Here is a 71423-nt window from a genome sequence, read left to right as displayed (position 1 = left end):
GGCGCATAGGACCTTCTTGGGCTGTCCCACCAGCCCACCAAGGGCTGGTGCGCCACCCCCAAGGCCTATGGGCTTCTCTGAGGTGGATTGCCCCCCCGGCGAACACCCGGAACCCATTCGTCATTCCCGGTACATTCCCGGTAACTCCGAAAACCTTCCGGTAATCAAATGAGGTCATCCTATATATCAATCTTCGTTTCCGGACCATTCCAGAAACCCTCGTGACGTCCGTGATCTCATCCGGGACTCCGAAAAACATTCGGTAACCAACCATATAACTCAAATACGCATAAAACAACGTCGAACCTTAAGTGTGCAGACCCTGCGGGTTCGAGAACTATGTAGACATGACCCGAGTGACTCCTCGGTCAATATCCAATAGCGGGACCTGGATGCCCATATTGGATCCCACATATTCTACGAAGATCTTATCGTCTGAACCTCAGTGCCAAGGATTCATATAATCCCGTATGTCATTCCCTTTGTCCTTCGGTATGTTACTTGCCCGAGATTCGATCGTTAGTATCCACATACCTATTTCAATCTCGTTCACCGGCAAGTCTCTTTACTCGTACCGTAATACAAGATCCCGCAACTTACATTACGTCACATTGCTTGCAAGGCTTGTGTGTGATGTTGTATTACCGAGTGGGCCCCGAGATACCTCTCCGTCACACGGAGTGACAAATCCCAGTCTCAATCCATACTAACTCAACGAACACCTTCGGAGATACCTGTAGAGCATCTTTATAGTCACCCAGTTACGTTGCGACGTTTCATACACACAAAGCATTCCTCTGGTGTCAGTGAGTTATATGATCTCATGGTCATAGGAACAAATACTTGACACGCAGAAAACAGTAGCAACAAAATGAAACGATCAACATGCTACGTCTATTAGTTCGGGTCCAGTCCATCACGTGATTCTCCTAATGACGTGATCCAGTTATCAAGCAACAACACCTTGTATATAATCAGAAGACCCTGACTATCTTTGATCAACTGGCTAGCCAACTAGAGGCTTGCTAGGGACAGTGTTTTGTCTATGTATCCGCACATGTATATAAGTCTTAATTCTATACAATTATAGCATGGATAATAAACGATTATCTTGATACATGAATTATAATAACAACTATATTTATTATTGCCTCTAGGGCATAATTCCAACAGTCTCCCACTTGCACTAGAGTCATTAATCTAGCCCTCACATCATCATGCGAATTACATTTTAATAAATCTAACACCCATACAGTTCTGGTGTTGATCATGCTTTGCCCGTGGAAGAGGTTTAGTCGCGGGTCTGCTACATTCAGATCCGTGTGCACTTTGCATATATTTACGTCCTCCCCTTCGACGTAGTCGCGGATGAGGTTGAAGCGTCGTTTGATGTGTCTGGTCTTCTTGTGAATCCGTGGTTCCTTTGCTAAGGCAATGGCACCCGTGTTGTCACAGAACAAGGTTATTGGATTCAGTGCGCTAGGCACCACTCCAAGATCCGTCATGAACTGCTTCATCCAGACACCCTCTTAGCTGCCTCCGAGGCAGCCATGTACTCCGCTTCACATGTAGAATCTTATACGACGCTTTGCTTGGAACTGCACCAGCTTACCGCACCCCCATTAAGAATAAATACGTATCCGGTCTGCGACTTAAAGTCGTCCGGATCTGTGTCAAAGCGTAACCCTTTACGGCGAGCTCTTCGTCACCTCCATACACGAGAAACATCTCCTTAGTCCTTTTCAGGTACTTCAGGATATTCTTGACCGCCGTCTAGTGATCCACTCCTGGATTACTCTGGAACCTGCCTGCCATACTTATGGCCAGGCTAACGTCCGGTCTAGTGCACAACATTGCATACATGATAGAACCTATGGCTGAAGCATAGGGGACGGTGCTCATATGCTCTCTATCCTTATCAGTTGCTGGGCACTGAGTCTTACTCAATCTCGTACCTTGTAAAACCGGCAAGAACCCTTTCTTGGACTGTTCCATTTTGAACCTCTTCAAAACTTTATCAAGGTATGTGCTTTGTGAAAGTCCTATCAGGCGTTTCGATCTATCCCTGTAGTTCTTAATGCCTAGAATGTAAGCAGCTTCTCCTAGGTCCTTCATAGAGAAACTTTTATTCAAGTAATCCTTTATGCTCTCCAAAAATTCTACGTTGTTTCCAATCAGTAATATGTCATCCACATATAATATTAGAAACGCCACAGAGCTCCCACTCGCTTTCTTGTAAATACAAGATCCTCCAACCACTTGTATAAACCCAAATGCTTTTATCACCTCAACAAAGTGTTTGTTCCAACTCCGAGATGCTTGCACCAGTCCATAAATGGATCGCTGGAGCTTGTACACCTTGTTAGCATTCTTAGGATCGACAAAACCTTCGGGTTGCATCATATACAACTCTTCCTTAAGGAAACCGTTAAGGAACGCCGTTTTGACATCCATCTGCCAGATTTCATAATCGAAAAATGCAGCTATTGCTAACATGATTCTGACGGATTTAAGCATCGCCACGGGTGAGAATGTCTCATCGTAGTCAACTCCTTGAACTTGTGAAAAACCCTTTGCCACAAGTCGAGCTTTATAAATGGTCACATTGCCGTCAGCGTCCGTCTTTTTCTTAAAGATCCATTTGTTCTGAATAGCCTTACGGCCCTCAGGTAGTACTTCCAAAGTCCACACTTTGTTTTCATACATGGACCCTATCTCGAACTTCATGGCCTCCATCCATTTGTTGGAATCTGGGCCCACCATTGCTTCTTCATAATTTGCAGGTTCATTGTTGTCTAACAACATGATTGACAAAACGGGATTACCGTACCACTCTGGAGCAGCACGTGGTCTCGTCGACCTGCGTGGTTCGATAGGAACTTGAACCGGAGTTTCATGATCATCATCATCAACTTCCTCCTCAACCGGCGTCGCAACGACAGGGGTTTCCCCTTGCCCTGCGCCACCATCCAGAGGGATGAGAGGTTCGACAACCTCATCAAGTTCTATCTTCCTCCCACTCAATTCTCTCGAGAGAAACTCCTTCTCGAGAAAAGCTCCGTTTTTAGCAACAAACACTTTGCCCTCGGATTTGAGATAGAAGGTGTACCCAACTGTCTCTTTTGGGTAACCTATGAAGACGCACTTTTCCGCTTTGGGTTCCAGCTTTTCAGGCTGAAGATTTTTGACATAAGCATCACATCCCCAAACTTTAAGAAACGACAACTTTGGCCTTTTGCCATACCACAGTTCGTATGGTGTCGTCTCAACGGATTTTGATGGTGCCCTATTTAAAGTGAATGCAGTTGTGTCTAATGCATAACCCCAAAACGATAACGGCAAATTGGTAAGAGACATCATAGATCGCACCATCTCTAATAAAGTACGATTACGACGTTCGGACACACCATTACGCTGTGGTGTTCCAGGAGGTGTCAACTATGAAACAATTCCACATTGTCTTAAGTGAGCACCAAACTCGAAACTCAGATATTCACCCCCACGATCAAACCGTAGGAACTTGATCTTCTTGTTACGATGATTTTCAACTTCACTCTGAAATTGCTTAAACTTTTCAAATGTTTCAGACTTGTGCTTCATTAAGAAGACATAACCATATCTGCTCAAATCGTCAGTGAAGGTGAGAAAATAACGATATCCGCCGCGTGCCTCCACGCTCATCGGACCGCACACATCGGTATGTATGATTTCCAACAAGTCACTGGCACGCTCCATTGTTCCGGAGAACGGAGTTTTAGTCATCTTGCCCATGAGGCATGGTTCGCACGTGTCAAGTGAATCAAAGTCAAGTGACTCCAAAAGTCCATCGGTATGGAGTTTCTTCATGCGCTTTACACCAATATGACCTAAGCGGCAGTGCCATAAAAACATGGCGCTATCATTGTTAACTCTAAATCTTTTGGTCTCAATGTTATGTATATGTGTATCATCACTATCAAGATTCAATATGAACAATCCTCTCACATTGGGTGCATGACCATAAAAGATGTTACTCATAGAAATAGAACAACCTTTATTCTCTGACTTAAAAGAGTAACCGTCTCGCAACAAACAAGATCCAGATATAATGTTCATGCTCAATGCAGGCACTAAATAACAATTATTCAAGTTCATAACTAATCCCGATGGTAACTGAAGTGAAATTGTGCCGACGGCGATTGCATCAACCTTGGAACCATTTCCTACGCGCATCGTCACTTCATCTTTCGCCAACCTTCGCCTATTCCGTAGTTCCTGTTTCGAGTTGCAAATATGAGCAACAGAACCGGTATCGAATACCCGGGCACTACTACGAGAGCTGGTTAAGTACACATCAATAACATGTATATCAAATATACCTTATTTTTCTTTGGCCGCCTTATTATCAGCCAGATACTTGGGGCAGTTGCGCTTCCAGTGACCCATACCCTTGCAATAGTAGCACTCTATTTCAGGCTTAGGTCCAGCTTTGGGTTTCTTCATCGGATTGGCAACAGGCTTGCCGCTCTTCTTTGAATTACCTTCTTGCCTTTGCCGTTTCTCTTGAAACTAGTGGTCTTATTCACCATCAACACTTGATGCTCTTTACGGAGTTCAGACTCTGCGACTTTCAGCATCGCAAACAACTCGCCGGGTGACTTGTTCATCCCTTGCATGTTGTAGTTCAACACAAAGCCCTTATAGCTTGGCGGCAGTGATTGAACAATTCTGTCAGTGATAGCCTCTTGCGGGAGTTCAATCCCCAGCTCAGCTAGACGGTTTGAGTACCCAGACATTTTGAGCACATGTTCACTGACACACGAATTCTCCTCCATCTTGCAAGCATAGAATTTATCGGATGTCTCATACCTCTCGATCTGGGCGTTCTTCTGAAAGATAAACTTCAACTCCTGGAACATCTCATATGCTCCATGACGGTCAATGCGACGTTGAAGTCCCGGTTCTAAGCCATACAAGACTGCACATTGAACTACTGAGTAGTCCTCCTTACGTGTTAACCAAGCGTTCTTAACATCCTGGTCAGCTGTAGCGGGTGGTTCATCTCCTAGCGCAGCATTAAGGACATAATCCTTCTTCCCAGCTTGTAGGATCAACTTAAGATTACGAGCCCAGTTAAAAAGTTGCTTCCATCATCTTTCAACTTAGGTTTCTCTAGGAACGTATTAAAATTCAGGGTGACTGTCGCGTGAGCCATGATCTACAACACAAATATATTCAAAGTGGACTTAGACTATGTTCAAGATAATTAGAGTTTAACTTAATCAAATTACTTGCTAAACTCCCACTCAAAAAGTACATCTCTCTAGTCATTTGAGTGGTTCATGACCCACTTACACTAGCTCAAGTCCGATCATCACGTGAGTTGAGTATAGTTTCAGTGGTAAGCATCCCTATGCTAATCATATCAACTATATGATTCATGATCGACCTTTCGGTCTCATGTGTTCCGAGGCCATGTCTGCACATTCTAGGCTCGTCAAGCTTAACCCGAGTGTTCCGCGTGTGCAACTGTTTTGCACCCGTTGTATGTGAGCGTTGAGTCTATCACACCCGATCATCACGTGGTGTCTCGAAACGACGAACTGTAGCAACGGTGCACAGTCGGGGAGAACACAATTTTGTCTTGAAATTTTAGTGAGAGATCACCTCATAATGCTACCGTCGTTCTAAGCAAAATAAGGTGCATAAAAGGATTAACATCACATGCAATTCATAAGTGACATGATATGGCCATCATTACGTGCTCCTTGATCTCCATCACCAAAGCACCGACACGATCTTCTTGTCACCGGCGCCACACCATGATCTCCATCAACGTGTCGCCATCGGGGTTGTCATGCTACTCATGCTATTACTACTAAAGCTACATCCTAGCAAAATAGTAAACGCATCTGCAAGCACAAACGTTAGTTTAAAGACAACCCTATGGCTCCTGTCGGTTGCCGTACCATCGACGTGCAAGTCGATATTATCTATTACAACATGATCATCTCATACATCCAATATATCACATCACATCGTTGGCCATATCACATCACAAGCATACCCTGCAAAAACAAGTTAGACGTCCTCTAATTTTGTTGTTGCATGTTTTATGTGGTGACCATGGGTATCTAGTAGGATCGCATCTTACTTACGCAAACACCACAACGGAGATATATGAATTGCTATTTAACCTTATCCAAGGACCTCCTCGGTCAAATCCGATTCAAATAAAGTTGGAGAAACCGACACTTGCCAGTCATCTTTGAGCAACGGGGTTACTCGTGGCGATGAAACCAGTCTCTCGTAAGCGTACGAGTAATGTCGGTCCAAGCCGCTTCAATCCAACAATACCGCAGAATCAAGAAAAGACTAAGGAGGGCAGCAAAACGCACATCACCGCCCACAAAAACTTTTGTGTTCTACTCGAGAAGACATCTACGCATGAACCTAGCTCATGATGCCACTGTTGGGGAACGTCGCATGGGAAACAAAAAATTTCCTACGCGCACGAAGACCTATCATGGTGATGTCCATCTACGAGAGGGGATTTCCGATCTACGTACCCTTGTAAATCGCACAGCAGAAGCGTTAGTGAACGCGGTTGATGTAGTGGAACGTCCTCACGTCCCTCGATCCGCCCCGCAAACCGTCCCGCGATCCGTCCCACGATCTAGTGCCGAACGGATAGCACCTCCGCGTTCAGCACACGTACAACTCGACGATGATCTCGGCCTTCTCGATCCAGCAAGAGAGACGGAGAGGTAGATGAGTTCTCCGGCAGCATGATGATGCTCCGAAGGTTGGTGATGATCTAATCTCGGCAGGGCTCCGCCCGAGCTCCGCAGAGACGCGATCTAGAGATAAAACCATGGAGTTATGTGGTCGGGCTGCCTTGGAAAAGTTGTCTCAAATCAGCCCTAATTGCTCCATATATATAGGAGGAGGGGGCAGGCTTGCCTTGAGGCTCAAGGAGCCCCAAGGGCTGCGCCACCAAGGGAGGAGGAGTCCTCCTCCAATCCTAGTCCAACTAGGATTGGAAAGTGGAGTCCTTCTCTCCTTTCCCACCTCCTTTTTTTCTTTCTCTTTGATTTTCTATCCTTGGCGCATAGGACCTTCTTGGGCTGTCCCACCAGCCCACCAAGGGCTGGTGCGCCACCCCCAAGGCCTATGGGCTTCCCCGGGGTGGGTTGCCTCCCCCCCCCCCCCCCCCCGGTGAACAACCGGAACCCATTCGTCATTCCCGGTACATTCCCGGTAACTCCCAAAACCTTCCGGTAATCAAATGAGGTCATCCTATATATCAATCTTCGTTTCCGGACCATTCCGGAAACCCTCGTGACGTCCGTGATCTCATCCGGGACTCCGAACAACATTCGGTAACCAACCATATAACTCAAATACGCATAAAACAACGTCAAACCTTAAGTGTGTACACCCTGCGGGTTCGAGAACTATGTAGACATGACCCGAGTGACTCCTCGGTCAATATCCAATAGCGGGACCTGGATGCCCATATTGGATCCCACATATTCTACGAAGATCTTATCGTCTGAACCTCAGTGCCAAGGATTCATATAATCCCGTATGTCATTCCCTTTGTCCTTCGGTATGTTACTTGCCCGAGATTCGATCGTTAGTATCCACATACCTATTTCAATCTCGTTTACCGGCAAGTCTCTTTACTCATACCGTAATACAAGATCCCGCAACTTACATTAAGTTACATTGCTTGCAAGGCTTTTGTGTGATGTTGTATTACCGAGTGGGCCCTGAGATACCTCTCCGTCACACGGAGTGAAAAATCCCAGTATCGATCCATACTAACTCAACGAACACCTTCGAAGATACCTGTAGAGCATCTTTATAGTCACCCAGTTACGTTGCGACGTTTGATACACACAAAGCATTCCTCCGGTGTCAGTGAATTATATGATCTCATGGTCATAGGAACAAATACTTGACACGCAGAAAACAGTAGCAACAAAATGACACGATCAACATGCTACATCTATTAGTTTGGGTCCAGTCCATCACGTGATTCTCCATATGACGTGATCCAGTTATCAAGCAACAACACCTTGTATATAATCAGAAGACCCTGACTATCTTTGATCAACTGGCTAGCCAACTAGAGGCTTGCTAGGGACAGTGTTTTGTCTATGTATCCACACATGTATATAAGTCTTCATTCAATACAATTATAGCATGGATAATAAATGATTATCTTGATACAGGACTTATAATAACAAATATATTTATTATTGCCTCTAGGGCATAATTCCAACACTTATGAAGGGTAAATAGGTTTGGCATATCATCGTTGTGGCTTTCCCGTAGGTAAGAAGGCGTTCTTGCTAGAAACGCAAATCAGACATGTAAAACTTGCAACAACAATTAGAGGATGTCTAACTTGTTTTTGCAGGGTTTGACATGTGATGTGATATGGCCAAAGTTGTGATGTTGCATGTATGATGTATGAGATGATCATGTTATTGTAATAGGTTTCACGACTTGCATGTCGATGAGTATGACAACCGGCAGGACCATAGGAGTTGTCTTAATTTATTGTATGAGATGCAACGCCATGTGCTTACTACTTTTACTTCATTGCTAACAGTTAGCTATAGTAGTAGTGATAGTAGTTGTTGGCGTGACGACTTCACGGAGACACGATGATGGAGATCATGATGATGGAGATCATGGTGTCACGCCGGTGACGATGATGATCATGCGATGCCTGAAGATGGAGATCGAAAGAGCAAAGATGATAATGGTCATATCATGTCACTATATGATTGCATTGTGATGTTTATCATGTTTTACATCTTATTGCTTAGAACGACGGTAGCATAATAAGATGATCCCTCTTAAAATTTCGAGAACGTATTCCCCTAAGTGTGCACCGTTGCGAAGGTTCGTTGTCTCGAAGCACCACGTGATGATCGGGTGTGATAGATTCTAACGTTTGCATACAACGGGTGTAAGCCAGATTTACACACGCGAAACACCTAGGTTGACTCGACGAGCTTAGCATGTACAGACATGACCTCGAATACAAGAGACCGAAAGGTCGAACATGAGTCGTATGGTTGAATACGATCAGCATGAAGTTGCTCACCATGGTGACTACTCCGTCTCACGTGATGATCGGACACGGGTTAGTCAACATGGATCATGTATCACTTAGATGACTAGAGGGATGTCGATTTAAGTGGGAGTTCATACTTAATTTGATTAAATGAACTTAATTGTCATGAACTTAGTCTAAAAGTTGTCTTTATAAATATTGTAGATGGCCAATGTCAACCTCAATTTCAACGCATTCCTAGAGAAAAACAAGCTGAAAGATGATGGTAGCAACTATGCGGACTGGGTTCGCAACTTGAAGCTCATCCTTGAAGCAGCTAAAAAGGCTTATGTCCTTGATGCGCCGCTAGGTGACCCTCCCGCTCCCGCAGCAGCCCAGGACATTCTGAACGTCTGGCAAACACGGAGTGATGACTACTCTCTGGTTAGGTGTGGAATGTTATACAGTTTAGAAACGGGGCTCCAAAGGCGTTTTGAGCAACACGGAGCATATGAGATGTTCCAGGAGCTGAAGCTAGTTTTTCAAGCTCATGCCCGTGTTGAGATATATAAAGTCTCCGACAAGTTCTTTAGCTGTAAGATGGAGGAGAACAGTTCTGTCAGTGAGCACATACTCAAAATGTCTGGGTTACACGGTCGTCTGACTTCACTTGGAGTCGAACTTCCGGATGATGCTATAATTGACAGAATCCTCCCGTCTCTCCCACCAAGCTACAAAGGCTTTGTGCTTAACTACAACATGCAAGGGATGGAAAAGACCATTCCCGAGTTGTACTCGATGCTCAAGTCTGCAGAAGTAGAAATCAAGAAAGAGCATCAAGTGTTGATGGTCAACAAGACCACTAGTTTCAAGAAAGGCAAGGGTAAGAAGAACTTCAAGGAAGACGGCAAAGGTGTTGCCGCGCCCGGTAAGCCAGATGACGGGAAGAAGAAAAAGAATGGACCCAAGCCTGAGACTGAGTGCTTCTATTGCAAGGGAAAAGGTCACTGGAAGCGGAACTGTCCCAAATACTTAGCGGACAAGAAGGCCGGCAATGTTAAAGGTATATGTGATATACATGTTATTGATGTGTACCTTACCAGCGCTCGTAGTAGCTCCTGGGTATTTGATACCGGTGTTGTTGCTCACATTTGCAACTCAAAGCAGGAACTGCGGAATAAGCGGAGACTGGCCAAGGACGAGGTGACGATGCGCGTCGGGAATGGTTCAAAGGTCGATGTGATCGCCGTCGGCACGCTACCTCTACATCTACCGTCGGGATTAGTTTTAAACCTTAATAAGTGTTATTTAGTACCAGCTTTAAGCATGAACATTGTATCAGGGTCTTGCTTAATGCGAGACGGCTACTCATTTAAGTCAGAGAATAATGGTTGTTCTATTTATATGAGTGATATGTTTTATGGTCATGCTCCGCTGGTGAATGGTTTATTCTTGATGAATCTCGATCGTGATGTTACACATATTCATAGTGTGAGTACCAAAAGATGTAAAGTTGATAATGATAGTCCCACATACTTGTGGCACTGCCGCCTTGGTCATATCGGCGTTAAGCGCATGAAGAAGCTCCATACCGATGGACTATTAGAGTCTCTTGATTTTGAATCATTTGACACATGCGAACCGTGCCTCATGGGCAAGATGACTAAGACTCCATCCTCAGGAATAATGGAGAGAGCAACCGACTTATTGGAAATAATACATACTGATGTGTGTGGTCCAATGAACGTTGAAGCTCGCGGTGGCTATCGTTATGTTCTCACTCTCACCGATGATTTGAGTAGGTATGGGTATATCTACTTGATGAAGCACAAATCTGAGACATTTGAAAAGTTCAAGGAATTTCAGAGTGAGGTCGAGAATCAACGTGACAGAAAAATCAAGTGTCTACGATCTGATCGTGGAGGAGAAATTTGAGTCACGAGTTTGGCACACACCTAAGGAAGTGTGGAATCGTTTCACAATTGACGCTGCCTGGCACACCGCAACGCAACGGAGTGTTTGAACGTCGTAATCGCACTTTATTAGATATGGTACGATCTATGATGTCTCTTACCGACTTACCACTATCATTTTGGGGATACGCATTAGAAACTGCAGCATTCACTTTAAATAGGGCATCGTCTAAATATGTTGAGACGACACTGTATGAACTATGGTTTGGCAAGAAACCTAAGTTGTCGTTTCTTAAAGTTTGGGGCTGCGATGCTTATGTGAAGAAACTTCAACCAGAAAAGCTCGAACCCAAAGCGGAGAAATGTGTATTCGTAGGATACCCTAAGGAAACTATTGGGTATACCTTCTATCTTAGATCCGAAGGTAAAACCTTTGTTGCCAAGAACAGATCCTTTCTAGAGAAAGAGTTTCTCTCGAAAGAAGTAAATGGGAGGAAGGTAGAACTTTATGAGGTAATTACACCCCCTCTCGAACAGGATAGTAGCACAGCGCGGGAAGTTGTTCCTATGGCGCCTACACCAACTGAAGAGGAAGTTAATGATTATGATCATGAAGCTTCGGATCAAGTTAATACTGAACCGCGAAGGTCCACAAGGGCACGCTCCGCACCACAGTGGTACGGCAACCCTGTGATGGAAATCATGTTGTTAGACAACGGTGAACCTTCGAACTATGAAGAAGCGATGGCGGGCTCGGATTCCAACAAATGGCTTGAAGCTATGAAATCCCAGATAGGATCCATGTATGAGAACAAAGTATGGACTTTGGTGGACTTGCCCGATGACCGGCGAGCCATAGAAAATAAATGGATCTACAAGAAGAAGACTGATGCAAATGGTAATGTAACCGTTTATAAAGCTCGACTTGTCGCAAAGGGTTTTCGACAAATTCAAGGAGTTGACTACGAAGAGACTTTCTCTCCCGTAGCGAAGCCGAAATCAGTCCGAATCATGTTAGCAATTGCCGCCTTTTATGATTATGAAATTTGGCAAATGGACGTCAAAACAGCATTCCTTAACGGGAACCTTAAGGAAGAGTTGTATATGATGCAACCAGAAGGTTTTGTCGACCCTAAGGGTGCTAACAAAGTGTGTAAGCTCCAGCGCTCCATCTATGGGCTGGTGCAAGCATCTCGGAGTTGGAACATTCGCTTTAATGAGGTGATTAAAGCGTTTGGGTTCATACAGGTTTACGGAGAAGCCTGTCTGTACAAGAAAGTGAGTGGGAGCTCTGTAGCTTTCCTCATACTGTATGTGGATGACATATTATTGATGGGGAACAATACAAAAATGTTGGAGAGCATAAATACCTATTTGAACAAGAGTTTTTCAATGAAGGACCTTGGAGAAGCTGCATACATATTAGGCATCAAGATCTATAGAGATAGATCAAGACGCCTCATAGGTCTTTCGCAAAGTACATACCTTGACAAGATATTGAAGAAGTTCAATATGGAAAACTCAAAGAAAGGGTTCTTGCCAGTTTTGCAAGGTATGAGATTGAGTAAGACTCAGTCGCCGACCACGGCAGCAGAAAGAGAGAAGATGAGTTCTGTCCCCTACGCTTCAGCCGTGGGCTCTCTAATGTATGCCATGCTGTGTACCAGACCTGATATAAACCTTGCCATAAGTTTGGTGGGGAGGTACCAAAGTGATCCCGGTATGGAACACTGGACAGCGGTCAAGAATATCCTTAAGTACCTGAAAAGGACTAAGGAAATGTTTCTCGTCTATGGAGGTGACGAAGAGCTCGTCGTAAAGGGTTACGCCGACGCTAGCTTCGACACAGATCCGGATGACTCTAAGTCACAGACCGGATACGTATATGTGTTGAATGGTGGGGCAGTGAGCTGGTGCAGCAGCAAGCAAGAAGTCGTGGCAGCATCTACATGTGAAGCGGAGTACATAGCTGCTTCAGAAGCAGCTCATGAAGGAATTTGGATGAAGGAGCTCATCACCGACCTTGGAGTGGTTCCAAGCGCGTCGGGTCCAATGACACTCTTCTGTGATAACACTGGGGCCATTGCCATAGCCAAGGAGCCCAGGTTTCACCGGAAGACGAAGCACATCAAACGCCGCTACAACTCCATCCAGGACCATGTCCAGAGTGGAGTGATAGATATTTGTAAAGTACACACGGATCTGAATATTGCAGACCCGTTGACTAAACCTCTTCCACGAGCAAAACATGATCAACACCATAATGCTATGGGTGTTCGATACATCACAATGTAACTAGATTATTGACTCTAGTGCAAGTGGAAGACTGTTGGAAATATGCCCTAGAGACAATAATAAAATGGTTATTCTCATATTTCCTTGTTCATGATAATCGTCTATTGTTCATGCTATAATTGTATTAACAAAAAACAGTAATACATGTGTGAATAAATAGATCACAATGTGTCCCTAGCAAGCCTCTAGTTGGCTAGCTCGTTAGTCAATAGATGATCATGGTTTCCTGATCATGGGCATTAGATTTCATTGATAACGGGATCACAACATTGGAAGAATGATGTGATGGACAAGACCCAATCCTAAGCATAGCACTAGATCGTATTGTTCGTATGCTAAAGCTTTTCTAATGTCAAGTGTCTTTTCCTTCGACCGTGAGATTGTGCAACTCCCGGATACCGTAGGAGTGATTTGGGTGTATCAAACGTCACAACGTAACTGGGTGACTATAAAGGTGCACTACGGGTATCTCTGAAAGTGTCCGTTGGGTTGGTACGAATCGAGATCGGTATTTGTCACTCCGTGTGACGGAGAGGTATCTCTGGGACCACTCGGTAGAACATCATCATGAGCTCAATGTGACTAAGGAGTTAGTCACACAATGACATGCTACGGAACGAGTAAAGAGACTTACCAGTAACGAGATTGAACAACGTATAGGTATACCGACGATCGAATCTCGGGCAAGTTCTATACCGACAGACAAAGGGAATTGTATACGGGATTGATTGAATCCTTGACATCGTGGTTCATCCGATGAGATCATCGTGGAGCAAGTGGGAGCCACCATGGGTATCCAGACCCCGCTGATGGTTATTGGCCGGAGAGGTGTCTCGGTCATGTCTGCGTGTCTCCCGAACCCGTAGGGTCTACACACTTAAGGTTCGATGACGTTAGGGTTATAGGGAATTGTTATACGAGATTACCGAAAGTTGTTCGGAGTCCCGAATGAGATCCCGGACATCACGAGGAGCTCCGGAATGGTCCGGAGGTAAAGATTGATATATAGGACGGATGGTTTTGGACACCGGAAATGCTTCGGGCGTCACCGGTAACGTACCGGGACCACCGGAGGTGGGCCCGGGGGTCCACCGAAGGGGGGCAACGACCCCGGAAGGTAAGGTGGGCCAAGTGAGGGAGGGAACCAGCCCCTAGGTGGGCTTGTGCGCCTCCCCACTCAGCCCAATGCGCAGGGGAGAGGGAAGGGGAGGCAAACCCTAGGCACAGGTGGGCCTTAGGCCCACGAGGTGGTGCGCCACCCCCTCCCACCCTAGCCGCCGCCTCCTTTCCCATCTGGTGGCTGCCGCACCACCTAAGGGGGAACCCTAGGGGTGGCGCACCCCCATCCCCTCCTCCTATAAATAGAGAGGGGTTTTGGCCCTTGGGAGATAGACTTCTCCCTCTCCCTCGGCGCAGCCCTGCCCTTCTTCCTCCTCCTCTCCGCCGGTGCTTGGCGAAGCCCTGCCGGGAGACCTCGTCTCTCCATCGACACCACACCGTCGTGCTGCTGGAGTTCTTCCCCAACCTCTCCCTCCTCCTTGCTGGATCAAGGTGCGGGAGACGTCACCGGGCTGCATGTGTGTTGAACGCGGAGGTGTCGTAGTTCGGCACTAGATCGGAATCACACCGCGATCCGAATCGCTGCGAGTATGACTCCATCAACCGCGTTCTAGCAACGCTTCCGCTTAGCAATCTTCAAAGGTATGAAGATGCTCTTACCCCTCTCTCGTTGCTGGTCTCTCCATAGGAAGATCTGAATATGCGTAGGAAATTTTGAATTTATGCTACGTTACCCAACAGAAACCATGCCAAGTTTCATGATTTTTGGGTGAGTTTTGCTTTACTTGGATTTATAAACCAAGATTCTCAATGTTTCACGACGACAAGACCTATGTAATTCATTCCCATTCCTTCAATGCGACCTAAACATGCACCCAGGGACACATGTAGTATTTTTCTAGCCATTTTGGTGGACTAGGGCATGTATTTGTAGTTCAGATTTGAATTAGAAAAAAAATACAAGGCAAGAAGAGGCGGCAATTGATTATCGTTTCTCCCACAAGGGGGGCGTTTCCCTATTGGGACCACGTGGGTTCTTGCGATAAGCTCCGGTTTGTAAGAGGTTTGTAATAAAGATTGGTCCAAATTGGACAATTTTTTTACATGACATATATGTGCCATGTTGTGACACCATACCAATTTTAATGTTTTTCTGGTGAGTTTTGGATTTACGGGGACATAAAAAACTGAGATTCCTAGTGTCTGAGGCCGAGCCATGTCAGGACTGGTTTCCAAATAAAATAATTTATGTCACCAGTGTAGAAAAATATTTCCCACTAAAAGACTCATCATGATACAGAAAACCTGTAGTACTTAATATTAAACAGAGTAGAGCGGAGGTCGCTCTACAAATTATTACAACATGTTCAAGTCTCGCGCGGACGAATATGTTATAGTGGTAAAGGGGATAACTCTACTGCTCGTAATAAAGGGGACACGTCACATCAGAGTAATGTGACATGTCAAGTACTATGATGCGCCAAGCGTCATAGTGAGGCTTGACGATTTATTCGTGGTGGCGGAAGCGGTGAAATAATACAGCGGCGGACTCCAAGATCGCAAGACTGACTGGGACTCCACTAGACTTCGGACTCGCTATCGAACTCTTCATCCATGAGGTCTTCTTCATCCATATCTGGCCACATCAACAAGCCAGTGAGTACTTCGAAAAGTACTCGCAAACAGTTTGCACAAAAAATGGGATGCATGCAGCAAAATTTTAATATGCATGGTTCAGATCATAATTTATCATAATAAAGATGTTAGTAGCAGTTAAGTTAGTGGATAAGTCGGGCGGTAATCCTCTCGAAATATCGAAATAGAAAATAAAATGCATCGATCAAGTGTGTGGAGCAACGCCTTGAAAAGTTAAAAGGTAAATAAATCACCACTATCGGGCGTCTAAGCGACACCTCATACAGGGCACAAAATAAATAACAAGCCGCAGTCGGGCGTCTTAGCGACACCGCGGAAAGAGCATAAAAATGATAACAAGTCGCAGTCGGGCGTCTTAGCGACACCACAGAAAGGACATAAAATAAATAACAGATCACAGTCGGGCGTTTTAGTGACACCACAGAAAAGGCATAAAATAAACAAAGGATTATCCGCGTGGTACAACCAACCTTCAGGGTAATCTTAGAACCAGGATATTAATAGTAGTTTTTTCACAACACCGTTAGATGTCCATAACCATCATCATTAAACCATACTTGTGCTCGAGGGACCGAATCTAAGACCGACACTTGACCTGTCAAACGATCGTCCTTGACCATGGACACAACTACCCGAATAGTTTTGACTCTGTAGAGGGTGTACTCTTTGCCCATAGCTCACGGTTTCCGATAGTCAATATGACTAATACCGTGTACAGTGTTTTAGAAGCAGATGCTCAAAATCATCACACACCCATTTTACCCCCGCGAATACCGGCTTCATCCGGACTACGCTCACAGGGAAAAACCATAAGACGGGGAGGCTCCGACCTCGACTAGCATGGGATCAAATTTATATCGCACGCTACAAGGAAGTGCCCTCCCTCTCGGTCCTAGGCCGGAAACACCCATGCCCCCTGACCGGATGACTGTATTTAGTCCAAGGCCATGGATACCTTCATACCGGCCCCTCTACTTGGTGTGTAACTGATAATAGGCCTACGACCGACTATACCGAATCCTCTTTCAAGAAACTGTGGCAGCACAATAATAAAGGTAAGACACTGACAAGACTCGATCTAGGTCGATACTGGAGTTATCACTTTCTTTGCATCATTGTCATGCACTCGTCATGACCAGGCGACAACCTATCACATTCCGTGTGACTAAGTTATCCATGGCCTCTCACAACCATAATGTTGCCATAGTCATATATTAACTTTGTTTGTGAGAGATGCAATATGCTTGATTAATGCAATGGATGAATATTAAATTTGTTATTGAGCAAGGAACACATCAAAAGTTCAAACATGTTTGCCTAGTTCCACGTAGTCGGGATCGAGCTCGGTGAAGTTAACGTCGGCGTTTCCTTCGTTGGAATCTACGGTATACAACATATATCATCGTAAGAGCTAGTGCCTAGCTACTGTCTCCAAACCCGTGAATCCATCGAGATTTATTTCGGGCACCTAGGCTCTGATACCAATTGTTACGCAATCTGCTAACACCAGCGTTTCCGACCCACATGTGTGAACCAGGCCCAACCGGAGATCAAATGCCGACTTATGAGAGGCCTTGGGCCCTCACCCCTCCTAAAAGACTACACTATTTGGAGGGGACACCCCCGCTCTCGTTACGCAATCCCTGGTCCGCTAACACCAGCGTTTTCGACCCACATGTGTCAAGCAGGCCCAACCGGAGAGCAAATGCCGACTTATGAGAGGCCTTGGGCCCTCTCCCCCCAAAGACTAGTCTATTAGGAAGGGACACCCCCGTCCTTATAAGTTGAGTTATGTCTCCTCCCACAACCGATGTGGGACTAAAGCCAACAACAGGAGAGGGCCTACCGCCTACATTTGAAGTCGCAACATCTGAAGGAAGAGCACGCACGGACCGAGTGCCACATGGAGCTGGAAAGTCCATGGGCGCGGGAGGAGGAGGAGGAGGAGCGTTTGAAGAGGAAGGCGGAGGAGCGCGCCCGACAGCCTGCGCAGCTCGGGCCTGGAGGCAGCATTCCCTGGGCTGGCCCGGCTCCGAAGCTCATCGACCTCACCGGTCCGAAGGAGGACGACAACGCCTAGGGTAGCGCACGGGGTTTTATATTTAATTATTGTTTTAGATATGTTTATGTGGACTTGGGTCGGCTTTTGACCGGTATTTTAATGTTTATTATCGTAGTCTGGATTTTTTTATGATTTTCTAATATATTTTTTAGTCCACGTTTGTAAATTTGTGACCTAAGTTGGATACGCGCGTCGATCCAAATGAAAATACGAACGTTCACTCGACAAATCCAAACAAATAAAAAACGGATAAATCACGCGTGGAGTTGCTCCCATGAACGAGCTCTAATAACCGAAAAGAAAATTCAGCGGCAGCGCAGATGACCACATGAGCATGGCAACGTAGAAAACGACTGCTCATATCAGATCAGAAATGTTTTCCTAACACGCACGTGATCGCCACGTACGGTTGCACAGTCCTATCCAGAGAGCAGTGTACCCATCGGTACAGGTCAGATCTTTATCCCGTTCCCCATAGCGACCCATCTCACTTTGCCCCCTCATGATCAGGATGAGGTATCGCCGCTGTTCAGAGTCCCCCACCGGGGTTTCCTCTCCTCAAGACGTCAGACAATATCATCTTCGGTCACCAATTTGTTACTAGCACACAGACTGATTAGTTTCAGTTAGCACGGTTTCAGGAAATTAACTGATAGCCAGTAACGCATAAAAGCAGCAAATAATCAACATGAATGTCACTGGTTGATCCTCGCGCGGCATTTATCACTGGCAAACATAGATGATTTCGTGATGCAGAAAGCTATCATCCCATTAATTCCCGTCCCTTCTGGTGATGGTCTTCGACGCAACCGTACGTGTCCCTCAAGGCGGACAATGACATTGTACTGGCCACCTAGATGGATGGGGGGTAACATAACACACAAGATTTCATTATACTGAAAAAAAAAAGTCATTATCCACAAGTAATGAAATTGGGTCCACGGCAAAGAGTAAGAGACAAGATTTATTATGTATAAATGAATCAAGGGATTCAACGGGTGATGCGGTTTAAGAGGGCAATCACAGGTTACCATGTGTATAAGAATAATGTTTCCAAAGATGGCCGGTGGCATGCTGCAGTACTGTGGTACCAAAGATAGCTATGCAAGTATATGTAGATGTAGGCTGCTGAGTCATAAAGCTGAAGAGCACATGCTCCGTCCTTGCAAGGTTGGGGCTTACTCGGAACAAAAAGGTTTCTTGCAAGCAACTTTTTGATACATATAACCATGAGTTCATAACAAGAAGGCATTCTCTACCACTCCATTCCATTCCCCACAAGCAGAGGGAGAGAGAGTGAGAGGGGGAAGGGAAAGGGGGAGCTGAAGGCATGGAGGGCAAGCACACCGATCAGGTATGTTCTGGTACCCAGCCCCCCCCCCCCCCCCCCCCCCCCCCCCGCGCGTTCCTCAAGATTTGAACCAGGATTTTGAGTTTAGGTAGAAGCTAGAACAGACAGAGTGCGAAAAACCTGAGTTATTCAGCGGTATCTGAACTTTCTAATTCCTGCTTCTTGTGGTCACATGAAAAGAAAATCTGCTGAGGTTCTCGTACAGATGCTAAAACTAGCTGATTTCTGCTGTTTTTGGATCGATTATGCGATCAGATACATGTACTAGATACTACTCCCTCCGTTCCTATTTTTTTTAAAGATTTCACTATTGGACTACATGCGGATGTATATAGACGTATTTTAGAGTGTAGTTTCATTCATTTTGTGTCGTATGTAGTCCTCTATTGGAATGTCTAAAAAGACTTATATTTAGGAACGGAGTATGAATTAAGCCATCCAGTACTATTTCAAAATTAAAAAAAAAACATGAAATTTCAGTTTAACCTCACCTGAATACCTATCTTGTTCATCTGCTACAAAGGCAAACGTGAAGGCAAAGCACTCCAAGGTGATCTGCTGCAAGCTTTACATCTCTGAAAGCCGGAATGCGGCGATTGTGGATGCCATCAGCCGCATAGGCCAGAAAAACCCTGAGGTGGTTCTGCTCAGCAAGTTTGATGACAAGTACTACAACCGTGTCCGCTACACGCTCGTCTCCTACATCACCAGCGAAAGCTCAGCCGGTGAAGCTGTGTTCGGCCCAATCAGGAAGGTACTGCTGGAGATGATCGAGGCTGCATTTTCAGCCATAAATCTCCAAGCGCACAGCGGGACTCATCCACGCATTGGTGTCGTGGATGACATCTCATTCCACCCCTTGAGCCCCGCGGCCACAATGGAGGATGCCGCTCAGCTGGCTAAGCTGGTGGCCTCTGACATTGGAAATGGCTTGCAAGGTGTGTTGTTCGACAAGATCTTATATAGTATAACTCACTACCAACATACAAATATTCTGATCCTTTCCCCTCCCTGCTCTGTATGCAGTTCCAGTGTTCCTCTACGCGGCAGCACACCCCACCAGCAAGAGCGTCAGTGCAGCACGGCGTGAGCTCGGCTACTACCGGCCAAACCACAAGGGCGTCCAGTGGGCAGGCCAGGTGCTCCCCCATACTCTACCGGTAAAGCCGGATGTTGGGCCAGCTCATGTCTCTCGCGAAAGAGGCGCCACCATGGTTGGAGCTACACCTTTCGTGGACAATTACAATGTGCCGATATTCTGCAAGGATGTCCCGACCGTGAGAAGAATCACCCGGAGGGTGACTGGACGGAGCGGAGGGCTCCCAACGGTACAGGCGCTTGCTCTCTTCCATGGCGACAATTGCACGGAGATTGCGTGCTTGCTGGATCCAGATCATGTCGGTGCCGATCAGGTTCAGTGGCTGGTTGAGCAGATTGCAGAAGAGCAAGGGCTTGAGGTTGACAAGGGCTATTTCACCGACCTGTCCAAGGATATGATGCTGGAACGGTACTTCGAGATGATTTCTGCAGCTGATTGACATGACCACAATTTTCTTATTGTAATCATGCATGTCTGCACTTCCATGTATGCTGCTGTTTAAACTGTGGCACCAACTTGGACCCCGGACCGACCAATTCCAACATTTTGTATATACTTAGTTATATCTGCACTGAAGATGGTCTCTAGAAACTTCACCCGAGTAACTGCCAGATAACAGGTCTGGTCACTGAATGAGAATCCTGTTTTCAGTCATTCTAATATGGCAACTTGCCAAGGCAGCATTCCTTAATGCCAACTGACAAAATGTTTTCTTGGGGGGGGGGGGGGGGGGGGGGGGGAGGCATTTTTGCGTAGAAGTTTGGAGCAGAAAAGATTAGAGGGTAAAGATTAATATATAAATATATGTGAAAAATATGAATAATGTGAAAAATGAGAATCCTGTTTTCAGTGAAGTAGGCAAATGAGCAAGTACTGGATTCAACATTTGAACGGAAGCATAATATATAATTCGAAGTGAAACTACACCTATAGAGTTGGGTACCATATGGTGAGAAAGATCGGGGGCGGAGGCAAGAAAACTCTGTTCCATGCCAGCCATCGGGATTTACGTAGACTTTTCGCAGCACCATGTACCTGTCAAATGGGTAATTGAGCATCCTCAATCATCTAAATTCACACAATGAGCAACTGTGGCAATTTTACTAGCAACATCAACAGCAATGGCAGCAGTAGATTCAATAAATATCCCACTAAAAATATAAGCACGAAAAAGAAGGGCGTATCAAAAACTCCAAAGTTTTTGAAAGATAGAGCACGTAAGTAGATTCAGTATCTTTATTGGAAAAAGAAAGTAGATCCAATATACTGAGAAAGGAATAATACAAATATATAGGTGATCAATTGTTATATTTGTTGTCCGGGGAACTAATTGCTATAGTTGGTAAAGCTAACAAAAATACTTGCAACTCAGTGGAAGAAAGGCCATAGAAAATTCTTGGACTATAAGCTAGCAAGCATTACTCTTGCATTGTTCGATATTCATGTACATTCGTCCTAAGATGTACGGAGTACATTTTAGTTGAAATTCGAGACAATGTTAGCACGGATTTCACAGAATAATGCAATATGCCTGCAACTAACAAGCAGGGCTGTGGTTGAACCCCACACTCCAAAGTAGCTAACTGATCTTGCAGATTGTGATCTGGGATGAAGCACATCAGATCTCGAAGCCACAACAGGGCATTTTGTTCCAAGAATCAGATGAACTGGCCAGAACTTGGATACAAGAAGAGGCCGACGTAACAAATCTTGGTCCAGACGTGAAATTTAGAGCAGGGGGGGAACAGCACTTGGATTTACCAGCAGATTGGAGCCGCGCGTGGCCAAATCAGTAGAGGCTCCTCGGCACACGCCCGGTTGCTTTTATTATGGGGAGTACCAGCTGAGCCAAAGCGTTTCCACCGCTGGTGGAGGTGGAGGTGGAGGTGGAGGCGGAGTGCGCGGCGCTGGAGGTCAGCGGCATGCCCAATGGTCGATGGCGTCCGTGCGCCGAACGGCGGTGAGGAGCACCGGAAGGCAGGCAGAGTTTTTTTTTTTTTTTTTTAGAAAAGGGAAGGCACATAGAGTGGGTTGGGCACCACGAAAGGGAAGGCCCCCAACACGCCCAGTGGGCCGGCGGCCGGCCCACAAGTGTTTCTGCACCTCAGCAAACGTGGTGGGACGAATGGTTTTCTTGTGTTTTGCCTAAAAGAATAGAATGGTTTTCTGGTTTCCCTAGAAAAGAATGGTTTTCTCGTAATTGACACAAAAACCCTTTTATCGCGGGTTCCCAAGAGGTGCCTGTCCGGACAACTACTAGCAAAAGGCCCGTGCGTTGCAACGGAAGAAAAAATATCACACGCTTTTAATTTTTATAATCATTTTGATTTATAAAAATAATAAGCTAACTAACTAATGTAGTAAGTCCTATCCTATTTTCTTGGAAAATCAACCCTTCCATTGTTAATTCCATCATGATGAGAAATTGAGCGGGATAAGCAAAGCAAAACAAAGAGGCTACCTGAATTGATCAATGGACTGTTATCTTATTTCACTCATGGGGTAGAGAATGTGGGATCAGATGACAAACTGAAGGTGGTGTTCCATTCTCTCTCTCTACAACAATGCAATCTTACATTAAATACATTCATTCATCAGCAAACAAATTCCCACAAAACAAAATTTCTTGCTTGGAGGCATGGGGAGGGGATCTCACCAGATGATGAGTTCCTGCCAGAGGAGGGGATACATTGAGGGGAGCAAGGGTTAGGCGCCTCTATCTGGCCATAAGGAGTCGCCGTTGCCGCGCCATAACCTCGGAGTTCCCCGTGTGAGCCATGGAGGCCCGCCTCCACCTAAAAAGTACTTCGCTCCGTCGTGCCTTATCCGCGCGCCACCGCCGTTCTGCATCGAGCGGACGCATCATCCCAAGTCGTTCTAGCTATCGCGTTGATTTGATCCAGAAGCTGTGCTCGAGCGCCGAAACGGGGGCAGCAAGCAGGCAGAGGTACGACCGCGGAGGCGGATGGGTTGAGATCGACAGCAGTGGTGGTTGAGGTTGGCCGCGGCGGCGAGTGGTGTGGCAGCGGCCTGGACACAGGCCAGGGTGGACCAGGGTCGACGCGATGTGCTCGAGCGCCGCAACGGGGGCAGTGAGCGGGGAGAGGTACAGCCGCGAAGGCGGGTGGGTTGAGATCGGCAGCGGTGGCGGTTGAGGTCGGCCGCGGCGGCGAGTGGTGTGGCGGCGGCCTGGGCACAGGCCAGGGTGGCCCAGGGTCGACGGGAGGAGGCGATGCGTACGGGTATAATTTTTGCAGCGAATCGTTTTTTCCTTTTGCGTTGCAAATAAATGATGGAGCGCGGGTTGAATAACAAAAATTACAGGGGCTTTTTTATAAAAATATCGTGGTGGGTTTTCCGACGGAAGCAATAGCCGCTTTATTATTAGGTATAGACTAGCAAAAGGGCCTGTGCGTTGCAACGGGAGAAAAAAAATCGTATGTTCTTAATTTATAAAAAATGGTCTATAATCTGAGTCTTCGTAGTTACGACACAAACAGATATAGTCTTACCCTACAAAACTCCAGTTCAAGATTTCACAGGTCTTCTATTTTAACACGGCTTGCATGTAGATTTAATACATATAAAAAAACGGGCAAGTAACCTTCAATTTCATCTCTAATTCAGATTTTGTTGACGTGTTCATCCCCAATCGGGATTAGTACCGCTATGAAAGAAAGACGAATAACGAATTATTTATTAAAATTGCATCCTAGATAATTTTTTATTAAATGTTTAACATGTAAAATAACATCATATTTAAATTCTACATATTTTTTCTAATCAAATTTCATATATAATATGTTAAATTTAGAGTTATGATTTAAAAGATATGAGTATTTTAAAAAACATTTAATATATATTGCGGTTTAATGTTAGAAACATCAGAGGGTTTTCTATAAAATAGCAAGATGGACTAAGAATAGCTATTTCTTTTATTAGTAGGTATAGATTACTTCCTTCGTTCCTAAATATAAATCTTTCTAAAGATTTCACTACAGACTACCTACGAAGCAAAATGAGTGAATCTACACTTTAAAATATGACTATATACAACCGTATGTAATCTGTAGTGAAATATCTAAAAAGATTTATAATTAGGAAAGGGGGGAGTATGTTGGAACCGCCGGGGTTTGAATAAGATCACGACAGTTCGTTGGTAGGGATACAACACGGAGTGTGCCTGGATGTGTTGTTCCTTTCTGAAACGCATCTGAGTAAAGCTAAGGCAGGAAAAGTGATGAGGCGGCTGAACTTTGATGAGATGGAGATCCATAAAAGTGATGGTCGTAGTGGGGGATTATTGATGTTATGAAACAGAGGCATAAATGTTACGTCTCGAGAGGTACACTCAAACTATAATACTATATTAATATTCGGGTCGATGAGATGTCGGAATTGAGATGGTGTTTCACATGCATCTATGGTGAACCAAATGGTGAACAAAAGCACCTCACATGGGACTATATGAGAGATCCTAGTGCTATGGTAAATCTTCCCTGGACTATCCGAGGTGATTTTAATGAAGCCTTATTTGAAGATGAAAAGGAGGGTGGAAATGTATGCCCCTTGAGGTGTCTGCAACGGTCGGCTTAACCTTATCAAAGACAAACGAGAAGTCTTCGTACACGTGCCCCTAAGGAACAACGCTCTGCAGCCGCACTCGTCATTCTTGAACCCTTAAATAAATATGAAACACCTGACACTTATTTTATTTTTTGGTATTACTCGTCGTTGTTCAATCCTTAAATAGATATGAAACACCTGACACATATTTTCCGACACCTAGCTTTGTGTGGGCTTGTTCGTAAAATACGCATATTTATAACTTGTAGAAAAATGCACATAATGCAAGAATGGCAACGCCAACCCCTAAGATCAAGAGCAAGCACTGCACATCCTTGGACCTTGGGTCAGGATGGGAATGGGCCGGGTCGGCCCACTGGGTCACTGACCCGACCCAAAAAGTCAAGGCCAATGGCCCAGGTGGGTCGGCCTCAAAACATACATGGTCCAGTAAAGCCGGCACCGTGCAACCCAATGGGTCACACGGGTCGACCCAGCCAGGTTACCCTAGCCCGTGTCCGACTCGAGCAGTCGAGCTGCCCCTGAGGCCGATGGACGCCCTCGACCACCTGTGCTGTCGCCGCCCCTGACCATCTCCGTCGTCGCCCCTGACCATCTCCATCGCCGCCCTCGACCATTTCCGCCGCCGCCCTCTGCCGGTGGACGCCCTCGACCACCTGTGCCGCAGCCGGACGCTGGACGCCCCCGACCACCTGTGTCGCCGTCGCCGTCGCCGTCGGACGCCCCCGAGTATCTCTGTTGTCGCCGGCGTTTCGCCTCGAGTATGTCGTCCCGGACGCCGTCGAGCACGCCATCCCGGTCGCCGTTCTCTCCAACTTGTCGGAGGTAAAACTTTCTTGATGGTTTCCTTCCAAGACCGAGTTGAATCTCATGTTCTGCTCCTGCGTGATTCCAAGACCTCGTTGAATCACGATTTCTAGCAGTCAATTTGGTAGATAGGCTGTTGTGCTTTCTTCCTAATCGCATTGTCTAGCAGAGTAGCAGAGTTGATGTTACTGCAAAATGTAACCTGATACAGTTATTATGCATATCTGATGTTACAGCAAAATAACCTGATACAAACATTATTCAGGCAATTCCTCTGATACAGTTCAGGCATTTGATGTTACAGCAAAATGTAACCTGCAGTTGATGAATTTTCTAGGAGATCAGGAGCCAGCTCATTAAAACTGTCTGGCTGTCTACCAACAAAAAAAGTGAGAAACAGTTCATCAAAAGTTTGATCCAGGATCTAAGATGAGACAAATAAATAGCCTTTGTGTAAAATCATAACTTCTGGATTTTCATTCAGGAAACAGTTTCTACATTTGTGTAAAAGCAAGAGTCACTTTTTGTTTGTGATTGCCTGAAACATTTATGCATATCTGATAAATATTAATTGACTATTATAACAGAACATGTGTAATCAGAAAGCTTACGCTGATGTATGCTATATTTCTCTATGATCATCTTCTTGTACATTGCAGTTTCTTGTACATTGCAGAACATCTTCTTGTACATTGCAGTTTCTTCAAGTTTTGTGGGTGTTGGTCCTTGTAATGATCCTATATTTCTCTATGATCAGAAACATGGAAGAGCAAGAAGGGGACCAGGAGGCATACCGAAGTGGCAGTTCATCGTTGATATCCGGTGCGACAATGAGAAGGGCTCAACCACCTCCAGGGTTGTCTCCTTCTTCGATAAACATTTGCAAAGCTTATCATGGTGAGCATTTTCAACCTTTCTTTTTCTAAGGATGCAACTTAAGAGTTGATAAGTTATTATCTAACTACAATGTTAACACTTGTGTCCTTTACTCAGCAGGACGTTCACATGACACTCCTATGGTTGATTTTGAGGAAGATGAGGCCGATGAAGAAGATATTGACTATGATGAAGAAGAGGAAGGAGAAGAAGATGAGGATGATGAAGAAGATGATGAAGAAGATGAAGAGGGAGGAGTTGATATCATTGACATGGGATCATTTTCTGAACCAGGAAGAAAGTTTTTGTCTAAAGTGTGGAAAGAATATGAGCCTATTCGTGTTGATGGCATAGTTGTAGCTGCTGAGTGCAAACATTGTGCAAGGAATATTTGTGCTGAGCATAAACATGGAACAAGTTCATTGCGCAAACATTTGAAGAGATGCAAGGAAAGGAAGAAGGTTCTTAGAGTTTCTGGGCAGCTGAGTGCTTCTATAGTGAGTCCGGATGGAGTTGCAATGGGGCTTTGGACCTTTAATCAGGCATTAGCACGTCGAGAGCTCATGAGGATGACCGTGTTGCATGAGTTGGCATTCTCATTGCTGGAGTATGATGGATTCAGAAGATTTGTTTCTAGTCTAAATCCAAATTTCAAAATGATATGCAGAAAAACAGTGAAGGATGATTGCATGAAAGCATTTAAGGATTCTCAGATGGGCACAACAGTCAAATATATGAAGAGAAAATTCAGAAGGTATTGGAAAATGACATGGTTGAGCCTCTGTATTCCCGTGATTTTGGACCCACAATTCAAGTTGAAATATATTGAGTTTCGATTTGGCCTAGAGTTTGGGAATGAAGCTGCAACAATGATTGCTAAAATAAAAAATGTGTTTCAAGGGTTGTTCAAGGAATACCTCCAATGGAATGACAGTTTCTCAAATCCCATGTCACAAGGAGGTGATCATGACATGGCTGTAAATGGTGAAGATCCTATGGCTGATTGGGACCATCATGTCACCCTCACTGCTCGATCAACAAATTTGGATTCTACTGAACTAGATTCATACTTATCAAAGGTACCCGTCCGTCGAAGTGATCAATTCAATATCCTTGCATGGTGGCAGACGAACTCAGCTGAATATCCAACATTGAGTCGCATGGCAGCAGATATCTTGGCGGCCCTGCCTCTTCGGTGGCATCTGAGTCCGCCTTCAGCACAGGGAAGAGAGTCCTCTCAAATTTTCGAAGTCGAATGACCCCAACGACACTTGAAGCTCTGGTTTGCCTACAAGATTGGATAAGAGCCACATGTTCAGCCATACGACACAATTTTTTTCTTTGTTTCTTATTAATGCAAATTCATGAATCTTTTATATTTATTTGTCTGCAGCTAATACTCGGCTCAGCTTGGCTTCAGTTCATGACATTATACTAGACTTGCAAGGTATAATCCTCTGGGTTTCACTTGGTTATTCAACTGAACTTTGTATTGATGGATATTTCTTAGTAGCAAGTGATTTTCTATCGAGCTTAGATAGCCATGCTGCTTGAGATGTTATCTTTCTGCATCACCATTGTCTATTTGGATGTTATCGATTGGTACACCAAGCAGACCGTAATGACCTTCATAAATAGGTTTCTTAGTAATTTACTTCTAGTATGTTACCTTTTCTGCTGACTCTCACACACACAAAATGGTCCTGATCCAGTAGATGGCCACTGTGTGACAGTGTGAGCACTCTGCTACTATGTTACCTTTCTGCTGACTCTCACACACACTCTCTGGACTGTTAAGAAGAAGAAATGTTAGCTGGTCGGTATTCTTCTTCTGTGGCAGGGAAGAAATACATTTTGTAATGTAAATCATCAAGTATGTGTGATATAGTAGTTCATAAAGATGCAACATCTGATTTGTGTACAGGCCCTCCCTCTAACACAACCTTGTCCATCAACTAATTAATTGTTAATATGGCGACATCCGCTGACTGCTGCATCTCAGCAGTTTTTAGAGGGTGACTTGAGTTGCTTTGCTGTTCGATATATTAGCAGCATTCTTTCCCAACTTGATTTTGTTTCATTTGTTCTTGAACCAGCTGTCAATGGCATCTGTTTGCTTGCGTGTTACGAGGCTCTCGCACATAAACAGATAAACTACCTCTTACTGAAAATATGCATGATATGAGGGCGGTCTCTAGTCAGTGTCAGCTTTGAACATTTTTTTTACACTTTTAGTCACTGTTAATTATCATTTTTTTACCCATTTTTGTTGGTATTTGCCTATGCAAGTTTAATTCCAGCATCCTGAAGCACATAATTACTCTTGTAACATTTCCTTTTAAATACAGACAATGAGGACTGAAGCTTTTTGCCGTAATTGATGTTAACCTCCAGTAGATGATGAAGCAAAAAGATGTGAGCTTTCTCTATAATCTGCTGAAGTTTCAAAATGTAATCGCTGCTCCTTGAAAGATGTAGCTAAATGCTCATAAAACTGGTTGTAAAAAGAGTTGAAATATCGTCAACAAATGTCATTGTCTTGTATTGGCTGTAAAAAGAGTTGAAATGGACTGACGCTTGTTTGGTAACTTGTATTTATTTCGTATTATCATGCATGTTTAGTTAATTATTTGTTGTCTTGTTATAATATTAGTTAGAAAATGTTCTCTGTGTGTACGTAGCTAAAAAACTGTGAAACTATTACTGATTTTTGGGTCGGCCCTGGTGTACCCAATGGGCCAACAAGGCCACACAACTTTCTTAGAATGGGTCGACCCATGGCCCCTGAAATTGGCTTTGAGGCCACGGGGCCAGGTCCAAGGCCAGGTCCGGGCCGGCCCATTCCCATTCTGAATGAGGACTGAAGCTTTTTGCCATAATTGATGTTAACCTCCAGATGATGAAGCAAAAAGATGTGAGCTTTCTCTATAATCTGCTGAAGTTTCGAAATGTAATCGCTGCTCCTTGAAAGATGTAGCTAGATGCTCATAAAACTGGTTGTAAAAAGAGTTGAAATATCGTCAACAAATGTCATTGTCTTGTATTGGCTGTAAAAAGAGTTGAAATGGACTGACGCTTGTTTGGTAACTTGTATTTATTTCGTATTATCATGCCTGTTTAGTTAATTATTTGTTGTCTTGTTATAATATTAGTTAGAAAATGTTCTCTGTGTGTACGTAGCTAAAAAACTGTGAAACTATTACTGATTTTTGGGTCGGCCCTGGTGTACCCAATGGGCCAACAAGGCCACACAACTTTCTTAGAATGGGTCGACCCATGGCCCCTGAAATTGGCTTTGAGGCCACGGGGCCAGGTCCAAGGCCAGGTCCGGGCCGGCCCATTCCCATTCTGAATGAGGACTGAAGCTTTTTGCCGTAATTGATGTTAACCTCCAGATGATGAAGCAAAAAGATGTGAGCTTTCTCTATAATCTGCTGAAGTTTCGAAATTTAATCGCTGCTCCTTGAAAGATGTAGCTAGATGCTCATAAAACTGGTTGTAAAAAGAGTTGAAATATCGTCAACAAATGTCATTGTCTTGTATTGGCTGTAAAAAGAGTTGAAATGGACTGACGCTTGTTTGGTAACTTGTATTTATTTCGTATTATCATGCCTGTTTAGTTAACTATTTGTTGTCTTGTTATAATATTAGTTAGAAAATGTTCTCTGTGGTACGTAGCTAAAAAACTGTGAAACTATTACTGATTTTTGGGTCGGCCCTGGTGTATCCAATGGACCAACAAGGCCACACAACTTTCTTAGAATGGGTCGACCCATGGCCCCTGAAATTGGCTTTGAGGCCACGGGGCCAGGTCCAAGGCCAGGTCCGGGCCGGCCCATTCCCATTCTGAATGAGGACTGAAGCTTTTTGCCGTAATTGATGTTAACCTCCAGATGATGAAGAAAAAGATGTGAGCTTTCTCTATAATCTGCTGAAGTTTCGAAATGTAATCGCTGCTCCTTGAAAGATGTAGCTAGATGCTCATAAAACTGGTTGTAAAAAGAGTTGAAATATCGTCAACAAATGTCATTGTCTTGTATTGGCTGTAAAAAGAGTTGAAATGGACTGACGCTTGTTTGGTAACTTGTATTTATTTCGTATTATCATGCCTGTTTAGTTAATTATTTGTTGTCTTGTTATAATATTAGTTAGAAAATGTTCTCTGTGGTACGTAGCTAAAAAACTGTGAAACTATTACTGATTTTTGGGTCGGCCCTGGTGTATCCAATGGGCCAACAAGGCCACACAACTTTCTTAGAATGGGTCGACCCATGGCCCCTGAAATTGGCTTTGAGGCCACGGGGCCAGGTCCAAGGCCAGGTCCGGGCCGGCCCATTCCCATTCTGAATGAGGACTGAAGCTTTTTGCCGTAATTGATGTTAACCTCCAGATGATGAAGAAAAAGATGTGAGCTTTCTCTATAATCTGCTGAAGTTTCGAAATGTAATCGCTGCTCCTTGAAAGATGTAGCTAGATGCTCATAAAACTGGTTGTAAAAAGAGTTGAAATATCGTCAACAAATGTCATTGTCTTGTATTGGCTGTAAAAAGAGTTGAAATGGACTGACGCTTGTTTGGTAACTTGTATTTATTTCGTATTATCATGCCTGTTTAGTTAATTATTTGTTGTCTTGTTATAATATTAGTTAGAAAATGTTCTCTGTGGTACGTAGCTAAAAAACTATGAAACTATTACTGATTTTTGGGTCGGCCCTGGTGTATCCAATGGGCCAACAAGGCCACACAACTTTCTTAGAATGGGTCGACCCATGGCCCCTGAAATTGGCTTTGAGGCCACGGGGCCAGGTCCAAGGCCAGGTCCGGGCCGGCCCATTCCCATTCTGAACGAGGACTGAAGCTTTTTGCTGTAATTGATGTTAACCTCTAGATGATGAAGCAAAAAGATGTGAGCTTTCTCTATAATCTGCTGAAGTTTCGAAATGTAATCGCTGCTCCTTGAAAGATGTAGCTAGATGCTCATAAAACTGGTTGTAAAAAGAGTTGAAATATCGTCAACAAATGTCATTGTCTTGTATTGGCTGTAAAAAGAGTTGAAATGGACTGACGCTTGTTTGGTAACTTGTATTTATTTCGTATTATCATGCCTGTTTAGTTAATTATTTGTTGTCTTGTTATAATATTAGTTAGAAAATGTTCTCTGTGTGTACGTAGCTAAAAAAGTATGAAACTATTACTGATTTTTGGGTCGGCCCTGGTGTATCCAATGGGCCAACAAGGCCACACAACTTTTTTAGAATGGGTCGACCCATGGCCCCTGAAATTGGCTTTGAGGCCACGGGCCAGGTCCAAGGCCAGGTCCGGGCCGGCCCATTCCCATTCTGAATGAGGACTGAAGCTTTTTGCCGTAATTGATGTTAACCTCTAGTAGATGATGAAGCAAAAAGATGTGAGCTTTCTCTATAACCTGCTGAAGTTTTGAAATGTAATCGCTGCTCCTTGAAAGATGTAGCTAGATGCTCATAAAACTGGTTGTAAAAAGAGTTGAAATATCGTCAACAAATGTCATTGTCTTGTATTGGCTGCAAAAAGAGTTGAAATTGACTGACGCTTGTTTGGTAACTTGTATTTATTTCGTATTATCATGCCTGTTTAGTTAATTATTTGTTGTCTTGTTATAATATTAGTTAGAAAATGTTCTCTGTGTGTACGTAGCTAAAAAACTGTGAAACTATTACTGATTTTTGGGTCGGCCCTGGTGTATCCAATGGGCCAACAAGGCCACACAACTTTTTTAGAATGGGTCGACCCATGGCCCCTGAAATTGGCTTTGAGGCCACGGCGCCAGGTCCGGGCCGGTCCATTCCCATTGTGAACCTTGGGTAGCTGAACCTGGGTGAGATCATGCCGCCATTCGGAGAATAGAATGCGCGCACGCGCAAGAAATTTGGTGGACGAAACGGACGTGCACCTCGGGGCACCAGCGGAGACCACGCACCGAACCGCAAAGCCAAAGGATACCAGTCACAGTCAGTCATGCTACCGCAAAGCCAAAGGATACCAGTCAGTCATGCCGCTGATCCAGCCGCGTGTCCGGCCCACAGAAAATCATGCCCCCGGTAGCGCACATCCATCGCCCTCCCACCAAACATCAACCATGGAAGATGGAGCTGCGAAGTAGCAAAAGGAAGTGTGAGAAAATAGCCATCTGGACACCCAATCAGAGGAAACAAGTTATGATTATACTCCGTATGATACAATCTCAATCCACGCGTGCCTCTATGCATGCCAGCAGAAGCGGTTGCAGCTGGGGCAACTGCCTGTGCGGGTGATTTGGAGAAGAAAATAACCATGAAAAAAGGAACAAAAATTTAAAAGCAGTGACATATGGAATATCCGTTTTTACCGTAGAAACTTGTGCTGTCCGTTCTACCATAGATTGTACGGTACCATAAGACAGTTTTTAGATTTCTTTTATAGTGGTTTTACATTTTTAGATTTCTCTTATAGTAGTTTTACGGTATCATGACATAAGGGATCTTCTAGACATGCTCTTACACAGTATGGATACTATTTGAATCATAGAACCATGAAAAATGGTTTCATTAACGACGCTATGGTATTCCTGGAACTTCCCTGAAATACCCAAGATTGGGTTACTTTTTTAATAGGCATCCTAATCCAATCAGCCTACTCTCTATTTCTCGAGATCTCATCCCCTCGATCCCTTTCCTACAGCCCTGCTTGCTGCTCCCCTCCCCTTCTCTCGTTCCCTCCCCTGCTGGCCTGCTCCCAAGTCCCAACCCTAACCTGCGCTTCGTCGGCCCTTTCCCTTGCCAATCCGGCCAGCCCTCTCCCTCTCCTCCAATCCGGCTCTCCTTCTCGCCCCTCCGACAGTCCAGCGACTCGGTGACGACCTCCGGCCGGCCGCTCCCCTGCTGGTTGTAGGCGGCTGCCTGCTGCCCATCACTGCAGCAGCCGCTGGCCGCCCCCCTACAGCCCTGCTCCAGTTTACCACGGCACCACTTCCATGACAACTAAATATGTATCTCTCCCTACTAATAAACCAAATAGGGTTTCTGGTCGTCCATAATGAAAATTACCCCTAAAGTTTGCATAAATTACCCACCATGCCATCGATAAGTAATAGAAAACGTTTCACAAAGCAAAAAATCTTGGACTGGACCGGCCCATGTAAAAACCTCCTATATTACGCTTTGCATGCTGGGAGAATATCCAGCACACCGTATGGGCCGGCCCATGCACAGGCGTCTGCTTTTAGTTCCGTTTATTTATTTATTTTCAGTTCCGTTTTATTTTTTATTTTAAATAATTTAGAACTTTAAATAATCTTTAAAATTTTAATAAACTGAAAATTATAAATCAACATATTTAAAAAATAAAATGTTTGTGACTTCAAAAACTGTCCGGAGTTTTGTATAAAATGCTGGCATATACAATAAAATGTTGCAATTTTAGAAAAATATTTGTACAATAAGAAAAGTCCATGATTTTAAATACAATTCCATGTAGTCAAAATTATTAAAGGCATTTAACAAAATGCTTTCTAATTGAAAATCTGTTAATGCATTAAGAAATGTTCTAAAATTTTAAAAATAGCTAATGCCTGTTTTGATAGTTTCTTTTTTTATTCAAAATTTTCCATTCCATTTTTGTTTATTTCTAATTTAAATAATTTAGAATTACATATACTTTTGCATATTAAAAAATAGGAATTTTGAAATAAAATGCTGACGAAAACAAAATGTCCATGAATTTAATAAATATATTACTGATTTATAACAATGTCCATGAATTTAATAAATATATTACTGATTTATAAAAATGTTTGTTTATTTAGAAAAACTTCATGCATTTCAAAAAAAGTTGGTGAATTTAAAATAAAATCCTTCAACATAGAAAATTATGTTCGCCTTTTTTCGAATTGGTCGCCAATTCAAAAGAAAATATTTAAACCCATTCAAAATATAAAAAATATTCACGATGATGATGATGATGTCATCAAGTGAAGGATTTTTCAATCAAGTGAAGGATGATGATGTCATCAATCTCTTTCAAAAAGGCGACCACGGAGTTATATTATAAGGATATCATCACTTTATCAATCAAAAGGTACATATGTATTCATGTTGTTATGGTCCGATACATTAAAATATTGCTATTGCCGTTATGTTAGCGTTGTTTTGTTCATACATTGCTAGTGTTGTGTTGTTTGATTCATATATTACATATAGAGGAAAAAAATTGAATTAATAGCCAACCTTCATTCCCTGGCACCGTCGCAATGCTAGACATTTTTTGTTGAAATTTGGAGGTGGGCCTTAGGCCCATTAGAGAATTTTAGAAAATCTACAAGGGCCCATGTAGGTGGTGGCATGGTAAGGTGGTGGGAGTTTAGTCCCACCCCGCTAGTGGAGGAGAGTTTGGACCCCTTTATAAGGGTCTCTCTTCCACATGCTATTGGAGAGTGAGAAGAGAAGGTGCCCTCGCGCACTCCTCCTCCGCCGCCCGCCTCGCCACGCCTCGTCACGACGCGGGTTGCGGGAATGAGCCGAGCCGAGCTCATACCTACGCGCTTATTTTTGCCGGTCAGGAAGCTCTCCGGTTCCTGTACGGGAGAGGGGCGATTAGGTTTTTGGGGAGCGATCATGCGACTGCTCGCCTCCGTCCGTCTGCTTCGTCTACGTCCGCGTCGCCCTCGTCATCGCCATGTCTTCACCAAGCGAAGCTGATCGTCTCCGCGAGGAAGCCGAGAAGAAGACGGCAGAGGATACTGCCGCCGCCGCCGCCGCTGCTGCTACGGCCAACTGGCCGATTGGAGGGTATGACTCGTTTATCCTCATGTTCGTATTTATCCTAGCAGTACTACTTGTTTGCATAGATGTATCCACTATATGCGTAGTATGTGCTAGGTTAGCTCAAGATCAGTATGTCATTAGTCTAGTCAATGCCATGCTAGTTATTATTCTGTGGATTAATGTACTCGGAAAATTGCCTATTTACTCAACAATCCAAAAACCTAATGTCTATAGGAATTTTTCGAGTAATGGTTTTGCTGCTGCACTGAAACCGGATAAGTTTACCGGTACTTTTTTCAAGTGTTGGCAAACGAGAACCACCTTATGGCTCACGGCTATGAACGTGTTCTGGGTAGCCGGTGTCACTCCTACGGAAACTATCACTCCTGAACAGGAGAAGATGTTTAAGGAGGCCACCGTCCTATTCCTTGGAGCAGTCATTAGCGTGATCGGAGATAAGCTGGTTGATGCATATTTACATATGCATGTTGCCAAGGACTTGTGGGAGGCGCTCGAATCTAAATTCGGGGCCACCGATGCTGGGAGTGAGATGTATGTTATGGAGCAGTTCCACGATTACAAGATGGTTGACAACCGTTCTGTATTGGAACAAGCTCATGAGATAATATGCATAGCTAAGGAACTTGAGGTTCTGAAGTGCAATTTGCCGGGCAAGTTTGTCGCGGGCTGTATAATTGCTAAGCTCCCTAATTCCTGGAGGAACTTTGCTACTACTCTGAAACATCAGAGGCGTGAGTTCTCAGTAGAGGACATCATCGGCCATCTGAGTGTTGAGCAGAACTCGAGAGCAAAGGACTCCAATGGAAAAGCGGTGGAAAGCTCTTCTGCTGCCAATATGGTACATCAGAGGAACTTCAATTCTCACAAGCCCAAGGGAAAGAACTCTGTCCAACAGAATACCGACTTCAAGAAGAAGGGGAAGAAGCCCTTCAAGAAGAATAAGAAGGGAGATGGCTGCTATACTTGTGGTTCAGAGGAACATTGGGCGAACAAATGCCCAAACAAGTACAAGAAGCCGGCGCAGGACTCCAAGTCTGCAAACATGATTGTGGGCAACAATGAAAGTGGTGCATCTGGGTACGGTAATTTACTTACTGTATTTACAGTTTGTCAGTCCACCGATTGGTGGGTGGACACGGGTGCAAATATTCATGTGTGTGCTGACTTATCTTTGTTCTCTTCTTATCAGGCCACCGGTCGCGGGTCCGTATTGATGGGGAATGGCGCGAATGCTTCTGTTCTTGGTGTTGGCACGGTCGATCTAAAGTTTACTTCGGAAAGGATCGTGCAGCTGAAGAACGTGCAGCATGTCCCCGCCATCAAGAAGAATCTCGTTAGTGGCTCCCTTCTGTGTAGAGAAGGGTTTAAGTTGGTGTTCGAGTCTAATAAAGTAGTAGTTATGAAAGATGGACTTTTCGTTGGAAAAGGTTATGAATGCGGAGGTCTGTTCCGCCTTTCTCTAGCAGATTTTTGTAATAAAGTCGTGAACAATATTCATTCGAGTGTTAATGAATCTGAAGTTTGGCATTCACGTCTTTGTCACATAAGTTTCGGTGTTATGTCGCGGCTAGCAAAACTGAATTTAATCCCAACTTTCACTTTAGCCAAAGGTTCTAAGTGCCACTCGTGTGTGCAAGCAAAGCAACCTCGCAAGCCTCACAAGGCTGCAGAGGAGAGACATTTGGCACCATTAGAACTCATACATTCTGATCTTTGTGAGATGAATGGTGTGTTGACTAAAGGTGGAAAGAAATACTTCATGACATTGATAGATGATTCCACTAGATTTTGCTATGTGTATCTGTTAAATACTAAAGATGAGGCTCTACACTACTTTAAAATCTATAAGGCAGAAGTTGAGAATCAACTTGAAAAGAAAATTAAACGAGTCCGGTCTGATCGTGGTGGAGAGTACTTCTCAAACGAATTTGATCCATTTTGTGCGGAACACGGCATTATTCATGAGAGGACGCCTCCCTATTCACCCCAGTCAAACGGGGTTGCCGAGCGGAAAAACCGTACTCTAACTGATTTGGTTAACGCCATGTTAGATACATCGGGTTTATCCAAGGCATGGTGGGGGACGCTATATTGACCGCGTGTCATGTCCTGAATAAAGTTCCTACAAAAGATAATGAGGTCACTCCCTACGAGGAGTGGTCGAAGAGAAGGACGACACTCTCGTACTTACGTACTTGGGGCTGCTTGGCGAAAGTCAATGTACCGATCCCCAAGAAGCGTAAGCTTGGACCAAAGACTGTGGATTGCGTTAATTTGGGATACGCTAAGAATAGCGTAGGCTATAGATTTCTAGTAGTGAAATCTGAGGTACCTGACGTGAAGGTCGGTACAATAATGGAGTCGAGGGATGCTACGTTCTTTGAGGATATATTTCCCATGAGAGATATGCAAAGCACTTCTAGACAGGAATCTGAGATAACTCCTGAACCTGCCATTCCTATGGAATATTATGAACAAACACATGATGAAAATCCTGAGGAGGATGACGAGGAAGCCCGTGGTAGGGGCAAGAGACAAAGGACTGCAAAGACCTTTGGTGATGATTTCTTCGTATACCTCGTGGATGATAATCCCACTTCTATTTCAGAAGCGTATGCTTCTCCAGATGCTGATTACTGGAAAGCTGCTGTCCGTAGCGAGATGGACTCCATCATGGCTAACGGGACATGGGAAATCACTGATCGTCCCTATGGTTGCAAACCATTGGGATGCAAGTGGGTGTTCAAAAAGAAGCTTAGGCCCGACGGTATGATTGAAAAGTACAAGGCTAGGCTTGTGGCCAAGGGCTATGCCCAGAAAGAAGAGGAAGATTTCTTCGATACTTATTCACCTGTGGCTAGACTGACCACCATTAGAGTACTACTCTCATTGGCGGCCTCTCATGGTCTTCTCGTTCATCAAATGGACGTTAAGACGGCTTTCCTGAATGGAGAGCTAAATGAGGAAATCTATATGCAACAGCCAGATGGCTTTGTGATAGAAGGTCAGGAAGGAAAGGTGTGTAAGTTGCTGAAATCTTTATATGGTCTGAGACAAGCACCTAAGCAATGGCATGAGAAGTTTAATACAACTCTGACATCTGTTGGCTTCGTTGTTAATGAAGCTGACAAATGTGTATACTATCGCCATGGTGGGGGCGAAGGAGTTATATTGTGCTTGTATGTTGATGACATACTGATATTTGGAACCAACCTCAAAGTAATTGAGGAGGTTAAGTCTTTTCTGTCTCAAAACTTTGAGATGAAGGACCTTGGGGTGGCTGATGTTATCTTGAACATCAAGCTGTTGAGAGATGATGAGGGTGGGATTACACTTCTGCAATCCCACTATGTTGATAAGATTTTGAGTCGCTTTGGATATTCAAACTGCAAAATTTGTCAAACACCATATGATCCTAGTGTGCTTATTCGAAAGTTTAAAGGCACAGCTATAGATCAATTGAGATTCTCTCAAATTATCGGTTCACTTATGTACCTAGCTAGCGCAACGAGGCCTGACATCGCGTTTGCTGTGAGCAAACTTAGCCGGTTTGTTGCAAACCCGGGCGATGTTCATTGGCGTGCTGTTGAAAGAATTATGCGCTACTTGAAAGGTACTGTCAACCACGGGCTTCACTATACGGGATTCCCATCGGTACTTGAAGGGTATAGTGATGCGAATTGGATCTCTGATGCTGATGAGATGAAGGCCACTACTGGGTATATGTTTACTCTTGGGGGTGGTGCTGTTTCCTGGAAGTCTTGCAAGCAAACGATCTTAACAAGATCGACAATGGAAGCAGAATTAACAGCATTAGACACATCTGGTGTCGAAGCAGAATTTCTTCGAGATCTTTTGATGGACTTACCTGTGGTTGAGAAGCCGGTTCCGGCTATCCTTATGAACTGCGATAATCAGACGGTTATTGTTAAAGTGAAGAGTTCAAAGGACAATATGAAGTCCAACAAACATATAAGAATGAGATTGAAGTCTGTCAGACGTTTGAGAAACTCCGGAGTGATAGCGTTGGATTATATCCAAACGGCTAAGAATCTGGCAGATCCCTTTACTAAAGGGCTATCACGTGTTGTGATAGATAGTGCATCGAGGGAGATGGGTATGAGACCCACATGAGTTGCCATGGTAGTAACCTAACCTATATGATCGGAGATCCCGTGAAGTAGGACCTGAGAAAACAAGCCAGTGGTGAACTGAGGAGAGTAACTTTACTAACCCACTCCGTTGGAGATGCAGTACTCTCGGATATTGTACGGTAGGATGACTACTGTCTTAATGTGTTCTAAAGCTTACATGTAAGCAAGATGCTGTCCTACAGAGCGATCTTTGGAGGAACACACCTATATGAGCTTGACTGCTGGTCACAGTCTATGAGGTTTGGGTGATCTCTAGTAAACTCATGAATAGGCCAGGAGTGTGACTAATATGCTCCACCCGAGGGGTCACCTTCGGCAGTCTAGTACTAGTAAGACTTGTGGTGAAGCTCTTTTACGCCAAGCTGACAATTCAAGGCATAGTCCATTGTTCAGTTGTAAAGGAGTGTAGCTACTTGTTCTAGGTGAAGCTCAACCTTAATAGGTCTTCACTGAAATGCTGGTATATTAAAACAGTGATTGGAACGAGGGAACACGATGTGCCCTTGAGATCTGGTGGGGGATTGTTGAAATTTGGAGGTGGGCCTTAGGCCCATTAGAGAATTTCAGAAAATCTACAAGGGCCCATGTAGGTGGTGGCATGGCAAGGTGGTGGGAGTTTAGTCCCACCCCGCTAGTGGAGGAGAGTTTGGACCCCTTTATAAGGGTCTCTCTTCCACATGCTATTGGAGAGTGAGAAGAGAAGGTGCCCTCGCGCACTCCTCCTCCGCCGCCCGCCTCGCCTCGCCTCGTCACGACGCGACGCGGGAATGAGCCGAGCCGAGCTCATACCTACGCGCTTATTTTTGCCGGTCAGGAACGGAGAATACGTAACGGACAAGGAACGATCCGAGACGTCGGATCGTGGCTGTTACCGACTCGGACGTGGGCTTGGCCCACGTCTCTCCACCCAGCCGCCTTTATAAGCACGCGATCGCCTACCCTAGCCGTCACGAGAATCAGATCACATCTGCCTCACGCCTTCGTTCCTTGACTGCTGCTGCCGCCGGCGACTCCGTCCCGTTTACCGCGTACACGGTCGACGGGAGAGCAGGCCTCCGAAACCTCGCCTCTCCGGTTCCTGTACGGGAGAGGGGCGATTAGGTTTTTGGGGAGCGATCACGCGACTGCTCGCCTCCGTCCGTCTGCTTCGTCTACGTCCGCGTCGCCCTCGTCATCGCCATGTCTTCACCAAGCGAAGCTGATCGTCTCCGCGAGGAAGCCGAGAAGAAGACGGCAGAGGATACTGCCGCCGCCGCCGCTGCTGCTGCTACGGCCAACTGGCCGATTGGAGGGTATGACTCGTTTATCCTCATGTTCGTATTTATCCTAGCAGTACTACTTGTTTGCATAGATGTATCCACTATATGCGTAGTATGTGCTAGGTTAGCTCAAGATCAGTATGTCATTAGTCTAGTCAATGCCATGCTAGTTATTATTCTGTGAATTAATGTACTCGGAAAATTGCCTATTTACTCAACATTTTTCATATAGTCAACCAGCCCAAAGACTTTCAGGGGACCTGGAAATGAAATCAGCAGCAGCACCCGGTATCGGCCGGAGGTTGGTGAGCCCTCCGCAAAGACAGAGTAACCAGACAATGGCCAGTTTTTTTCTTCTGCCTGTGTCTGAAATGAAATGTTTCCCCTCTTTCTCATGTCATCTAGGCTGGTTGAAGTGTGGCAAATGAGTTGCTGTGAAGGTTAGCACAAAATGAGCATCAAACATGGTGATAATCCACTACACCAATGGCAGTAGGCATGCAGCAGTAGCAGCAGTACAATTTACTACTGTACTTAGAATTCAGAAGAAGCAGCTCTGCGTCTCTGACCCCACTCACCTACCGCCAACCGCCCCCATCGGCTCCTTCCCTTGCTCCACCACCGTATAAAGTCAGCGAGGTCCGCCGAGCACCACCAGCTCCTCCACCACCGTCTCCACCAACCCCGCAACAGAGCAGAGCCACAATGGACATGGACATGGCGTCGCTGCTGCCGTTCGTGCTGGCGCTGGTGGCGATCCCGATCTCGCTGGCGCTGCTGGACCGGCTGCGGCTGGGCCGCCTGCCGCCGGGCCCGCGCCCGTGGCCGGTGGTGGGCAACCTGCGGCAGATCAAGCCCGTGCGGTGCCGCTGCTTCCAGGAGTGGGCGGAGCGGTACGGGCCCATCCTCTCCGTCTGGTTCGGCTCCTCGCTCACCGTCGTCGTCTCCACCTCCGAGCTGGCCAAGGAGGTGCTCAAGGAGCACGACCAGCAGCTCGCCGACCGCCCCCGCAACCGCTCCACCCAGCGCTTCAGCCGCAACGGCCAGGACCTCATCTGGGCCGACTACGGCCCGCACTACATCAAGGTGCGCAAGCTCTGCAACCTCGAGCTCTTCACCCAGAAGCGCCTCGAGGCGCTGCGCCCCATCCGCGAGGACGAGGTCACCGCCATGGTCGAGTCCGTCCACCGCGCCGCCGCCGGCCCCGGTAAGCTGCTAGCTCTAACCCAGATCGCACGCACCCCTTCTTTCCTTTTCCTTTTCCTTTCCCCCCCACCGCACATCTCGGAGACGCTGAGCGTGTCATTTTGGAGAAAGCGAGGGTGGTTGCTGCAAAACAAAGCCAGGGAGGTTATCTTTTGTCTCAAGCATAGTGGAGGTGCTGTCCTCCTCGTGTTTGGTGGGTTTGGTCGACCAGTTTGCTCTGCTGTGTGTTGACGATGCCGACGATGCGCAGACGTTCCAAAATGCCAGGCCTGGGTCGGTCATTTCGTGTTAATCTTGACAGATTGTTTGCGGTGCCAAATTTGCAATGGATCGCAGGAACAATTGTTTATTCTTGACAGATTTGGTGCTAGAGTAAACGGAGCTGATCCGTTGAAATGCCTCCATGGGGTGCATTCCTGTTGAGTGGCCACATGGCAAGCACGTTGCTAGTGCACTGAATCCTTAATTAAGGTATAGATTAAAATGCATTGACACAAATAAACCATCGTTGGTCTCTTCTAGTCTGTTGAGGGGCCTTGGGTTTATTTTATTATTCCGCAGACTCGATCTCGACACGATCATGGTGGTTGCATGTTATACAAGTAGGCTGCGCTTCACATGGGGCTTAGTACACATGGGGGTAGTAATAGTAATCTCGATTTGATATGCCATTTAAGCTTCAGATTAAGACAATCTGCTGCTTTCTGCACTACTGTTAGTTCAGATAATTCGATGCCACAAATAGACCGTGACGCTACTCCATTCCTTTATCGGCAGAACAGTTTGTCTTATTGTGTACTAGAGCCGAGCGGATGATCCGGTACTTGAATAACTGTATGACATTTTGGCCTTCCAGAGAGTCAGTGTCATGACAAGCACACTCCTTGTGGTAATAAGCCATTTTTAATGACACAATGCTATTTTAGGCTCAAGCATTGTCTTGTGGCATAATACCTGTTTAGCCAAGCCGGAAATCTTGACTTAACTATCATAGCCACACAAATAACATATAGAGTGCTATTGTTATCTTATCTTTTAGTGTCACCAATGCAATGGATGTAGCTCCATATTGGTACAGAACTGATGTAGTTTATGTGTACAATTTGGGATAAATTTATATGTTGTGAGTATAGGAGCAGCTTACCTTGTACTGTTTGGCAACAATGCCCATGTTTATCTGCCCAAAAATCTTAGCTTGATGTCCAACAGACTGAGCTTTTGTTAATAGCAATGGACCTATACTGGTATAAGTACTAAAACAGATCAGATTAATGATAGCTTCAGGTGTGACTTTGACTGCAATCAGTATAGGCTTTAGTCCTTGGGCAGTCTTACTACAGCAGTTGGGTTACTGGTAATTGATTGAGAGCAGTTAGTCCAGATCGTTATTTCATTGAGTTAATTGGTATCACAAGTCCAAAAAATGGGAGTCCAATTATGAAATGTTTTATCAAGGTACTAGAACATTGAAATGGCAAGGCATCTTTGTTCAGTAAGCAAAATGGAATGCTTGATGTGCTTCAGACATAAAAAAGGGGCAACACATCCTTCCTATTACATCTCATTGATGATCTCTGGTTAGTGGTCAGTGGCACGCACACAAATTACAACTTGCTTTCACTTATTGTACTGTGCATGATGCTCCACATGCCAAGGCATCTTTGTTCAGTAAGCAAAATGGAATGCTTGATGTGCTTCAGACATAAAAAAGGGGCAACACATCCTTCCTATTACATCTCATTGATGATCTCTGGTTAGTGGTCAGTGGCACGCACACAAATTACAACTTGCTTTCACTTATTGTACTGTGCATGATGCTCCACATGCCAAGGCATCTTTGTTCAGTAAGCAAAATGGAATGCTTGATGTGCTTCAGACATAAAAAAGGGGCAACACATCCTTCCTATTACATCTCATTGATGATCTCTGGTTAGTGGTCAGTGGCACGCACACAAATTACAACTTGCTTTCACTTATTGTACTGTGCATGATGCTCCACATGCATGCTGCCTCATCAGGAATATGCTAGACTAATTAAATGCCATTTCATGCTTCCCTCCTTTGCCTCAAGACCTCAACCCTATTATTTCAACCTTAATAGGAATACTTTAACTTATTTTTCACCCTTCTCTTTCTTTGAAATACATCTGGCATCGCATTTAATTTCATATTCAGTGTGTGTTTCAGTATTAATGTAGCATATTCATGCGAATGTATAGTCTTGTGCGTTAAGCATAGCCTTCTCTCTGATAACATGTTGATTTGTAATAGGAATGTTTTTTCGAAAAGGATTACGATAGGAATATAAGCTAGCAGATATCCAGAAGAAGAAGAAAAATACAAGTTTAGCTTTATTTTCTTGGGACATTCTTTGTCAGTGAACACCAATAATTGGCCTGCTGTGTGGATTGTGTTCAACTGGATATCCACATGGATCCTTTGCAACAATGTTTAGGTATTTGCGGTTGTCGTGCAAAACATTAATTGGTATATACCCCTCAATTTTATGTTATATTAGGTTTTTGGCATAATTTAGCAAAACATTTATTGTTCTATATTGTTGGCTGTTACTGTTAGTTCATGAGCCAGCCTCACAAAACGGAAACATGGCATATCCCGCATGACATACACAATGTAACAGTTTATATTACTTAATCACTTTAATCCGTAAACCAGCTTGGGCTCTTTCCTAACAGTATTGACTATTACTTAAAAAAAAACAGTATCGACTATTGAGTTTTACATTGACAGTATTTCCTAACAGTATTATCTATTCATATGTTCTTTCAGGTAATGAAGGAAAGCCATTGGTAGTGAGGAATCACCTTGCTATGGTGTCTTTCAACAATATAACAAGGCTAGCTTTTGGGAAGCGGTTCATGAATGCAAATGGTGACATTGACGAAGAAGGGCAGGAATTCAAGCTTATTGTCAACAATGGGATCAAAATTGGTGCATCTCTCTCTGTTGCTGAATACATTTGGTACCTGAGATGGCTGTGTCCACTTAATGAGGAGCTTTACAAGACCCACAATGAGAGAAGGGATCGTCTGACCAAGAAGATCATTGAAGAGCATGCGCAGGCCCTCAAGGAGAGCGGTGCTAAACAGCACTTTGTGGATGCACTGTTCACTCTCAGAGAGAAGTATGACCTTAGTGATGACACAGTTTTCGGACTTCTATGGGTATGTAGGATGCCCCTTCATAACTAAGTAATTTATCTTATATTCCATTTCCTTTTAATTTCAAATGAGATGCCCTGCTAATTTTTAATATGGAATGAGATAGCATCGCCTTCTTAGTTCTTCCATTCTTCGCACAAATGCTACATAATAGCTTTCATTAAATTGATTGATTTATGGATCAAGAGAAATCTCATTAAGTTTTGTTAGATTTAGTAGGTAACTTAGGTGAGATGCCACTGTCTCAAGGTTGGTATAGTATGCTGGGATTGTAAAATGTATGTTTACTTTCGAGTCGGATATTAGGTAGTGCTTTGATCTTTATCGTTACAATCATTCAACTACCAAAAATGGTTTGCAAGAGTTTATAAGCTACTCAGCTATTTATTAATTATTTCATTGGATGCCTCTTCATATTTCTATCTTGCACATGCCAAACTTAATAAACTTGTTCATGCCGGCAAATCTATACCATAGAAGTACTGCTATTTACTGAAATTCAAGCCTGGTAATCTCATCTCTTACCAAAATACCATCCCTTTCTTATGTTCAGGACATGATCACCGCTGGGATGGACACGACAGTCATATCAGTCGAATGGGCCATGGCAGAGCTGGTCAGGAATCCCAGGGTGCAGCAGAAGCTGCAAGAGGAGCTCGACAATGTCGTCGGCCGTGACCGCGTCATGGCCGAGACCGACTTCCAGAACCTGCCGTACCTGATGGCCGTCGTCAAGGAGTCCCTCCGTCTGCACCCGCCGACGCCGCTCATGCTGCCCCACAAGGCCAGCGCGAGCGTCAAGGTCGGCGGCTACAACATCCCCAAGGGTGCCAACGTCATGGTGAACGTGTGGGCGGTGGCCCGAGACCCCAAGGTGTGGAGCAGTCCGCTGGAGTTCAGGCCGGAGCGCTTCCTGGAGGAGAGCATCGACATCAAGGGCAGTGACTTCAGGGTGCTGCCCTTCGGCGCGGGCCGGAGGGTGTGCCCCGGCGCGCAGCTCGGGATCAACCTCGTCGCCTCCATGATCGGGCACATGCTGCACCATTTCAAGTGGTCTCTGCCGGAAGGCACCAGGCCGGAGGACATTAGCATGATGGAGTCCCCCGGGCTCGTCACCTTCATGGGCACGCCGCTGCAGGCCATCGCCACGCCGCGCCTGGAGAAGGAGGAGCTGTACAAGAGGGTCCCGGTTGAGATCTGAGCGGCATGTGCTGCTTTCCTTGGAGTGTTGTTACACCGCTCGCTGCTTTCAGTTAGGTCCTGGATGGAGCTCGTGTTGTTGTAAATCGTGAGTTGTTGAACTGCCTTTTTTGAATCTCATAAAGTGACGACGGCAGATCGTTTCTACCTTTATTAGTTGTTCCTTCGCATATAGTTTTCTTTTTTATGTTAACAGTTTAACACAACTGTTAAGCTTCATGTTGTTCCTTCGCATATAGTTTTGTTTTTCTGTTAAAGCTTCATGTTGTTCCTTCGCATATAGTTTTGTTTTTCTGTTAAAGCTTCATGTTGTTCCTTTGCATATAGTTTTGTTTTTCTGTTAACAGTTTAACACAATTGTTAAGCTTCATGCATTAGTCAACGCAACCTCTCATGTGTGATGGGGAAGACAAGTTAACACGTACAATCGGAAGAGAGCGATGGTGCGCGAAACTCACATATGACTCAAGAGGCCTCTGCGTGGACAAAAAGGAGGGCTATCAGCAATTTTTTAATAAATTGCAAAAACCAGGACTTAAACTCAAGACCTTAGCTTTCATATCATGTTAAAGCTTCATGCACTAGCCAACGCAACAAAAAACCCGAACTGATGGAAAGGGCTAGTGCAACCCACATATACTGTAACAACAACAAATCATACTAGGCAATATATCTTCTTGTAGACTGATATTCGGCGATGATAACACATTCAGGCCCTGTTAAAGAAACCTATTGTATAAAATTTAGAGGAGGATACATCCGAGTATCCTTTAGTGGAGTATACCTCTTTAAAAGAAAGGTTTTAAAGAGTCGTTTCTAATTGATCCTCTAAACTTAATGGAGTAACTTTGTTTATCAAATCTTTTTAGTTTACACAGTACTTTTAAATTGCATTTGCACACGTATTAAATCCAAACATGATAATTAAGGTTCACACAATTCACTAATTCAAATGCAAACACGCGGAAGAGTTGAAATGAAGTAAAGAGCATGATAAAATCACAACTATGAAGTTTTATGGAGATGCCACTTATGCTCGACAAGATCATCTTGGAGGTGGATATGAACTTCTGGGTTCTCGATGTTTTTTTTTGACAAGAATGGGTTCTCGATGTTGCGATGCATTGTGACGAATCTTTATATCCTATTTGCAGTGCGCTCCGGCTCAACATTAACATCATGCCCATTGGAAGTGTAGAAAGTTCTCATAAATGTCTCTCTCATCTTCAGCGATCATGTTATGTAGTTGATACAACATGCGAAAAGTGCAAATAGAGCCCGGGCTCCAGAAAGGACTTTAAAAAAACATATTTCCACATCACAAAAAAGTCAAAAAATTTATACATATGCAAATACATATATAACACGTTGAGGAAAAAGTTCATAACAACATACTTTCATACGTGGCGTATACATAAAAAACAAAAACACAAATGAAAATGGGTCCTTTTTTGTTGTTCTTGGGCCGGAATTTTGTTATTTTTGTGCAGCTTGCAAAAAGAAAAACAAATGAACGAAATTTTACAGATCCACTGCAAATATGTATAAGTTTTCACATATTGTTTTTTAGATTTTTTTGAAACATAGAAATATCGTTTTTTGAATCTGTTCAAATAAAGTCCTCCAATGCCCCGTCCACCAAAACTCTACGCTCATACAACATGTCACTATTTGCCATAGAACCTTGGGGTTCAATACTCGGCAAGGCCACGAATGATGGCAAAGCGCTTCTGAAGCACACTGAAGGATCTCTTCACATTCTTCCTTGTCGACTCTTGACGCGTCGCAAAGTGAGATATCTTGTTACCTTTATGTCACACCCAGTGTTTTGTACCACATTGCTATGCTTATAAAGTTTAATTTTTGTGATCAATTAAAACTTTTTGTGTAATTATGATGCTTGATTGCTTTGTCATTGCTTGTTTCCTTGGTTATGCTTTAATTCACAAAAATCCTCCTACCCTCAAGACTCATCTCCTTAATCCAACACTTTGCCCAATGATCATACCATGTGCATATGATATAAAAATATTTTTATAAATATTAGTTTGTCCAAAAAACATTTATTTGAATTAGGTTTTCAAAAAACCGTGAACTCAGGTTTGTAATACAAGTCCTCAAATTAGGGTAAATATTTTGCCCCAAATATTTTATTTGGAACCTATTATCTATAATACTTCCAAAAACCACAAAATATTTATTTTAAAAGTTAGTTTTGTATTTTATTTAAATGCCCTTTTACAAGGCCAGAAATGGTCTTTTATAGGGAAAATTTATTATAATGTGTAAAAAATATTTTAGAAAATTTAGGGAAACTCATAGGACATATATTTTTCATATATGTGAGTTTTAACACATTGTCGTGTTCAAAATATTGGACAGAACCCTTCAAAACCCTTTCTGCATATTTCAAGTATTTGAAATATTTCTATAATAAATATTGTCAAATAAGTCCAGGAAAATTGCAGCAAGTCACATATGCCTCATATGAAGATCTTGACAAGTTTCATATCATTATAAACTATTTTTGTTCATCAAAGTGTCCCTAAACTCTCTTTGTCCAGATCTAAAGTTGAACAACTCTTCATTGCCAATTGTCACCATTTGATCTCATACTTTATGGGCATGATCTAATCCCCTAATTATGCATCTACACCAAGTGGTATATCAAGGAGAACAGATTAGCCTAGCTAGATCAAAGAAAACCCATTTCTATTGATTTCTAGGGTTTGCAAAAGCTGCATTGGACACTTTCTTCGTTTGAGCTAAAAATTTGTGGGAAAGGCTAATTTGAACATGCCAGTTTTGGACCGGGCCTTTATACCCCGTTTTCCCTCCCGCCTGTAGCCTAGGATTTGCTTTTTTACCGCTTAAGCACGCGTAGCTCTCGCTTGACCAACGCTTAGCGCTAAAGCGACCTCTAAATCTCGTTTTTCCGCTCAACGCTAAAAGTTGCGCCTAGGACAGAAGCGAAACATTTAGCTGTCGCTTAGCGCTTAAGAGCATCTCCAAGAGCATACCCATATTTTGGGTAGTCAAAACCATTATGGATAGAGGAGAGAGAAGGTTTGGGTATCAAAAAATTTCTGCTTTTCAAGCTTACCCATATTTGGATACCCAAAAACTTGATAGCCCAAAATTACCTTGCAAGCAAACCGACGAACACCTTGCGGGCGGCGGCGGCGATTTGCGCCGGCGAGGGCGTCAGGGACACGGCGGCTGTCGGGGACGTGGGGAGGGAGGCGGCGAGGACTTCGGGCAAGCGGACGCGGCCGCACGCCGCTCCTCCTGCCGCCGCGATGAGGTCGTCGGCTGCCGCACGAGCTTGGCGCCGCGTGAGCTCGCCGCTGCCGGCCGAGGCGGGGTGGAGGTCCTGAAGGCGGGGCGGAGGTCCAGGAGGCGTGCTGGAGGTCGGGGAGGCGGAGGGAGAGTCGCCGGCGCCAAGAATCGGCCGCCCCGCGCCGGGCTACGGGGCCTCGATGCGGCGGACGGGCGGCTCGATGCGGTGGCGTCCGTGCTCGCCGGTGGCCGGAGGAGGGAGGCAGGGGTCAGGGAGGGGTCGGGGACGGAGCGCCGATGGCCGGAGGGGGCGGCGGCGGCGGCGGCGCGGCGGCGGGGTCGTGCAGGCGGGGGTCAGGGAGGAGTCGGGGAAGTTTCCTCTCGGGCAGTTGGTACTCCCGCGCTGATTTTGGGTCAGATGGGTATTTGCCCCACAATACCATATATGCCAATTCTGGGCTAGATTATGGGTAGTGACCCAAATTTTTTTGTGTGGGGATCATTTATGGGTATGCTCTTGGAGCTAGTTTTTTTGCCCCCAATACCTGAAAAAAGCAGTTTTTGGGTATTGAGAGCAAATATGGGTATGCTCTTGGAGATGCTCTAAGCGTCGACTATAAACGTTTTCTTGAACACTGATAATACATATAGTTTTGACACTTTTGAAGGTGTTACACCATTATCTTGTCGAATGCGTGACACAAAGATGAGAATCAAATCACTTGCAACATATATCACACCTGCAACAACTTGGCACGCATGCAACGTATCAGGAGTGAATTACAAAAAACACACATTTGAAGTTCAATTTCAAGCTTGCAACCACATTCGTTGGGCGCTACAAAGGTTTTCTTACAATTTTCACCTACGACCGGTTTGTGCCGAACTAATCCAATTTCTGATAGGAAGGCCCGCTGGTCAGGTCCAGCGCGGCCACCAAGTCACGGTCTGCAGCGGCCAATGGCAGAACCCGACTGCGCGCGGCGATTTCTGGCGAGCAGCCGAACAGCGCTCTCCGGCGGGGCTGCCAACGGCGTCTCAGCGTTGACCTCCCGACCCTGTTGCTCTCCCGGCGTGGCGTCATCTCCCAGCGGCTGCGGCAGAGGAGCTGGCGTGGGAGGGAGAGGGATGACAGTCAACAAATGGTTTTGGCTATTTTTACCATGTCATCGCTTATAGGCAGGCCCTTGTCAGAAATCAGGCTAATTCGGCCAAACCGGTCATAAGTGTTTACTGAGAAAATGAGTAAGAAACCCCATAGTTTTTTTGTTGTGGCCTAGGAATGTGGTCGCAAACCTGGACTTGAACTTAAAATGTGGCGGTTTTTTTACAATTCATTCATCGCATCAGGCACAAACAAATTAAGGACTGTTACACAAGCACCGGCCAACTGAACTGAACAAGCATGTACAATGCACAAAATAATGAAACTTGCATTGTCTTGGCCATCTCTAATACCAAGGCGAGTCAGGGACTGCGGTGATCACGCTCTTGACCTGCATGTACTTGTCGATGGCCATCATGCCCTGGTCCCGGCCGAAGCCGCTCATCTTGTACCCGCCGAAGGGCGCCTCGGGGTCGAAGGCGAAGTAGCAGTTCACCCACACTGTCCCCGCGCGAACCGACCTTGACACCTTGTTGGCGATGTCCAAGTTCTTGGTGATGATCCCGGCGGCCAGCCCGTACTTGGTGCAGTTGGCCTTCTCTATCGCCTCATCGACCGTCCTGCAGACACAGGCACAGGCGGGCAATAAAAAGGCACTTTGTCAGACATTAGAAGTTCATAACCCAAGAATTAATAACCAATTTAACTTTTGTTAGGTGACATTGTGAAAACTTTGGCGTACTTGAACTTCATGAGGGACATCACGGGGCCGAAGATCTCGTCTTGAGCGATCTTCATGTCCTCCTGTAGAAGCCACGTGAGCATGTGTTAGTGTCAAACTGTCATCTAAATGTACGATTGTTTTTCCCTTGAGTAATATGATGTGTACACCTTCTCTCTTGTACTGTACATCTAGAAGTTAAAATTATGTACCTTGACGTCTGCAAATATGGTAGGCTCAATGTAGTATCCTTTGTCGCCGGCAGGTTTGCCGCCGGTGAGGAGAGTCGCTCCCTCGCTCTTGCCGTGCTCAATGTACCTTAGGACCCTCTCAAATTGCTCCTTGTCAACCTAGATTCAAGCAAAGCAACGGTTGAATATTTATATTTGCCACTTCCTTTCCGGCCATGAACTCGACTAGTTTTTTGGCGCGTTTTCCTCAAATTTGAGCATGCATGGCTGATGAAAAATGAAGGCGTAATAATGTACCTGGGGACCCATGTTGGTGGCCACATCGAACGGATCTCCGACTTTCCAGTTCTGGGCAGCCACCACAGCCTTCTTCACGAACTCGTCGTATATCCCTTCCTGAACATAAACACGAGACCCCGCAACGCAAACCTCTCCCTGGAAGTTCAGATTAATTCAGATGGCAGTATATATGGTCGTGACTGTCTCTTGCTCTGTGGAAATGTTTACTCTTGGTAATCCTATCCTGTGTGAAGAGAATGCCATGTATTGGAGTACCTTGTTGAAGAATATGGCAAGCCTTGAGAGCTCGACCGCCATGTCGACGTCGGCGTCATCGAAGATTATCAGAGGCGACTTGCCGCCGAGCTCCAGCGATACCGTCTTGAGGTTGCTCCGGGCAGATGCCTCCATGATGAGGCGGCCTACTTCACCAGAACCAGTGAAGGCAACCTGATCGACGCGGTAGTAGTATCTTTCATCAGGACATAAGGACAGTGTAAAAGAGAGCCGAACTGCATGGCACGGAACAAGTTCGTAGTACTAGCAATGATCATTTGTGCTCACGCTGTCAACGTCCATGTGGGAGGCGATGGCGGCGCCGGCCGTCGGGCCGAAGCCAGGGACGACATTGAGCACTCCGTCCGGAATGCCAGCCTGAAAAATGTGTACATGCGAGGACAGGATGAGTTTCAGTTCATGTCGACAGTGTATGGAACGGAAGGGCGTTAACTTGCAGAGAGATCCATTAATTACCAGCTTTGAAAGGTGCGCATAGTAGAGGGCGGAGAGGGGCGTCTGCTCGGCGGGCTTGACGACGACGGTGCATCCGGCGGCGAGCGCCGGGCTGATCTTGAGGAAGAACATGAGGCTGGGGAAGTTCCACGGGATGATGATGCCGGCGACCCCGATGGGCTCCTTGAGGGTGTACCCCTGGTACTTGCCGGTCACGCGCAGCGACTCGCCGTGGATCTTGTCGGCGGCGCCGGCGTAGTAGCGCAGCATATGCACCGCCGCGGGGATGTCGATGATCTTGCCCACCAGCAGCAGCTTGCCGGCGTCGGCGCCGTCCAGCGCCGCCAGCTCCTCGATGTGCTGCTCCATCAGGTCAGCCAGCTTGTGCATGGCCCTGCCCCTCTCCTGCATGCATGCATGCATGCATGGACGCCGGCGACGAGTGAGTGAGTTGTCAGGCAAATTGTCGGATGAGCAGGGGCGGGAGTGCCGGATTACGTACGTAGCCTGACATGCGGGGCCACTTGCCATGCTCGAAGGCCTCCCTGGCGGCGTTGACGGCGAGGTCCACGTCGGCTTTGTCCGCCTCTGCGATGTGGGCCATCACCTCGCCTGTCCGTGGGTCCCTCGTCTCGAACGTCTTGCCTGAAAAACGAAATCCACCAGCAAATCACATCGGCATTTCTTTCTCTCTCGTTTGCGGCCAGCAGTCGCCAACGTCGACCGGTAGGCGGTATGTAGCTTGCATATTCAAACATCAAGTGGCGGCAATCAAAGGGATAGCAGACAATAATTTCGTAAGTTATGGGATGCTTTTGTTGAATCTCGTGAGCGTGACAGGTTGGTTATATCGATGGGGAGAGCAAGCAGATATTTTACACGCAAAACCATATATTTCTGGGCTTCATCCAAAAGGATATTATAGGCAAGTCAGTCCATATTGTGATTAGAATACATTTGCAAAGTCAACAAAGGCATGTGTCCCTCCTTGTGGCGACACTGTTCCAAGGGAGGCAGGGGAAGGAGAAAATTATACTATCTGTTTTACAAAGGGATTGTTTTTTTTCCCCTCTCTTTTGGCGGTAGCAACCGAAGATATCTCTATCTACTGTAGTTCCTATATAGAATGTTCATATACTGATGTTTCCATGTCAAGTCATTCGGTCATAATTAAGAAACAACGGCCGGCGAGCCAAGCCAAGCCAAGCCAAGCCAAGCCACAATCAAATTTAACTTCAGTTGTTTTGGGTTTATTCCCTGACAGACGTTTAGGAAATCTAAGTAGGGGCGACTGGTCGAAAACACCATGCATATGAAGGCTAACTTGGTTCAGGCGGGGAATATCTGAGCATGCTTTGTACTCCAGTAGATACTTGCATGAACTGTATATCTATAAAATTACCGTCAGAAAAAAATATTAACATGCAGTCTGCATCAAAGATAAGGATAAGAAACTATAGAGTCGTCCCGCAAACAAAAGCTATAAAGCCAACTATGTTGAGCTGGGTCCATCTCAAATACTCAATCTTATCTGACATGCATCCCATCTACAACAAGATAAAATTGCCAGTATATCTTTCGGTGCATATGTAAGTTCCTAGGTATCCATCAAATTGAGATTGGAGCACAGCCAGTATAAATATTTTCACATGCACAAGGTAATTGATCATGACGACGTACCGGAGGCAGCATCGACGAACTCGCCGTTGATGAAGAGCTTGGTGTGCTTGATCTCCGGCACCACCAGCGTCTGCTTCCAGCCGTCGTTGCTCCCCATTGTGATGCGTGTCTCAACTCAGCAACACAAGCTTGCTATTCTCTACCGGAGAAAAGTCTTGTACGACTTGAGTTGCTTATATAGAGATGGCTCTGGTTTCAGGCTACGGCGTTTCTTCTTTGAGAACAGTCTGGCAACAGCTTGGTCAAGTACTGTGATGGGACTTGAAAACTCTCTTGTCCTCCACCTTGTATTATCAGTTGTATGGCTGCTAGCGCGTGGGGCGGAGACAGGGGGACACTTTCTCCTATACGTTATGGCCGACTAATGACTTTATTAACGACAGCCCAGCTTGATTTTGGGGCTATATGAAAGGTAAACGCTGCCGGTCGCGCGCCTTGCTGGTAGGTTCATGCAATATTTCGAGCGCCTCGCTGGTAGGTTCATGCAATATTTTTTCGTCAAATTTGCTGCAACCATGTGTTATTTTCATACAAACGTTTTTCATATAGCCTTTTTCCGGTTTAAATTTGTTGCAACCAACGTTCATATTTGCTATAAACGTTTTTTATTTACTATATTTGTCCAGCAAAAAAGTTGCATATACGTTTGGTTGCAACTCGAGTTTGTTGGATTTTTGCTACAACCGGCGTTTTGATTTTTGCTACAATTTTTGCTACAACCATCATTATTTTTTGCGGCAACACGTCACGTAGATATTTGCTACAACCGGCGTTTGACTTTTGCTACCACGCATCATCTTCTTCGTATTTTTGCTACGATCACGTAGATATTTTTTTTGCCACAATTTTTTTGTTGTTGCAACCGTTGACGAAAATTGACGATGCGCATGGGAAATTGTTCCAAGGTTGATGCAATCGCCGTCGGCACAGTTTCACTTCAGTTAGCATCAGGATTAGTTATGAACTTAAATAATTATTATTTAGTGCCTGCCTTAAGCATGAACATTATATCTGGATCTAGTTTATTGCGAGACGATTACTTGTTTAAGTCAGAGAATAATGGTTGTTCTATTTCTATGAGTAATATCTTTTATGGTCATGCACCCATTGTGAGAGGATTGTTCATATTGAATCTTGATAGCGATGATACACATATACATAACATTGAGACCAAAAGATGTAGAGTTAGCAATGATAGCTTCATGTTTTTGTGGCACTGCCGCTTAGGTCATCTTGGTGTAAAGCGCATGAAGAAACTCCATTCCAATGGACTTTTGGAGTCACTTGACTTTGAATCACTTGACACGTGCGAACCATGCCTCATGGGCAAGATGACTAAGACTCCGTTCTCTGGAACAATGGAGTGTGCAAGTGACTTGTTGGAAATCATACATACCGATGTGTGCGGTCCGATGAGTGTGGAGGCGCGCAGCGGATATCGTTATTTTCTCACCTTCACTAACGATTTGAGTAGGTATGGATATATCTACTTGATGAAGCACAAGTCTGAGACGTTTGAGAAGTTTAAGCAATTTTAGAGTCAAGTTGAAAATCATCGTAACAAGAAGATCAAGTTCCTACGTTCTGATCGTGGGGGTGAATATCTGAGTTTCGAGTTTGGTGCTCACTTAAGACAATGTGGAATTGTTTCACAGTTGACACCGCCTGGAACACCACATCGTAATGGTGTGTCCGAACATCGTAATCGTACTTTGTTAGAAGTGGTGCGATCTATGATGTCTCTTACCGATTTGTCGTTATTGTTTTGGGGTTATGCATTAGAAATAGATGCATTCACTTTAAATAAGGCACCATCAAAATCCGTTGAGACGACACCATACGAATTTTGGTATGGCAAAAGACCGAAGTTGTCGTTTCTTAAAGTTTGGGGATGTGATGCTTATGTCAAAAAGCTTCAGCTTGAAAAGTTGGAACCCAAAGCGTAAAAGTGTGTCTTCATAGGTTACCCAAAGGAGACAGCTGGGTACACCTTCTATCTCAAATTCGAGGGCAAAGTGTTTGTTGCTAAGAACGGAGCTTTTCTTCAGAAGGAGTTTCTCTCGAAAGAATTGAGTGGGACGAAGATATAACTTGATGAGGTTGTCGAACCTCTAGTCCCTCTAGATGGTGGCGTAGGGCAAGGGGAAACCCCTGTCGAAGCGACGCGGTTGTGGAGGAAGTTAATGATGATGATCATGAAACTTCGGATCAAGTTCATATCGGACCTCGCAGGTCCTCAAGATCACGTACTACTCCTGAGTGGTACGGTAATCCTGTCTTATCAATCATGTTGTTAGACAACAATGAACCTGCGAATTATGAAGAAGCAATGGTGGGCCCGGATTCCAACAAATGGCTGGAGGCCATGAAGTCCGAGATAGGATCTATGTATGAAAACAAAGTGTGTACTTTGGAAGTATTACCTGAAGGCTGCAAGGCTATTCAGAACATATGAATCTTTAAGAAGAAGACGGACGCGGACGGTAATGTGACCGATTATAAAGCTCGACTTGTGGCAAAGGGTTTTTCACAAGTTCAAGGAGTTGACTATGATGAGACGTTCTCACCGGTAGCGATGCTTAAGTCCGTCCGAATTGTTGGGGAACGTCGCATGGGAAACAAAAAAATTCCTACGCGCACGAAGACCTATCATGGTGATGTCCATCTACGAGAGGGGATTTCCGATCTATGTACCCTTGTAGATCGAACAACAGAAGCGTTAAGAAACGCGGTTGATGTAGTGGAACGTCCTCACGTCCCTCGATCTGCCCTGCGAACCGTCCCACGAACCGTCCCGCGATCCGTCCCACGATCCACTCCGATCTAGTGCCGAACGGACGGCACCTCCACGTTCAGCACACGTACAGCTCGACGATGATCTCGGCTTTCTTGATCCAGCAAGAGAGACGGAGAGGTAGATGAGTTCTCCAGCAGCGTGACGGCGCTCCGAAGGTTGGTGGTGATCTAATCTCAGCTGGGCTCCGCCCGAGCTCCGCAGAAACGCGATCTAGAGGTAAAACCGTGGAGGTATGTGGTCGGGCTGCCGTGGCAAAAGTTGTCTCAAATCAGCCCTAAAACCCCACTATATATAGGAGGGAGGGAGGGGAGGAGGCAGCCTCAAAACCTAAAGGTTTGGCCGAAATTGGAGGTGGAGGAGTCCTACTCCAATCCTACTTGGAGTAGGATTCCACCTTCCCACTTGGAAATTCTTTCCACCTTGTGTTTTTTTTCTTCTCAAACCTTATGGGCCTTAGTGGGAACTTATTCCAGCCCACTAGGGGCTGCTTTATCTCTTCCCATAGCCCATGAGACCCCTTGGGGCGTGACACCCCTCCTGATGGTCCCCGGCACCCCTCCCGGCACTCCCAGTACACTACCGATGAGCCCGAAACTTCTCCGGTAATGCACGAAAACCTTCCGGTAACCAAATGAGGTCATCCTATATATCAATCTTCGTTTCCGGACCATTCCGGAAACCCTCGTGACATCCGTGATCTCATCCGAGACTCCGAACAACATTCGGTAACCAACCATGTAACTCAAATACGCATAAAACAACGTCGAACCTTAAGTGTGCAGACCCTGCGGGCTCGAGAACTATGTAGACATGACCCGAGTGACTCCTCGGTCAATATCCAATAGCGGGACCTGGATGCCCATATTGGATCCTACATATTCTCCGAAGATCTTATCGGTTGAACCTCAGTGTCAAGGATTCATATAATCCCGTATGTCATTCCCTTTGTCCTTCGGTATGTTACTTGCTCGAGATTCGATCGTCAGTATCCGCATACCTATTTCAATCTCGTTTACCGGCAAGTCTCTTTACTCGTTCCGTAATACAAGATCCCGCAACTTACACTAAGTCACATTGCTTGCAAGGCTTGTGTGTGATGTTGTATTACCGAGTGGGCCCCGAGATACCTCTCTGTCACACGGAGTGACAAATCCCAGTCTCGATCCATACTAACTCAACGAACACCTTCGGAGATACCTGTAGAGCATCTTTATAGTCACCCAGTTACGTTGCGACGTTTGATACACACAAAGCATTCCTCCGGTGTCAGTGAGTTATATGATCTCATGGTCATAGGAACAAATACTTGACACGCAGAAAACAGTAGCAACAAAATGACACGATCAACATGCTACGTCTATTAGTTTGGGTCTAGTCCATCACATGATTCTCCTAATGATGTGATCCCGTTATCAAGTGACAACACTTGCCTATGGTCAGGAAACCTTGACCATCTTTGATCAACGAGCTAGTCAACTAGAGGCTTACTGGGGACAGTGTTTTGTCTATGTATCCACACATGCACTGTGTTTCCAATCAATACAATTATAGCATGGATAATAAACGATTATCATGAACAAAGAAATATAATAATAACTAATTTATTATTGCCTCTAGGGCATATTTCCAACAGTCTCCCACTTGCACTAGAGTCAATAATCTTAGTTCACATCACCATGTGATTCCAATGAATCCAACACCCATATAGTTATGGGGTCTGATCACGTCTTGCTTGTGAGAGAGGTTTTAGTCAACGGTTCTGAAACTTTCAGATCCGTGTGTTCTTTACAAATCTTTATGTCATCTTATAGATGCTGCTAGTATGTGCTATTCGGAAATACTCCAAATATCTACTCTACTATACGAATCCGTTTCACTACTCATAGTTATTCGGATTAGTGTCAAAGCTTGCATCGACGTAACCCTTTACGACGAACTTTTTAACCACCTCCATAATCGAGAAAAATTCCTTAGTCCATCAGTTACTAAGGATAAATTTTGACCGCTGCTAGTGATTCAATCATGGATCACTCTCTGTACCTCTCAACGAACTTTGAGTCAAGGCACACATCAGGTGCGGTACCCAGCATGGCATACTTCAGATTCTACGGCCAAGGCATAGAAGACGACCTTCGTCTATTCTCTTTATTCTGACGGGGTCGGGTTTTGAGTCTTACTCAAATTCACACCTCACAACGCAACCAAGAACTCCTTCTTTGCTGATCTATTTTGAACTCCTTCAAAAACTTGTCAAGGCATGCATCTTGTTGAAACTTCTATTAAGCGCTTTCGATCTATCTCCATAGATCTTTGATGCTCAACGTTCAAGTAGCGCAATCCAGGTATTCCTTTGAAAACTCCTTTCAAACAACCTTGTATGCTTTACAGAAATTCTACATTACTTCTGATCCACAATATGTCAACCACATATACTTATCAGAAATTCTATAGTGCTCCCACTCACTTCTTTGGAAATACAAGTTTCTCATAAACCTTGTACAAACCCAAAATCTTTGATCATCTCATCAAAGTGTATATTCCAACTCCGAGATGCTTGCACCAGTACATTGAAGGATCGCTAGAGCTTGCATACTTGCTAGTATCTTTAGGATCGACAAAACCTCCTGGTTGTATCACATACAATGTTTGCTCAAGGAAACCGTCGAGGAAACAATGTTTTGACATCCTATGTGCAATATTTCATAAATAATGCAGCAACTACTAACATAATTCTAAGAGACTTTTAGCATCGCTACGAGTGATAAAGTCTCATCATAGTCAACTGTTTGATCTTGTCGGAAACATCTTTGCGACAAGTCGAGCTTTTCTTAATAGTGACTTATCACCATCATCGTCTGTCTTCCTTTTAAAGATCCATCTTTACTCAACAGTCCTATGACCATCAAGTAGTTCTTCCAAAGTCTACACTTTGTTTTCATACATGGATCCTCTCTCGGATTTCATGGCTTCCAGCCATTTGTCGGAATCCGGGCCCACCATTGCTTTCTCCATAACTCGTAGGTTCACTGTTGCTCAACAACATGACCTCCAAGACAGGGTTACCGTACCACTCTGCAGTAGTACGCGACCTTGTCAACCTATGAGGCTTGTAGTAACTTGATCCGATGCTCGATGATCACCATCATCAGCTTTCACTTCAATTGGTGTAGGCGCCACAGGAACAACTTCCTGCGTCCTGCTACACACTGGTTGAAGTGATGGTTCAATAACCTCATCAAGTTCTACCACCCTCCCACTCAATTTTTTTCGAGAGAAACCTTTACTCGAGAAAGGATCCATTTCTAGAAACAAACACTTTGCTTTCGGATCTGAGATAGGAGATGTACCCAACTGTTTTGGATATCTTATGAAGATGCATTTATCCGCTTTGGGTTCGAGCTTATCAGACTGAAACTTTTTCACATAAGTGTTGAAGCCCCAAACTTTCAAGAAACGACAGTTTAGATTTCTCTAAACCTCAGTCTATACTGTGTCATCTCAACGGAAATACGCGGTGCCCTATTTAAAGTGAATACGGTTGTCTCTAATGCATAACCCATAAACGATAGTGGTAATTCGATAAGAGACATCATAGAATGCACCATACCAAAGTGAATCCTGTTGTTCCTTGTGCTTACACTGAGAAACCACCATACCCTGCTAGGATGAAGGATTATTCTAAAGCTCCAACTGTGATACGTAGGGGTTACATTAGACCACTTGCACCCCCTGAGGAGATTAGAGTTGAACCTAGTATTGCTATTATCAAAGATCTCTTAGCCAAAGACATAGATGGGCATGTTATCAAATTCCGTGAGGACTCTGCTAGAATCGCTAAACCTCACGCGAAAGACAAGCACAGACATGTAGTTGGCCTGCCCGTTGTTTCTGTTAAGATAGGAGATCACTGTTACCATGGTTTATGTGATATGGGAGCTAGTGTTAGTGCAATACCCCGTTCTCTCTATGATGAAATCAAAGATGAGATTGCACCTGCCGAGTTAGAACCCATTGATGTCACTATTACGCTAGCCAATAGAGACACTATCTGCCCTCTGGGAATTGTGAGAGGCGTAGAAGTCCTGTGTGGTAAGACGAAGTATCCTACTGATTTCCTCGTCCTTGGTACTGCACAAGATAGTTTTTGTCCCATCATATTTGGTAGACCCTTTCTCAACACTGTCAATGCTCACATTGATTGCATTAAGCAGACTGTCACGGTAAGTTTCGAGGGTGTGTCTCATGAATTTAACTTCTCCAAGTTTGGAAGACAACCCCATGAAAGAGAGTCGTCTGGTAGAGATGAAATCATTGCTCTTGCCTCTATTGCCGTACCTCCTAGAGACCCTTTAGAGAAATATCTGCTTGAGCATGAAAATGATATGCATATGGAGGAGAGAGATGAGATAGATAGAATTGTCTTAGAACAACATCCTATTCTCAAGAATAATCTGCCTGTTGAACTGCTTGGGGATCCTCCCCCACCAAAGGGTGATCCTGTGTTCGAGCTTAAACAGTTGCGTGATACTCTTAAGTATGCCTATCTTGATGAGAAGGAGATAAATCCTGTCATTATTAGTGCTCTCCTCTCAGAGCGCGAAGAGAAGAAGTTACTAAAAACTCTGAGGAAGCACCGCGCTGCTATTGGATATACTCTTGATGATCTTAAGGGTATTAGTCCTACTCTATGTCAGCACAAGATTAAAACCAATCCTGACTTTAAACCAGTTGCTGATCATCAAAGGAGATTAAATCCTAAGATGAAAGAGGTCGTTAGAAAAGAAATATTAAAGCTTCTGGAAGCAGGAATCATTTATCTTGTCGCTCATAGTGATTGGGTAAGTCCAGTACATTGCGTACCTAAGAAGGGAGGTATCACCGTAGTTCCTAATGATAAGGATGAACTAATCCCACAAAGGATTATTACCAGCTATAGAATGGTGATAGACTTCCGAAAACTGAACAAGGCAACCAGGAAAGATCATTATCCTTTGCCGTTCATCGACCAAATGCTAGAAAGGCTATCAAAACACACACACTTCTGCTTTCTAGACGGTTATTCAGGTTTCTCGCAAATACCTGTTGCACAATCTGATCAAGAGAAAACCACTTTCACCTGCCCCTTCGGTACCTTTGCCTATAGACGTATGCCTTTTGGCTTATGTAATGCACCGGCCACTTTATGTATGATGGCTATATTCTCTGACTTTTGTGAAAAGATTGTTGAGGTTTTCATGGATGACTTCTCCGTTTACGGGTCTTCCTTTGATGATTGCCTCAGCAACCTTGATCGAGTCTTACAGAGATGCGAAGAAACCAACCTCGTCTTGAATTGGGAGAAGTGCCACTTTATGGTTAATGAAGGTATCGTCTTAGGACACAAAATCTCTGAAAGAGGCATTGAAGTTGATAAGGCTAAGTTTGATGCAATTGAGAAAATGCCTTGCCCCACAGATATCAGAGGTATACGAAGTTTCCTAGGTCATGCTGGTTTCTATAGAAGGTTCATTAAAGACTTCTCTAAGATTTCTAGGCCTCTCACCAACCTCTTGCAGAAGGATGTTCCTTTTGTTTTTGATGAGGATTGTGAGGAAGCTTTCGAAATACTTAAGAAGGCTTTGATAACCGCACCTATTGTTCAACCACCTGACTGGAACATGCCCTTTGAAATCGTGTCTGGCGCTAGTGATTATGCTGTTTCTGCTGTTCTAGGACAAAGAGTTGACAAGAAGTTGAATGTCATTCACTACGCTAGTAAAACTCTAGACAGTGCCCAAAGAAACTATGCCACTACGGAGAAGGAATTTTTAGCAGTCGTGTTTGCATGTGAAAAGTTCAGATCTTACATAGTTGACTCCAAAATCACTATTCACTCTGATCATGCTGCTATTAAGTACCTTATGCAGAAGAAGGACGCTAAGCCTAGGCTGATGAGATGGGTTCTCCTGCTATAGGAATTTGATTTGCACGTCGTTGACCGAAAAGGTGCTGATAACCCTGTAGCAGATAACTTGTCTAGGCTAGAGAATGTCCTTGATGACCCACTACCAATTGATGACAACTTTCCTGATGAGCAATTAAATGTAATCCGCACTTCACATAGTGCATCGTGGTATGCCGATTATGCAAACTATATCGTAGCCAAATACATACCACCCAGTTTCACCTATCAACAAAAGAAGAAATTCTTATTTGATTTGAGACACTACTTTTGGGATGATCCTCACCTTTATAAGGAAGGAGTAGATGGTGTTATTAGACGTTGTGTGCCTGGACATGAACAGGGACAGATCCTGCAGAAGTGTCATTCCAAAGCCTACGGAGGACACCATGCTAGAGATAGAACTGGCCATAAGGTATTGCAATCAGGTTTCTATTGGCCCACTCTCTTCAAGGATGCCCGTAAGTTTGTCTTGTCTTGTGACGAATGCCAAAGGATAGGGAACATCAGTAAGCGTCAGGAGATGCCTATGAACTATTCACTTGTCATTGAACCATTTGATGTTTGGGGCTTTGATTATATGGGACCCTTCCCGAGTCCCAATGGGTACACTCACATCTTAGTTGCTGTGGATTACGTTACTAAGTGGGTAGAAGCTATCCCCACTAAAAATGCTGATCAGCACACCTCTATTAAGATGCTTAAAGAAGTCATATTCCCAAGATTTGGAGTCCCTAGATACTTGATGACTGATGGCGGTTCACACTTCATTCATGGTGTTTTCCACAAGATGCTAGCTAAGTATGATGTCAACCATAGAGTTGCATCTCCTTATCATCCTCAGTCTAGTGGTCAAGTTGAGTTGAGTAATAGGGAGATCAAGTTGATCCTACAAAAGACCGTCAATAGATCTCGAAAGAACTGGTCTAGCAAACTTGACGATGCACTATGGGCTTATAGGACTACTTATAAGAATCCCATGGGCATGTCACCGTATAAAATGGTTTACGGTAAGGCCTGTCATTTACCTCTTGAGCTGGAACACAAAGCTTATTGGGCAATCAAAGAGCTCAACTTTGATTTCAAACTTGCCGGTGAGAAGCGGTTGTTTGATATCAGCTCGTTGGATGAATGGAGAGCCCAGGCATATGAGAATGCCAGGTTGTTCAAGGAATAGGTTAAGAGATGGCACAACAAACGAATACAGAAACGAGAGTTCAATGTAGGTGATTATGTCTTGCTATACAATTCTCGTTTGAGATTCTTTGCATGCAAGCTTCTCTCTAAATGGGAAGGTCCCTATGTTGTCGAGGAAGTATATCGTTCCGGTGCCATCAAAATCAATAACACGGAAGGAAATTTTCCTAGAGTGGTAAATGGGCAAAGAATCAAGCATTACATCTCTGGTACTCCCATAAATGTTGAGACCAATATCATCAATGTCATAACTCCAGAGGAGTACATAAGGGATGTTTATCAGCCTGTTTCAGACCTTGAAAACGAAGATGTATCTGTTTCGGCAAGAAATTGGACGCCCATACTTTTTCAATAGGAAATTTCTTCCGTTTTGGAATTTTTGGAAAATTAGAAAAATAAAAAGCAGTCCGGAGAGCAAACGAGGCAGCCACAAGGGCCCACTCCGCCACCACCCCCTGGTGGCGGTGGGCAAGCTTGTGGGCACCTCGTGTGCCTCCCGGACTCCGTTTTCTTACGGAGGACTCCTTCTGGCCCAGAAAAAAAATCAATATATAGTCGCTCGAAGGTTTTGATCTCCGTATCACGTAGTTTTCCTCAGTTTTCGTTTTGAGCTTGTTTCTGCCGCAGATCTAGATCATCATGACTTCCCCAAATGCTCCTAAGGACAAGATCTTCGAGAAGGTCATCAATCCCTACCTCACGGAAGTGCTGAAACACCCTCGATCTATCAAGATGAGCAAGGGGATGTTGCACATCCGTGATGTTGAGGGGCCTAAGAAGACCGGAAGCGTGGAGTCGAGGCTCGAAGCAATTGAGCAACAAGTCTTCAAGTACCAAGGGATGGTGGAGCGTGGACTTAACGCCAACCACACGATGATCACAGAGTTCACTAGCAATCACAAGATGGATGCCATTGATATTGGGAAACACCTCTCCAGGCTTTACGATAGGGTTGACCAACTTCAGGGCCAGATCTATGACCTGCAGAATCAAAACTGTGAGTATGAGTACAGATTTAAATCAATAAGGTTGGCTGCAGATTTGAGGATTCTGGCTACTCGTTCATCCTGCCATGATGGAGCACCTATGCCTTGGAAGACGGAGGACCAGACTACTCCGACAACAACACCACCATCACCACCAAAGGAAGACAACTAAGCATTGGTATGAGCAATCCCCTTGGCTTGTGCCAAGCTTGGGGGAGTTGCCCTGGTATCGTATCACCTTTATATCTTTTGCTTTTACCTTTGTTTTAGTTCTTTCCTTTTCAGTTTTTATTTCTTCTTTTAGAGGAATAAGTCTTTAGTTTTTAGTTTGAGTCTATGGATTGAATAAGATCCTTCAAGTAAGTTGTCATTGGTGCAAGCAATAAAAATTGCTCTCTAATATGTATGATCTATTAGTGTGTGGAAAATAAGCTTTGTATGAACCTGTGATGAGGAAGACATAAAAGCGACAGACTACATAATAAAGTTCTTTGTCACATGAGGCAATATAAAGTGACGTTCCTCCGCACTAAGAGGACACGCATCCAAACCTCAAAAGCGCATGACAACCTCTGCTTCCCTCTGCGAAGGGCCTATCTTGTACCTTTACTTTTTACCCTTGTAAGAGTCATGGTGATCATCACCAATTCCCTATTTTTGCCTTTGTCTTGGCTACCGTCACATGTTTAGGAAAATTCTATATTCATATATCAACTTGGAGTTGAGTACTTATGCTTTATTGTTGTTGACTTTACCCTTGAGGTAAACCGTTGGGAGGCAAAACTATAAGCCCCTATCTTCCTTTGTCTCCAGCTGAAACTTTGACACCATGAGTACCACGTGAGTTGTAACAATTGTGGAAAACGAAAGAAATGATTGAGTATGTGGGTTTGCCTTACAAGCTCTTATTTGACTCTTTCTGATGTTGTGATAAATTGCAATTGCTTCAATGACTATGGATTATTGTTGGTTACTTCTCGGTAGGGTTTTTTGCTTCATGCTTTGCTTTGTGAAGGAATTGTTACTTTCTAATAAGAATCTTTATGATATATTGTTGTTCTATGTGTGATCATGATGCCCTCATGTCTGTATTATGTTTTATCGACACCTTCGTCCCTCAACATGTGGACATGTTTATGGAACTTGGTTTTCGCTTGAGGACAAGCGAGGTCTAAGCTTGGGGGAGTTGATACATCCATTTTTCATCATGCTTTCATGTTGATATTTATTGCTTTTTGGGCTGTTATATTACTTGTGGTACCATATTTATGCCTTTTCTCTCTTATTTTGCAAGGATTATTTGAAGAGGGAGAATTCACGCAGCTGGAATTCTGGACTGGAAAAGGAGCAAATCCTATTTCACTATTCTGCACATCTCCAACTGCCCTGAAAATTTACGTGGATTTTTTATGGAATATAATAAAAATACTGGGAGGAACAACTACCGGAGGGGGGCCACCAGGGCCCCACAAGCCCCCACTCCGCCACCACCCCCTGGTGGCGGTGGGCAAGCTTGTGGGCTGCCTGAAGGCCCACTAGCCCCCCTCTTTTGCTATATGAAGCGTCCTGGTCTGGAAAAAATCAATCGGGAGCTTTTTCGTGGTTTCGCTGCCACCACGAGGCGAAACTTGAGCAGATCCAATCTAGAGCTCCGGCAGGACGATCCTGTCGGGGAAATTTCCCTCCCGGAGGGGGGAATAGTCGCCATCGTCATCACCAACACTCCTCTCGTCGGAGGGGAGGCATCTTCATCGACATCTTCATCAGCACCATCTCCTCTCCAATCCCTAGTTCATCTCTTGTAATCAATCTTCGTCTCGCGACTCCGATTGGTACTTGTAAGGTTGCTAGTAGTGTTGATTACTCTTTGTAGTTGATGCTAGTTGGATTATTTGGTGGAAGAGTTTATGTTCAGATCCTTGATGCTATTCATTACACCTCTGGTCATGATTATTATTATGTCTTGTGAGTAGTTACTTTTGTTCCTGAGGACATGGGATAAGTCATGCTGATAATAGTCATGTGAATTTGATATTCGTTCGGTATTTTGATATGATGTATGTTGTTTTTCCTCTAGTGGTGTTATGTGAACGTCGACTACATAAAACTTCACCATATTTGGGCCTAGAGGAAGGCATTGGGAAGTAGTAAGTAGATGATGGGTTGCTGGAATGACAGAAGCTTAAAACCCAGTCTATGTGTTGCTCCGTGAGGGGCTGATTTGGATCCACTAGTTTAATGCTATGGTTAGACTTTGTCTTAATTCTTTTTTTGTAGTTGCGGATGCTTGCGAGAGAGGTTAATCATAAGTGGGATGCTTGTCCAAGTAAGGGCAGTACCCAAGCGCCGGTCCACCCACATATCAAACTATCAAAGTAACGAACGCGAATCATATGAACATGATGAAACTAGCATGATAGAAATTCCTGTGTGTCCTCGAGAGCGGTTTTCCTCCTATAAGACTTTGTTCACGTTTGTCCCTTGCTACAAAAGGGATTGGGCCACTTGCTGCACCGTTGCTACTACTTGTTACTCTTTGCTTGCTACGTTTCACCTCGCTACACAATCACTTGTTACCGCTACTTTCAGTGCTTGCAGTTATTACCTTGCTGAAATCCGTTTATCAGAGCCTTCTGCTCCTCGTTGGGTTCGACACTCTTACTTATTGAAAGGACTACGATTGATCCCCTATACTTGTGGGTCATCAAAGATCGCGCCGGTGCTTTGGTGATGGACATCAAGAAGCACAAGATGATGGCCATATCATGTCACTTATGAATTGCATGTGATGTTAATCTTTTTATGCACCTTATTTTGCTTAGAACGATGGTGGCATTATAAGGTGATCTCTCACTAAAATTTCAAGACGAAATTGTGTTCTCCCCGACTGTGCACCGTTGCTATAGTTTGTCGTTTCGAGACACCACGTGATGATCGGGTGTGATAGACTCAACGTTCACATACAACGGGTGCAAAACAGTTGCACGTGCGGAACACTCCGGTTAAACTTGACGATCCTAGCATGTGTGGACATGGCCTCGGAACACATGAGACCGAAAGGTCGAGCATGAATCGTATAGTTTATATGATTAGCATATAGATGCTTACCACTGAATCTATTCTCAACTCACGTGATGATCGGACTTGAGTTAGTGAATTTGGATCATGTACCACTCAAATGACTAGAGAGATGTACTTTTTGAGTGGGATTTTAGCAATTAATTTGATTAGTTAAACTCTAATAATCTTGAACATAGTCTAAGTCCACTTTGAAATATTTGTGTTGTAGATCAATGGCTCACACGACAGTCATCCTGAATTTTAATACGTTCCTAGAGAATGCTAAGTTGAAAGATGATGGAAGCAACTTTCTAGACTGGGCTCATAATCTTAAGTTGCTCGTGCAAGTTGGGAAGAAGGATTATGTCCTTAATGCTGCGCTAGGATATGAATCACCCGCTACGACTGATCAAGATGTTAAGAACGCTTGGTTGACACGTAAGGAGGACTACTCACTAGTTCAATGTGCAGTCTTGTATGGCTTAGAGCCGGGACTTCAACGTCGCTTTGAGCGTCATGGAGCATATGAGATGTTCCAGGTGTTGAAGTTTATTTTTCATAAGAACGCCCGGATCGAGAGGTATGAGACCTCCGATAAATTCTATGCTTGCAAGATGGAGGAGAATTCGTGTGTCAGTGAACATGTGCTCAAAATGTCTGGGTACTCAAACCATCTAGCTGAGCTGGGGATTGAACTCCCGCAAGAGGCTATCACTGACAGAATTCTTCAATCACTGCCACCAAGCTACAAGAGCTTTGTGTTAAACTATAACATGCAAGGGATGAACAATTCACCCGTCGAGTTATTCGCGATGCTGAAAGTCGCAGAGTTAGAACTCCGGAAAGAGCATCAAGTGTTGATGGTCAATAAGACCACTAGTTTCAAGAGAAACAACAAAGGCAAGAAGGGTAACTCCAAGAAGAGCGGCAAGCCTGTTGCCAATCCGACAAAGAAACCCAAGGCTGGACCTAAGCCTGAAAAAGAGTGTTATTATTGCAAGGGACTCGGTCAGTGGAAGCGCAACTGCCCGAAGTATTTGGCTGATAAGAAGGCGGCCAAGGAAAAATCAGGTATATTCGATATACATGTTATTGATGTGTACTTAACCAACTCTCGTAGTAGTGCGTGGGTATTCGATACCGGTTCTGTTGCTCATATTTGCAACTCGAAAGAGGAACTGCGGAATAAACGAAGGCTGGCGAAAGATGAAGTGACGATGCACGTGGCAAATGGTTCCAAGGTTGATGCAATCGCCGTCGGCACAGTTTCACTTCAGTTACCATCAGGATTAGTTATGAACTTAAATAATTGTTATTTAGTGCTTGCGTTAAGCATGAACATTATATCTGGATCTAGTTTATTGCGAGACGGTTACATGTTTAAGTCAGAGAATAATGGTTGTTCTATTTCTATGAGTAATATCTTTTATGGTCAAGCACCCAATGTGAGAGGATTGTTCATATTGAATCTTGATAGCGATGATACACATATACATATCATTGAGACCAAAAGAGTTAGAGTTAACAATGATAGCGCCATATTTTTGTGGCACTGCCGCTTAGGTCATATTGGTGTAAAGCGCATGAAGAAACTCCATTCCGATGGACTTTTGGAGTCACTTGACTTTGATTCACTTGACACGTGCGAACCATGCCTCATGGGCAAGATCACTAAGACTCCGTTCTCCAGAACAATGGAGCATGCAAGTGACTTGTTGGAAATCATACATATCGATGTGTGCGGTCCGATGAGTGCGGAGGCGCGCGGCGGATATCGTTATTTTGTCACCTTCACTGACGATTTGAGTAGATATGGTTATGTCTACTTGATGAAGCACAAGTCTGAAACGTTTGAGAAGTTCAAGCAATTTCAGAGTGAAGTTGAAAATCATCGCAACAAGAAGATCAAGTTCCTGCGGTCTGATCGTGGGGGTGAATATCTGAGTTTCGAGTTTAGTGCTCACTTAAGACAATGTGGAATTATTTCAAAGTTGACACCGCATCGAACACCATAGCATAATGGTGTGTCTGAATGTCGTCATCGTACTTTGTTAGAAATGCTGTGATCTATGATGTCTCTAACCGATTTGTTGTTATCATTTTGGGGTTATGCATTAGAGACACATGCATTCACTTTAAATAGGGCACCATCAAAATCTGTTGAGACGACACCATACGAGCTCTGGTATGGCAAAAGACCAAAGTTGTCGTTTCTTAAAGTTTGAGGATGTGATGCTTATGTCAAAAAGCTTCAGCCTGAAAAGCTGGAACCCAAAGTGGAAAGGTGCGTCTTCATAGGTTACCCAAAATAGACAGTTGGGTATACCTTCTATCTCAAATCCAAGGGGAAAGTGTTTGTTGCTAAAAACGGAGCTTTTCTTGAGAAGGAGTTTCTTTCGAAAGAATTGAGTGGGAGGAAGATAGAACTTGATGAGGTTGTCGAACCTCTAATCCCTCTGGATGGTGGCGCAGGGCAAGGGGAAACCCCTGTCGCTGCGACGCCGGTTCAGGAGTGCTACGACCCCGGACAACAGCGCCACAAATTGACACGTTTACGGAGACTGGGCTTGCGTTGTTTTTTCCCTTGAAGAGGAAAGGGTGATGCATCACAGGAGCAGTAAGTATTTCCCTGAGTTTGAGAACCAAGGTATCGATCCAGAAGGAGGGTCACGTCAAACACAAACAAGCTTGCACCCAACGCTTTAAAGGGGTTGTCAATCCCTTTAAGATTGTTTGCAAAGTGAGATCTGAAGGCGGAAAGTGCAACGAAGTAAAAAGTGTAAGGCTGAAAATATGGTGTGGAGTAGACCCGGGGGCCATAGTGTTCACAAAAATGCTTCTCTCAAAATAGCAAATATCACGGTGGGTGAACAAATTACTGTCGAGCAATTGATAGAACC

The 71423-nt window shown here is 44.5% G+C and overlaps 4 protein-coding genes and 2 long non-coding RNA genes across 6 annotated transcripts; 3 read left to right on the top strand and 3 right to left on the bottom strand.

Annotated features, from left to right (window-relative positions):
* Positions 1-18618: 18618 nt before the first annotated feature.
* On the bottom strand, positions 18619-19966 carry LOC123444040. The gene is made up of 2 exons (XR_006630937.1): positions 19880-19966; positions 18619-18890 (listed from the first exon to the last, which is right to left on the bottom strand). It is a non-coding gene; the product is annotated as an uncharacterized LOC123444040 (long non-coding RNA).
* LOC123444028 lies at positions 19093-21078 on the top strand. Its single transcript, XM_045120627.1, has 3 exons — positions 19093-19391; positions 19912-20326; positions 20415-21078. Exons 1-3 carry the CDS (start codon positions 19368-19370, stop codon positions 20924-20926), a joined length of 951 nt encoding a protein of 316 aa, XP_044976562.1. The 5' UTR covers positions 19093-19367; the 3' UTR covers positions 20927-21078.
* A 212-nt stretch (positions 21079-21290) lies between these two features.
* Positions 21291-22493, bottom strand: LOC123444036. Its single transcript, XR_006630936.1, has 2 exons — positions 22249-22493; positions 21291-21522 (listed from the first exon to the last, which is right to left on the bottom strand). It is a non-coding gene; the product is annotated as an uncharacterized LOC123444036 (long non-coding RNA).
* Positions 22494-26638: 4145 nt separating this feature from the next.
* Positions 26639-28195, top strand: LOC123400306 (zinc finger BED domain-containing protein RICESLEEPER 3-like). The gene is made up of 3 exons (XM_045094650.1): positions 26639-26778; positions 26878-27836; positions 28151-28195. The coding sequence occupies exons 1-3, from the start codon at positions 26643-26645 to the stop codon at positions 28193-28195; spliced, it is 1140 nt and encodes a 379-aa protein (XP_044950585.1). The 5' UTR covers positions 26639-26642.
* Positions 28196-41380: 13185 nt separating this feature from the next.
* On the top strand, positions 41381-46708 carry LOC123444018 (cytochrome P450 98A1). The gene is made up of 3 exons (XM_045120615.1): positions 41381-42174; positions 44964-45358; positions 45909-46708. Exons 1-3 carry the CDS (start codon positions 41673-41675, stop codon positions 46554-46556), a joined length of 1545 nt encoding a protein of 514 aa, XP_044976550.1. The 5' UTR covers positions 41381-41672; the 3' UTR covers positions 46557-46708.
* A 4372-nt stretch (positions 46709-51080) lies between these two features.
* Positions 51081-54914, bottom strand: LOC123444008 (aldehyde dehydrogenase family 2 member C4-like). The gene is made up of 9 exons (XM_045120607.1): positions 54543-54914; positions 53365-53507; positions 52884-53267; positions 52695-52784; positions 52407-52580; positions 52149-52286; positions 51873-52010; positions 51682-51743; positions 51081-51559 (listed from the first exon to the last, which is right to left on the bottom strand). Exons 1-9 carry the CDS (start codon positions 54637-54639, stop codon positions 51286-51288), a joined length of 1500 nt encoding a protein of 499 aa, XP_044976542.1. The 5' UTR covers positions 54640-54914; the 3' UTR covers positions 51081-51285.
* Positions 54915-71423: the final 16509 nt, after the last annotated feature.

The sequence above is a fragment of the Hordeum vulgare genome, chromosome 1H, assembly GCF_904849725.1.
Source record: "Hordeum vulgare subsp. vulgare chromosome 1H, MorexV3_pseudomolecules_assembly, whole genome shotgun sequence".
NCBI lineage: Eukaryota > Viridiplantae > Streptophyta > Magnoliopsida > Poales > Poaceae > Hordeum > Hordeum vulgare.
The sequence above is the reverse complement of the archived record's forward strand: the minus strand, read 5'-3'. Positions and strand labels throughout refer to the sequence as shown.

Coding starts and splice junctions, on each gene's coding strand:
- LOC123444028 (XM_045120627.1), top strand. CDS start 19,368: ATGGAGGGCAAGCACACCGATCAG. Junction 19,392..19,911: donor AGGGCAAGCACACCGATCAG/GTATGTTCTGGT, acceptor TCTGCTACAAAG/GCAAACGTGAAGGCAAAGCA. Junction 20,327..20,414: donor CATTGGAAATGGCTTGCAAG/GTGTGTTGTTCG, acceptor CTCTGTATGCAG/TTCCAGTGTTCCTCTACGCG.
- LOC123444018 (XM_045120615.1), top strand. CDS start 41,673: ATGGACATGGACATGGCGTCGCTGCTGCCGTTCGTGCTGGCGCTGGTG. Junction 42,175..44,963: donor CCGCGCCGCCGCCGGCCCCG/GTAAGCTGCTAG, acceptor ATGTTCTTTCAG/GTAATGAAGGAAAGCCATTG. Junction 45,359..45,908: donor CAGTTTTCGGACTTCTATGG/GTATGTAGGATG, acceptor TCTTATGTTCAG/GACATGATCACCGCTGGGAT.
- LOC123400306 (XM_045094650.1), top strand. CDS start 26,643: ATGGAAGAGCAAGAAGGGGACCAGGAGGCATACCGAAGTGGCAGTTCA. Junction 26,779..26,877: donor CATTTGCAAAGCTTATCATG/GTGAGCATTTTC, acceptor TTTACTCAGCAG/GACGTTCACATGACACTCCT. Junction 27,837..28,150: donor TAGATTCATACTTATCAAAG/GTACCCGTCCGT, acceptor ATTTGTCTGCAG/CTAATACTCGGCTCAGCTTG.
- LOC123444008 (XM_045120607.1), bottom strand. CDS start 54,639: ATGGGGAGCAACGACGGCTGGAAGCAGACGCTGGTGGTGCCGGAGATC. Junction 52,581..52,694: donor CCCACATGGACGTTGACAGC/GTGAGCACAAAT, acceptor CGCGTCGATCAG/GTTGCCTTCACTGGTTCTGG. Junction 52,011..52,148: donor CCACCAACATGGGTCCCCAG/GTACATTATTAC, acceptor GCTTGAATCTAG/GTTGACAAGGAGCAATTTGA.